General features: G+C 41.3%; 5 protein-coding genes across 22 annotated transcripts; 2 read left to right on the forward strand and 3 right to left on the reverse strand.

Moving 5' to 3' along the window:
- Positions 1-5,718: 5,718 nt before the first annotated feature.
- LOC141948372 (CDC42 small effector protein 2-B-like) lies at positions 5,719-11,672 on the reverse strand. 9 transcript variants are annotated; one of them, XM_074880713.1, is made up of 5 exons: positions 11,096-11,672; positions 9,998-10,067; positions 9,368-9,545; positions 8,844-8,945; positions 5,719-8,304 (listed from the first exon to the last, which is right to left on the reverse strand). In XM_074880713.1, exons 3-5 carry the CDS (start codon positions 9,419-9,421, stop codon positions 8,230-8,232), a joined length of 231 nt encoding a protein of 76 aa, XP_074736814.1. In that variant the 5' UTR covers positions 9,422-9,545; positions 9,998-10,067; positions 11,096-11,672; the 3' UTR covers positions 5,719-8,229. The 9 variants fall into 9 exon arrangements, with proteins under 9 accessions (XP_074736814.1, XP_074736810.1, XP_074736811.1 ...); XM_074880709.1 differs by having other exon boundaries at positions 9,368-9,581; XM_074880710.1 differs by having other exon boundaries at positions 9,368-9,581; positions 11,085-11,672.
- Positions 11,673-14,524: 2,852 nt separating this feature from the next.
- Positions 14,525-17,646, forward strand: LOC141948311 (nicotinamide riboside kinase 2-like). The gene is made up of 8 exons (XM_074880593.1): positions 14,525-14,834; positions 15,070-15,160; positions 15,623-15,668; positions 15,810-15,996; positions 16,233-16,304; positions 16,968-17,074; positions 17,291-17,382; positions 17,488-17,646. The coding sequence occupies exons 1-8, from the start codon at positions 14,809-14,811 to the stop codon at positions 17,491-17,493; spliced, it is 627 nt and encodes a 208-aa protein (XP_074736694.1). The 5' UTR covers positions 14,525-14,808; the 3' UTR covers positions 17,494-17,646.
- A 309-nt stretch (positions 17,647-17,955) lies between these two features.
- SQOR (sulfide quinone oxidoreductase) lies at positions 17,956-34,847 on the reverse strand. Of its 5 annotated transcripts, XM_074880956.1 has the most exons (11): positions 30,288-30,365; positions 27,438-29,614; positions 25,506-25,757; positions 24,991-25,161; positions 24,428-24,481; positions 22,629-22,823; positions 21,499-21,708; positions 20,835-21,018; positions 19,878-19,945; positions 18,775-18,953; positions 17,956-18,421 (listed from the first exon to the last, which is right to left on the reverse strand). In XM_074880956.1, the coding sequence occupies exons 3-11, from the start codon at positions 25,737-25,739 to the stop codon at positions 18,364-18,366; spliced, it is 1,353 nt and encodes a 450-aa protein (XP_074737057.1). In that variant the 5' UTR covers positions 25,740-25,757; positions 27,438-29,614; positions 30,288-30,365; the 3' UTR covers positions 17,956-18,363. The 5 variants fall into 5 exon arrangements, with proteins under 5 accessions (XP_074737057.1, XP_074737059.1, XP_074737058.1 ...); XM_074880958.1 differs by lacking the exons at positions 27,438-29,614; positions 30,288-30,365 and adding an exon at positions 32,488-34,847; XM_074880957.1 differs by lacking the exon at positions 27,438-29,614 and having other exon boundaries at positions 30,288-30,411.
- Positions 34,848-36,346: 1,499 nt separating this feature from the next.
- BLOC1S6 (biogenesis of lysosomal organelles complex 1 subunit 6) lies at positions 36,347-42,120 on the reverse strand. Of its 3 annotated transcripts, XM_074880962.1 has the most exons (6): positions 41,831-42,120; positions 40,880-41,024; positions 39,726-39,813; positions 39,028-39,114; positions 38,810-38,843; positions 36,347-38,240 (listed from the first exon to the last, which is right to left on the reverse strand). In XM_074880962.1, exons 1-5 carry the CDS (start codon positions 41,910-41,912, stop codon positions 38,817-38,819), a joined length of 429 nt encoding a protein of 142 aa, XP_074737063.1. In that variant the 5' UTR covers positions 41,913-42,120; the 3' UTR covers positions 36,347-38,240; positions 38,810-38,816. The 3 variants fall into 3 exon arrangements, with proteins under 3 accessions (XP_074737063.1, XP_074737061.1, XP_074737062.1); XM_074880960.1 differs by lacking the exon at positions 38,810-38,843 and having other exon boundaries at positions 41,831-42,118; XM_074880961.1 differs by lacking the exons at positions 36,347-38,240; positions 38,810-38,843 and having other exon boundaries at positions 39,028-39,624.
- A 4,894-nt stretch (positions 42,121-47,014) lies between these two features.
- On the forward strand, positions 47,015-64,598 carry SLC30A4 (solute carrier family 30 member 4). Of its 4 annotated transcripts, XM_074880685.1 has the most exons (7): positions 47,197-47,687; positions 52,648-52,794; positions 58,124-58,277; positions 58,528-58,741; positions 59,041-59,146; positions 61,449-61,583; positions 62,257-64,598. In XM_074880685.1, the coding sequence occupies exons 1-7, from the start codon at positions 47,297-47,299 to the stop codon at positions 62,409-62,411; spliced, it is 1,302 nt and encodes a 433-aa protein (XP_074736786.1). In that variant the 5' UTR covers positions 47,197-47,296; the 3' UTR covers positions 62,412-64,598. The 4 variants fall into 4 exon arrangements, 2 of the variants coding, with proteins under 2 accessions (XP_074736787.1, XP_074736786.1); XR_012630443.1 differs by lacking the exons at positions 58,528-58,741; positions 59,041-59,146; positions 61,449-61,583; positions 62,257-64,598 and adding an exon at positions 53,023-53,184 and having other exon boundaries at positions 47,015-47,687; positions 58,124-58,251; XR_012630441.1 differs by lacking the exons at positions 58,528-58,741; positions 59,041-59,146; positions 61,449-61,583; positions 62,257-64,598 and adding an exon at positions 56,232-56,454 and having other exon boundaries at positions 47,032-47,687; positions 58,124-58,251.
- The last annotated feature ends 4,913 nt before the right edge of the window (positions 64,599-69,511 follow it).

The raw sequence follows: 69,511 nt of genomic DNA on the forward strand, positions 1-69,511 counted from the left end.
CATATATTGAAATCCTTTTCAAAGGGATAATGAAATTATCCTTTACTTCCCCCTGCCTGTTTTCCACCACATACGCACACTTCTAAACACAAATGATTGGACTTAAAAGACAGCCAAAACATCTCCCATTCCAAGGCCGTTCTCCTGAATCTCCCATTGCATTAAATGCCACTTTATGTTTTCTTCATATTTATCAGTGTGAGAGATGACTTGTAACTCCCTAAAAACAGGGCCTGAGAGAAACAGGCCCGTGAGAAGAAACAGCCTGAGAGAGATAAGGGATTGGGGGGAGCAGAGGCCCTTCGAGCTGAGGAACGTCTCAAACACTCGCAAGTTGCAAAACTATAGTCACAGCGTGGACAGTGTGGAGTTGGGAGCTGATAAGGCTGCTTGGACAGCACAGGATGTAGCTGGAGGAGGGAGCCCTGTGAAGGCAGGAGGGTTCTGCTCTGGGGCATCTTGTAAAGTTTCAAGGGCCATCTGTCCAGTGAATGGCCTTTGCTTCATTATCCACAAAATGCATATTAAAGTTGACACCTCTGAATATGCTAATAAAGATTAACAAGATCATGCTAATTCCATCATCCCATGAAGCACCTTACCCCTCCCCATACATGGGATATGTAGGTACGTGGGTCAACGTAGGGGACAGACCCAAGAAAAGTGTGTATAAATTGAGGGGGTGCAAGGAGTGAAATGAGGACAGAAAAGAGAAGACATGAAGTGAAGAAGACGGATGCATCCCTGACGAACCCAGACCATTGATCTCTATTTCTCTATTCTCTCTATCTCCCTCCTTTTCTTTTTCCCCTTTTCCCTCATTACCATTAAGTAATGCAAGGCATACTACATTGCTTGCCATAACTCATTATATACTTAGCCAATTACCAGGTATCCAATTAGTACATTGTGGGAAGTTAATAAATGTCTGTACTTTGAGACTTGTCTCACTGTTGTCCACTCCGTTAGGGATTTACGAATCTAAGTCACTTGTCTCCCTTGTCTGAGAAGGATGTGACAACCAGCCTCTCAGCTTTTGAGTAAACTTACCCCAGTCTGCGTTTTTCTGTCCCTTTCCCTATATCTCCTTATGCAATTAAATTTGTTCTTCCATTAGCTTAAGTTTGAATGACTGTATCATTCTGTTAATTTTGCATAAAATACCATAAACAGAAAATAGTTGGCTTGTTAGGTAAGCAGACTTGGAAGGGTGGCTATCAGCATTAGGTATTTAAGAGAAAACATTGCATAATTTTTAAAGGACTAAGATGGTAAAAGGGTAAAAAAGACTGCTCACTAAACAGTTATGTCCTGCAAAAATCAGTAAAGAGGGGATTTTGGGTTAAGTAATCAATACACAAGCTTCAAAGGCATGAAGGAATTTTTAATATGTTGTATTAATTTTTAAGAACTGAGAACACTGACCCAAATACTGAATGTAAATATATTTTTAAGAAATTTAGTGGGCAGTAGAGTAATAGGGCAGAATAAAGCAAATAATAAGGAAAAGGAAGTGGTTTAACAAAGAAAATTTTACCCTGTCCTATAAACTCTTTCAGTGCTTCATATTTTCACAGCTTTTTGGCTGGAGTTTGAACCAAGACAGCAAGATAATGCTGTGAAACCTCTTGATTAAAGTGACACGGGGAACACTGTTACTGAAACCTGCCCTCTCTGCGAGACATACACACATGGCAAAGATGAGGACACGTGCAACAGCCTGATGGGACCTCCTCTCTCCTGGCAAGAAAATGATCCAAAACATAGAAAGGCTGGTATTTAAGAATTATTTGTTAGTATCAACACACATCTAGCAGCTTTTCCCCATGTACTAACAGTCTTATCTGAACACCAGTAAATATCAATCTATGCAAGCTAGAGATACCCTAATTCACTGGATATTACGCAGCGGAGAAGATAAACAATTCAAATGCATTTTCAAAGGTGATGTTCAAAGTAGTTGAAAGAAACTAGTGAAAGCCTTCCTCATTATACAGCAAGGTCACATTAGCATGCATTAATGGAGGACTGTAAACCTTACTTTTGAATTATATTTTCAAGCTTATATCACACCCTTAAAGGTATTGAGTCAGGTTTTAATATTTCCTGGTGGTAGAGACAGCAAAGGTTAATGTGGGTAACAGCATTTAGAAGCATATTACTTTCACCATTAATATGCAGCTTCAGCTCATGTTGAGACTGGACTTTCAAACCTACATATGTTAGATCAATTTTTTAAAAATAGATTTCTGTCTAGAATATGTGCTGCTGTTTTGCCTGATCTACAGATCCTCAATTTCAGACAGCTCACTGTAAAGAGATTAATTACTAGTTATCAGTATAGTCTTCATTCACCTTTAGACTCAGCTCAGGTAAGTTATGTAAAATGTACATGTTTTTCTTAAGCACTAGCAAGATCAGATGCATGTAAATACACTATTTTATGTATATATATATATATATAAAATCCTGTAAACAAACACTTTTTCTAGCTCTTTGATGAAGAATCTGAAATTAGTTAGTCATCCACTTGTACGGGACAATGACAGCTTTAAAAGCACACCAAATTCTCTCTCAGTAGTTTAAATGTAGATTTTAAGTCCATTTTTTAAACTTCCAGTAAGCCAGAGCAATCATACTAATTTCAGTTTAAAAGAATGGATTATTTCCTTCCACACTGCTTAAGATGAAGGTCTAAATATGTACATATATATTAAAGCATATATATTAAAACAGTAAAAGACATCATTCAACTTTTTTTTGCCCCTGAATTAGGGTGGGCCCTTAGTAGTAATAACCTTGATTTTGTTCAGTTTGGATTTATATGCAAGTATCAGAGGCAACTTAACATTTCTTAGCATATTCTTCCCATTTACATTGTTTCAATAACAAAAAAAAAAAGAAAAAAAAAAGGTTGACTGAGTAAAGTGGTTTCAATACAGCTTTGTGACCTTGGTTTCATGACTAACTTACTGTAGAGGTCTCAACAGACACCTCAGAGTTGTTGTTCTTGTCCATCTGTTACTACTCTCTTCTAAACAGGATTAGAACTAGGTTAAGAGAAGTTCCTCCCATTTGAACTACATTTTTGGGTAACATTTTAGGGTTTTGGTCATGCTAATGGGATGCACAGGAACAAGATGTATGGAACAAGTGACAACCACAAGGTGTTCAGTAGCCAGTTGGGGCTGGGTTTAGGTGATGCAGAGGCCAAAGTATACCATGCCATGGGTGCCCTTGTACACCCCGCTCTCCCTGAAAGGGCGCAGTTTTTTATTATAACATGAGTTTGTTCATTTATAAGTTCCCAGGTGAAGACAGCAGTCCTAGCTCAGTATCAAGCACCTCAAGCTGGGAGCTTTTTTGGCACAAGAACACATACTAGTAGTGTCCCTGTCTACTCAAAGTGCTTTCACTATTTTCTTTCATGTTTCCTTTGTCTACATAGCATCGGGAGAAAGGGTAATGGAAATCTGGTGTAGCCATGGTGACTTCCTCACATCTCAGCCTGCAGAGAGTCCAAGAGAACATTACTCAAACCTCCTCAGGCACAAGGAATTCTTCACGACCTTTCAGCTCCAACCTGTCCATACTCTCCCAACACCTGCAAGTTGAATATCAGAGGTAGGTCATTTCCCTGAAGATTTGGCAGCATGGTGGACTGAAGGCAAATACCCTTTTACTACTGCTATTTTGTATTAACTCTTAAGTTTTATTAGCTTTGTGTTCCATAGAGGTAGTGTTGAGTGCAGCAGGCCTCAACATTTAGAACATCTGCAACTTCACATTCATCAGAAAAAAAAAAAAAGCGCAGTCTCATCTTTCTAACATATATGTGCCATCAGTCTGCAACTGCTGAAACCAAAGCTAGCTGTCTGGGCGGCTCCATATTTTCCGAAAACAGCTTTGTAAGCCAATGCAGGAAAAGTATGCTACCATCCATTAAAGTTACATTGGCAATCTATGTCTCAAAGTCCCAGCTTAGTCATGCATTTAAGTGCCCAGTTGCCTCCATATACCAATTATGCACTCATTATGAGTATTTTCCAACTGGTATCAACAAAGCTGTCCTGTGCATTGCAGATAACAAACATTAACATGCACATGTTCTGCTCCCTGCTTGTTCCTCATAAACGTACACCACATTGCCTCTCCATGGCTTTTAAACCTGCCTCACTTGCCTGTCTCATTTTTCTGTAGTTCCTGATCGACCCGTTAGCCGCTCTGACCACCTTTCTGCAAGTATGAAGGATTAAGCAATAACAAGGAGACTTTATGCTTTTACGTAGCAAAGTACAAAACTGACTCATTGGTGCATGTGGCGATAAGTTTAAGTAACTCCACAGCTTAAGGCTCTGTTGAGGAAATAACTGTCCAACAGGCCGGTTCCTAGAGAGAACTATTCTGTACAGGACTAGGAAATCTTTTACATATACACTGTAACCACATGAATATCAACAGGAAAACTACCCATGTAAGTAACTTGGGCCTTGTGTGACAGACAAATTACTGTGTATGAAGAAAGGGCAGTTGGTCTGCCAGAAGCCCAAGCACCAACCACTTAGAGCGTCTCCCTAGGCACACGGGGACTTCAGCTGCAGAGGCGAGCATCTAAAATTTTGCATTTCAAGCATTAACTGCTACTTTGGGTCTAAACTCTGTTGACCCAGCCCCTGCATTAAGACAGAAGAGTACATAGAAAGAGTGGTACTACAATTGCAATGAGATAAAAATGCAAGTCTCCACTTTTTAAAAATAAATAAGAAAGATTTATTCCAAGCAGCCTTTTTTTTTTTTTTAGAAAAAAATTCTATTTATGGTTACTCTTTGTTTTCTGCCCCAAAGCCAAGCTACAGTCTAATGAACCAGAAAAATTTTTATTTCAGGACTCCACACCTTTGACACTAACCCTTAGTGTGTGATTTACCCATCTTATGGATTTTAGAATTACAAGTCTACCTTTAGGAGCCATAAACTAGAAGCATAACCTAGTATACCAGAGTACTGCAAGTACTCCTTTTAATCAGCCCCACTGAAGAGTTTGTTCTCCTGAAGATACAAATGCTAGGAAGGAAGATCTAGCTTCTACCTCCTATTCCATGATGGCTCAACTTTACCTCAATAGTTTCATAGCACAGTGCCTTAAACAACTGCATTTATGCAGCATTATGAGATAGTCAGTAAAGCCTAGCATGGACATCAGAGGATAAGACAGACAGTATTTAAAATAACAGTTACTCCCCCCCACCCCTGCCTTTTTTTTTTTTTTTTTTAAGGAAGCAAACATGCAGTGCTGAGACTCTGCTGGACTACATATAAAAGACTTGATCCTGCTCAGCTTGCAAGTTATTTTACTTCCGACTACAAAAAGAAACCATAAAATGCCATCAAGTCAGAACAGTAATGTTTCATTGCCACATTGTGTTGATATAAGGTCTTCACAGCCTACAACATAGATTAAAAAGCTTGATCCTTTGGTCTTGCTGTATTTTATTTCAGTCGAGCTCAAAAAATATCAAACAAACCAACCAACCCCACAATGCAGTAATAGCTTGCACAGAGCAGACAGAAAAGACTTGATGTAAAATTGTGCTCTCTAGTGGAGAAATTCGATTTTGTGCAATAAAAGTTCAGACCATGCTGATCCATCCACTTGCCCAACAGGTTTTCAGTGCAGAGAAAATATCAAGATTTTCCACAATATGAAAAGAGTGCACGTGCCTTGTTCAACAGATTTATTATAACCAAGATGGGCTTATACTGAGTTACATGACAGATTACAGCTAGATAAGGTGGTTAAACAGACAACAAAAAAATACCTAAGACATGCTTTTACGTTTGTTTAGAATTTAAAAGTAATTGCACCCTTAATGCAATAGCAAAACATTTCCTTTTAATGATGTGAGACTTTAATATGGTCCTATATATACTATATAGTCTGATGAAAATAGGTTAGTTTTACACCAGATAGTGCTACTTGGTTTACACAATGAAAATTAGGATTTTTCTATAAATAGGGATTTAATAACAAAATCCTCTGTTGATATATTTTTAGAGAGAAGAACTGACATGACCACCAATTCCTTTACTTCCAGTTGTGCATACAACACTAATCTTAAACATACTGAATGGGTCTTCAGGAAATACTAAACTCCTGTTCAATTTGTTTTCTTACAGTGTTAAAATACAACCCATTTTCTTCACGACAGCTGCCTACCACTATTTTTTATGGGCAGGTATGGACCAATGAATGCACAAACTCAATTTAATAGCAGATGAATTAGAATCCATTCTTTAAAACAACTTGGCCAATTTATGCTTCCTCAACAGGATTTAGCTTCTTTGAACTCTGTATCTTAATGAGGCTGTTAGAATAAATCTGAAGTTAGAAGACAGAAATATGAAAGACTTTAAAAAGCTAAATGTATAGCTAACTCATGCTAATTTTAAAATATATTAAAATTTGGCGTGCATTCTAATTCAAGAGTAAGGATCTAGCAAGACATGGAAATTAGATTTCTCCTATGTGGTTGCAGAATGCTGTGATCAGCTGTTGACTGCTACAGAAAGTAACAGTCTCTCTTCCTCTTTGGCCTTTAAAGATGAAAGGGGGGGGCGGGGGGGAGGTTTTTTTGAACACGTACAGAAACACAGAGCTACCTTTCATGTTTTAAGCTCCCTAGTATACTCAGAAAAGGCAGCCTAACAATTCAGCAGAGCCAGCAGTCTAGATTTAAGAAGTATCACAAGTATCACAAGCTACAGAATTGTACAAGTTAGAAGATTTGCCAGCTAGATGTTTCTTTTAAGTGGAAAAAAGTTCATAACTGATCTTATGCCTAGAGCAAGGAGAGAGTTCCACTGACTTCCAGCATAACCAGTGCTGATACAGCAGCAATTTCCATGCTTGTATTTAGTTAATCCCATGACAGCAAGTAGATTTCCTAAATTTCTGCACTGGTAGTCATTCAGAATTTTGAGCTGGGGAACAGTAGTCAGTGATTGAGTAAAAGAAAAACCTAGTTCTACCTCAGCAGTTTGTCATATCACTCAATAGAAAGATGAATAAGAACTAAGTAATAAAATGTAGTTTGGGTATGGCTAAATATTTATGGCTATTTCTTTAAATATTTATGAAGTGCTGGAACTCTGCAAGACACTGTCCATTTAATATTCTCCTGCAAGTTTTCACTATATTCTTTAAATTTCTGTCCTTCACATGGCTGTATCACTGAAACCATACTTTTATTTAAGCCATATGCAAGAAAAAAATCAGTTCATCTTAAAAAAAAAAGTCTCAAAATTAGGAAGCCAGAAAGACAAGCAAGATATCCCTTGAAGTCTTGTGTAGCTACTGCTACAGACAGGTAATAGAGAGAGCGATCTTAAATACATTTAGTTTAAAACTCAATAGTAGTCATGCAAAATTAACACACAGTTCTGAGCATATTGTAGCACCACTTGAAATTAACTGGTACATATTATTAGCTCTGTTGTGGTAATACCTGTTAGTCCCACTAGTGCATGTATGGAAAGGAGGCAGCCCAGTAATTGCGAGAAATGTCTGTTTTTCTAAGCCTCATTCAAGAGTGGGTATGTTTGCAAAACCTCCAGTTTTAGCTACGAAAGCGTTATCACAGCAATGCAGAAGTTTCACTAGGTTTTGCAGACTCAGCTAACTATATCATGTTAGAGTTCAATCATCAAAAGACATTAAAAAAACCCGAAGTACAGCTTAGTAGAGTTATGCATTAGGTTGTAAGTCATCTAAAAAACAGGTCCAAAGTTTTATTACAGGCTACAAAATCCTACTTAGCAATTCAGTTTAGCCCATGTAAGAAGTGCAAACATGTGATATCTTCCAATTAAATCAACTTCTGCATTTCTTGAGAGGAGAAAAAGACAGAGCTTAAAACCCCAGACACTTCATACTGACTTCCAATCTCATCCTACAAGTCAACTTTGTGAGGTTTTGGGGACACAGCTAGGAAATCATCCACAGTGACAAATTACAGTTGCTACTAAAACACTGCCGTGACAGACCATTTTAAGGATAATTTACAATAACTCCTTCAGAAGCTATTGTGCTAAGAACACCAACACTTGCACTGACCTATTTATAATTCAAGTGGTCTCTCTACTCCATGATAAAGACGTTTTAGAGAATATGAAAGCACAGTCCAGGGGGTCCTCATGAGACAGAGCAGATGTCAGCCTCCTCTCAGTTTCCTATATCTCAACAGTTGCAGAAGTGCCATTTGTGTAGCCACCTTTAGACTTCATGTGGTCCTGAATTGATACAGCCTAGGAAAAAAGTTTATTAGAACACACATCTCAAAGTCCGGTTGGCAGAGCAATTACTAAAGCATCAATTTGAAGAGGCAGGTGAGCCATACGTTTACAGTGCTGGGTCCCAACACTAGTAAGGAGAAATAACAACTGAACCCAGGATCATTAAAGACTATTTTAAGTCAGTGCATGAGATGAGTCTTGCTATGCAAGATCCACTTATTGTTACATCCCTCACCCTGGCACAGCTTTGACTTCAAGCTGATGTGTTATCTGGACCTAGTATCAAGTGCATCCACAGAATCCTTATCCAAAAGGTTCTTATCATATGTAAGATACTGGGAAAATGAGCACTTCTTGTTGGATGTATCTTCCACAGTATCTTATGTTTACAAACTAAAGGATAGTTCTGTTCTGATGATATTCTATTGATGAAAAAAAAAAAAAAAAAGTCAGATTTTTCTCTCTTTTACAATTATCTAGTATTTTATTAGCTACCTGCTCTACAGGTTACCGCGTAGAGATTTCTGCTTATCCAAGAGTTGCACACTTACTGATGAATAGTCACTACTCATCTCTCTTGCCCCAACATGCGCAGTGTGTACAAAGTTCATTGGTTCTCCTATCATATTGCGGTCCAGTCTCCGACGCCTCTTCTACAAGAAAGAAGGTATCTTAGGTCTCTAGTCAGAAAACATGAGCAGCTTTCAGACAGAAACAAGCAGCTGAAATAAAAAAAAGACAGTCAGTACTGACCCCTAATGACACCTCATGGCAACCAGGCTGAAGTTTCAAGACTGTTTGCAGTAAGAGAGGGTCAAAGCCACTTTTATTACTGCTAATTGAATTTTAGCAAAAACTTTAATGTTGGAAAGTCAGGGCCTGAGAACTGCAGTCATATGACCAAAGTTTCTAGCAAAACACACATAATTTAAACACAGTTTAACAGGTCTGGTTTTAGCTTTTGCATTACTTAGCCCAAAGTAATCAAAACAACATGACAATGGAAGCATTTTCCACATAACTGAAAGACAAAATTTCAGATCTGATAAAGGATGGCAGTTGTGCATCTACCTACCGGCTGGGGCTGTTCACCATTGCACCAATTAAAACAAACCAGGAATTCAGTCATTATATTTTTCAGTAGGTAATAAGGTCTTGTTAAGTGCAATTATTTCACTGGGAGTTAAAGCAGGATGAAGACCAATATGCAGCTCCTAAAGTGAGTTTAGGAAGGAAGTGCTTGTGCAGAGTCACTGGTAAAGATCACAGAAAGCATCTGATGAGTACACCTGCAAAGAGATTACTACTTAAATTTATACTAAAATGTATCAAAGTCTTATAACAGTTAATGAGAAATAGACACTTCAGAGGACTAAAACAAGACTGTAAAATTCTTAAAACATACTTGGACAGAAAAGTAGCATCAATTTAAAATTAGTATGTTCACATCTGAAATCGGGGTTAAGAACTCTGCACATTTACTCACAGATAGACAGTAGTCTAAGTTTTGGTTTCTTTACAGAAACATAATAAAAGCAATGCTAGAATTAATTCAGGTCCTGTTTAACAGTCTGTGATCTGGTTGTAAGCAGAGCTAGCCAATACTTATGAACTATTTAGTATTTTGTAAGAAAGTAGCTTTGAAGCACAACAGATTAAATGCTTAACATTCACAAACTGATGCAAAATAAAGATTCCTTCTTACATCTGATATAGTTACTCTTCTCAGACATAGAAAAAGCTCACCGTAGAATATTCTACAACTCCAAAAAGCCCTTAAAAGAGAAAAAAAGAGCTTTGCATAACAGCAACAGAAACTGTTCATCAGAGAGCTTCGCAGAATGTGAAACTATTAACACAGCACTCCTGAACTGGAGACACAATCAGGAAACTCACTGACTTTAAGTGCCCTGAAGCTACAATAAAAACCAAGTTTTTATTGGTTACTGACTTTTTTAAAAAATATCTTCCTTCAAATCAAACCCAGGGTTATAGAGTAATCTTTCCCATAAACTTTTTAATACACCAGATCATTAAAACAATATTGTAACATGTTAATTTATAAAAAGGTTGGGTTTTTTAAAAAAAAGCTTACAGTTTAACAGAAGTTACAGCTTCATTAATTCTATCTTTCTGAAGCCCCACTGAAGTCTTTACAACCAAACAGCATAAGCCAACCCCTTCACAGGCATTTCTTACATAGTCCCACAATTATGTAATTAGCACATCTATTCCCTTCACCTTTGTGGTTTTCTTACACTTCATCACTTCTTACACTTCAAGCAGATTTTTTAAAATTTCTGCCATTTATCTTTCAAAGTGTTTGTGATGTTTGTCTCTTAGCTTTAGGTGGCCTATATGATACATTATTGCAGAATGTGTCACATATTATTCCATTTTATCCTGGGTGGTTTTAATACAACTCATTATCTGGCTCAATTATCATTTTTCACTTCACACTGTTAACAGTCTTTATCACCACTAATGCCTTGTTTGGTTAGAGCAAAGAAGGGACAGTGGCCCACAAGCAGAAGCCAAAGCTTTTGCCTACACATTAGTTGCAAATTTTTGGAGTTTATTTCATGTTAAGGAGACTGTATCAAAGCTAAGATTTTCTTCAAAATCATAAAGTGTGTCACTGTACACTAATACCTATTTTGACAGCAGACTGAGACGAGCATCAAATTAGATAAACATCCCCACCCCAAAATAACGGCTGAACGCCTGCTCTCCTCCCTCCTGCTGTACCCCCCAGAATTTGACCACCTACTTCCGTGGGGCTCCTTGTGTACCTGGGTGTTACCTGCTGCTCCTGGGGAGTCCCAGCGCGATGGTACGTCCTCATTCAAGCACTGGCACACAGCCAGCTCCTGTCTTGGCAACTCAGGCGTGTTTACAGTTCATATTCCTGGGTTATAATTAATCCTGATTGCTAAACAAGAATGCTTCACTGTGATCCCATACCCTGCGACGGTTCCTTCGCTCTGTGAAGTGCTGCAGACGTCTGTTGTACACTTCACGCTTACCTACAGGTGTCAGAAAAGCAGAACAGAAACCAAAAATAGCAGCCTAGTTTGGCGTCAGATTTATGCAGCCGTGCAGTTTTCTCAGCACTATCCATACAGCCTGTGGCTCACTTCCACCCCTGCGGCAGCTCTGCAGGTGTCCTGCTGGCACACAGCAGCGCTGGATGTCTTCCTGTTGTGTTTTACAACAGAACTCTTCTTTTCCTCTGCATGAGTCAGAGTATCATCCTCCAGGACAGGAATGTCTGTGCTGGGGCATGGGACACCACCTTCCTCCCACAGACTCAAGGTTTCCACACTAACTGGGAGAATTTTAAGAACATCTTAATGTGTTCAGGCTCACCCAGGACTAATAAAAGCCAATAAGAATCCCCAAACTGAGGAGAAAACAACATTTTGTCACTGTTGGCACACAGACCAGAATTGGACAATATCCTGTTGTTCTTTCTCTCTATTTTTCACCACAGCAGCAGTATCATCAAGGAGAGAGAGAGACAAAGGGCCAGGGAAATGGCTAGCACGCGCAGACACAGATGTTGAATGCGAGGGGCAGGATGCACAGCCATTCTGGAGCCCGTAGCCTTAAAGTGCCCAAGAGCTTTATGAATGTTTGGATACACTTTACTGAGCATAACATTCAATTTGTTCTACCATTACTGCATATTAAAAAGTATTCAAAATATTCTTGTGTTTTACTTACAAAATATCAGTTCTATGTAAAGTGGAAAACGTTTGCCTGAATCAAAATAAAAGAAGTCTCCCTTCCCATAGACATGAGAGATACATGGTAATCCTGATAAATAAAATCACTAAACATATCTATTCTTCACAATTGGCCTTGAGACTCAAGGTCTGACCGTGACAAATCCTTGACCCCGAGCTGTTAGTGAAAGACAACGAGTGTAAAGTTAGCACATATTATCTATCACACATCAGACATAGGCTACCATCATCCTGCCTCAACCAAGTTGTTAAATTGTGATAACTTCTGAGTCCAGTTGTCATTATTTTCACTCCAGCTCTGTCAGTACTGAACTGGTGAGAGAAGCATATTTCAGCCTAATTGCCCTTCTAAAAACCACTGTGCTTCTAGTCTGTTCATTATCCTTACTTTGCTCATTTGATATTTACATCGTGTTAAAATCCAAACAGTTGTTTGTTTACATATTGGAATGGCAAGCTATGGTAAAATACAGTATTTGTAGATCAAAAACTAGTTTTGAGCATGAAACCTGAAGAGTGCATCTTGCTTGGTGAAAGGTGAAGAGTAAGAACCAGTGAATTACCAAGACTTTGGAAGAACCTTGGAGTCGAACAGCTGAAATCCTGCTGTAGAGCGAGCTCAACTGCTTAGAAGTAGCATCCTGATTTTACTAGTATGTGTACAGATCACAAATTTAGTTTGAGATGTAGTTCTCAAACTACATAATAAAATTATTATGTAGTATGATTATAGATTGGCATTCTGCCATCTTGAAGCTTCACAGAAAGCTGACAATAGGGTTTAACCTGAGACCTCCATTAATCTAGGTGTGTTGGTATTGTTGTAGTGTTATCTAAGGAATTTGGGTGTAGTCTCTGAGATTTTAAACTTCTCCTTTTAAAAGCGTAGACACACATTTAAAAAAAGAAAACAAACCAAACCCCAAAAAACCCCCCAAGACAGCTCCTCTATTTCAAAGTGGAAATGAGTTTAGTCACAAAATGAAATAAATGCATTTTTAACAAACTGTTTCCCCTCAAAAAAGAAGAAAAGTCAAGAGAGCAAATTATGTGTTCTGTTTGGAAGTTTAAAAGTAACTGTGAGAGAAATCAACTGAGATTTGCCTGAAGTCTTACCAGAAGAAAATTAGTAAAAATCACGGAAAGATGAGAAGCAAGCTGAATAGTTGGCAACGCACCAACCACTGCTATTGTAAACATGCTGAACTGAGTTACTAGCTTGTAAATTATGGAATTTAATGTTACTAAAAATAAACTCAGATTAAATTAAAAAAAGAAGGCAGTGACTGTAAATTTTATTTCTTCATAGAAGGGAAAAAGCCTTAACAAGAAGAGGTAAAGTCCCTCAGGCACAGCAGTTCCCAGTCCCACGGAGTCCAAGCACTGTCAGGCCACAGCCAAGGGACAAACACAACCGCCGAGGAGATGTGTGTGCTCCTCCTGTGAAAGGGGCAGGGCAGCGCCCTTTTGAGACCTGGGGGATTCTAAAGACAAACCCTCCATACTAAGTTTCCCAGACAAATTTGTATATGCCTGTTAAAACCCCCTAATTTCATGGCCTAAGGACACATTTTGACCTTGAACGCAGAAGATGCTTGCGCGACTGCTGGCGCATTTTACTCCGGAAAACTGCAGGGGTCACCCTGCCACTGAGCGAACCTCATCGCTCGCAGGATTCCCCCAACTTTTCCCACTCTGAGCAGCCCTGCCTCACCGAGTCACGCCACAGGGGAGGCGATGCCCGGATGGCGCGGCCCGGGGCCTATTCCCGCTCCGCCGTGGCCCTGAGGGCAGCCGCAGCAGGACGGCGGCGTTCGCCCGGCCGCCCGCCGCCAGCGGGGCGAGGCGCTGGGAGCGATCGCAGCGTCTCAATACCGAAAACCGGGCCGGTATCTGGAGCGGGGTGCTAAGAGCCCCCTGGGGCCTTTCGGATGGGCGCATTAACGGCTCAGTACGGTGACCAACGGCCTCACCGTAACGGGGCTCAGAGCACAGCCCGGCGGGGGCTGCCCGCCGCCAGGCACCGCACCCCGCCCCGAGCGGTCCCTGCCGCCGGAGCCGTGAGAATGGCCCCTGGGCGGAGGCGGCAGCACCACCGACACCTGCTCCGCCCTCCCCCGGCGCACCCCCGCTCAGCGGCCCCGCGCTACCGTCGCGCAGGAGCCCAGCGGCTCCGAGCCCCCCACGGCGGCGGGGCCCACCCTCACAAGGCCTGAGGGGTGCGCGCGGGCCGCAGCGCGCCCACACCGCGCTGCCGTCACCAGGCCCCGCCCCGGGGCGTGACGCTGCTGCTATTGGCGCACTGCCCTCCCCCAGCGCGGCGGCCAATCAGCGCCGCCGGATGGCCACGCCGTAACCCTACCGGGCGGGAGTGAACGCGCTTCACCCAATAGCCGCGAGGCGTCCGCGTTGCGCGCTCTCCATTGGCTGCGGCGGCCGTAGCAGCCGCCCAATGGGCGCGCAGGAGCGTGAGGGGAAGCCCGATGCAGGGGGTGTCGGCCTCCCTTTGCGGAGCGCTCTGGTGCGGCGCGGACCAGCTCTGCTGCTGCTCCCTCCTCCTCCGACCATGGCGTTGCCCGGCAGTTGACGTTAGGTCTCTCCCCCTTCTACCTTCTCCTCTTTCTCCGGTCCCTCTCTTCCCCCCTTTCCCGGGTCCTGGCTCAGGCACGTAGGCGGCCGGTACCGGAGCCACCGGGTCCCCGTCCCCACCCCCCGCACCCTTAGGAACAGGCTGTAGGAGCCGGGCCGGGCGGCTGCCGGACGCGCCATGAACATCATCATCGGCATCGGCGGGTGAGAGCCGCGGGCCGGGCCGGGGGGAGAAGGCGGCCGCTGGGGTACCGGGCCGGACCGAGGCGCAGCCCGGGCGCGCATCCTGCCCCCACCCGGCCCTCCTCGTGCCGCTGCCGCAGTGGCGCGAGCGCGGCGGACGCGGGGCGGGGGGGGGCGAAAGGCGGGGCGGGACCCGGCGCCGCGCGCGCCCGTGCCGCGCGGCGCTTCCCGACGGCTGGGGGCTCTCTCGCCGCAGGGTCACCAACGGCGGCAAGACCACCCTTACCCGCAAGCTGATGCAGGCCCTGCCCAACTGCAGCGTGGTGCACCAGGATGACTTCTTCAAGGTGAGGCGGGCGCCTGCCAGCCCGGCCGCCCCTCTGCAGGCCGGGGTGGGGGGGGAGGGGGGCGAGGGGTGACCCCCGCGTGCTTCCGCCGCTGACGCCCCGCCCGCGCTTCCCCATCTCCCATAGGCTCCCCGTACAGTCTGCGGCGGCTCCTCCGCGCTGCTTAGCTGGGTTGACTGTGCGGCTGGGGGATAAGCCTACGCTGTAACATGTCCCGGTGCCTTTCCATTTTTCCTGGAGTGCTATGTGGTGTGTTTGTGTTGGTGGGAAGATAGAGGAGCAGGCTATGTTATCTTAGTCTTGTTACTACCGCTTTTTATCTGCATGAAAAGAAACCTGGTGGAGGGTTAAGATTCCTCTTTGTAGCTTCAGGGTTTGAATCTTGGATCTTGCTTTGAAAGGGGTATCAAGGTTCCCAGTAGCTGTGCTGACCAAGCAGTTTTTTTCTTATCACTGTTTCAGCCCCAAGATGAAATAGAAGTTGAAGATGGGTTTAAACAGTATGATGGTAAGGCTTTGCTACAGTGTTGTCAAAGTGTAACTCAAAAACTTGAATTATTTTGATCCTTTCTGTGCACTTTTTTGTACTGACTCTATTACTAGATGATACTTAATTACTGCTTAATGATAGCTGTCTGTTTTGTCTTAGTGATTAGTGCATTAGATATGGAAGCTATGATGAGTACCATAAACGCTTGGATAAAAAACCCAGTCAAGTTTGAACGTTCCCATGGGATCAACAACACACTGGATGCCCAAATCTTACAAGATAAGGAGGGAGAAGATGAAACAATCCACATTCTTATTGTTGAAGGCTTCCTACTTTACACCTACAGGTAAACAAGTGTGACTTCCATCTGTTCTGATTTTTACATGATTTTACATGACAGGCAAACCTCCAAGGGACTAAAAAGACCTGTTCTAAACCAGGAGTCAGCAGCTAGTACTGACTGCTGGTGAGCTTAGGTGTCCCAAGTCTGAAGATAGCTCCAGATACAGGAAATGGATATTTTACCTTTCCATTTCTTGCTATTAATCAGTCTAGCTGTAACCAAACATGTATCTTTTTCAGGCCACTGATTGATGTATTCCACCATCGATACTTTCTTTCCATCCCATATGAAGAGTGTAAAAGGAGAAGGAGGCAAGTCCATCTTTCCAAGTTCCTTTGCTAGCCCAGTAACATCTTACTCCATTCAAGATGTTGTTTGTCTAAAGCTTTTAGATAAGAAGGGATAAACACTAATGTAGCTGTTGTGGTAGAGGCCTGTAGCTTCCTTTCCCAAACCAACCCAAAAGCTTCCTACTGAAACTGGTGTATGTGATACTAATGCTCAGTTTCAGCACAGATCTTTGAAGAGGCTTTCTCCCCTTCTTGTTTTACAGTAATATGGTTCCCAGGTTTTGAACTATCCTGGAGTTTTATATTTGGCTGTGGTGTTGTACACGTACACTGCTCTTAATGTAAATGAAACGTTAAAAGTTATGTTTCAGAGGGAGAAGCAGACAGCCATTTTACCCAAGTTCTGCTGAAGCTCTAAGAGAAGGCTGTTCATCAATGTTAAGATCAGTCTGTTGTGGGAATTCTTTTTGCATCTTGGGCACTTTAGACCTGCACATCAAATTCCAACTTTTTTGGGGTATCTTTATGCTTGCAGCTTATACTAAATACTGACTTCTGATAAGCTCAGAAACTGCACTGGAGGCAACAGGCTCAGGCTAGTGTGCAGAAAAATGGCATGAATTATTTGTCATTTCCCTCAACTGTAATTAGGCTACTCTTGAATAACAATGTCTTAATTTATAGTTCAAGAAATTACACTGTACCAGATCCACCTGGATTGTTTGATGGCCACGTTTGGCCTATGTACGTAAAGCACAGGAAGATAATGGAAGACCTTGGAGTTGATGTGGGTAAGTCTTTAATGACAAAAGCACTTCTGAAAGATTGTTTGATGAGTGCTTTTCAAACCTGGGATATACATACTGGTTAAGTGCATGAGAGGAGTTAAAGCAGGTGGATGGAGCGTATTTCTTTGATACCAGTCAAGTGCATGCCCTTTAAATTAGGATCTGTCAGGCTTACAGTAACATTCAGTTATAGCTCGTATTTCACTTTCTTACTTTAAGTGCATTTGAATGGAACGAAATCAAAGGAGGAGCTGTTTAATGATGTGTATGGACAGATCCAGAATAAGATTGAAGAGTTACTTAACATGCAGGTACATGTTCATGCTTATAGCCATTAAAAGGGTTGCCTTTGAGTTGCAATGTTGAAAAAGCATGAAACTAACTTGAAATGTGTTCATGTGTATCTTTCTGTTTAGAAATAAGCTGCTGCTGTTGATTCTTGTGACTGAAGACAATTCCTGTTTGTTCCATGCTGTCTGCCTGACTGCCACTAAAGTTCCAGCTTCTGTGAAGACTCTCAACTCTTAAATTTGACTTTGTTCATATGGTCATAATTAAAAAGCACTTCCCCCTTGTCTGTCATCTTAATTTGTGCTTCAGGCTAGTATGTGGCCTCAGATGATCTCAGTCTTCTCCCAGTCTCTAGTCTATTAGGAATTCTTTTCACTGTGCTCTTAACCTGTGAGCACAAAATGATAGCAGAACTGATGTGAAGTGGCACAACTCTCCTCGGAGAGGGTGTGTATGTGTATACATACACATGTACTGCTTTGAGTTCTTTCACTGACCATCAGTTTCTATAGTCCATCTAATTAGGCAGCAAGATGCTGCTTGGTGAGGAAATTAGAATTGATCTTGCTCTTCAAAAAGGAGAGAACAACGGGGGCTTTTCAGGCTATTTTACTAGCATGGCATTCTGTTAAATCCACTGCACACACTGATCTCAGATGTAGATAATTCAGTTTACATTGATTTCAGAGGCAGATAATTCAGTTTAGTCAAGGAGAAAATTTTACATATACAACAGCTTTAAAATCGATTGCTCTAGAAGACTGCAGTAGTGTTCTGTAGCTTAATGCAAATTCAAACTCCTGTGGATGGACAGAAGTAGTTTAAGGCGTTAGTTTACATAGAGCAGTGAAAGAGCCTACAATGGCTTAATTCCTAGTAGGAGAAAAAGTGAATTTAGGACAAAAGCTTGATTTTACAAAAAAGTGGATAGGATGTATTGATCCATTCTGCAGCCAGTCCTTTCTCTTCAAAAAGGTTTGTCCAACACCGAGAAGCAGCAGTTACTTCAAGCCCAGATGCATTAGCTTCCTGACAGGAGCTGGTCCTCCCCAGTATCCCCTAGAAACAGAAAGATGTTTCATCAAGTTTTATATATGTACTATCAAAGTAGGGGGTGAGGAATGTTTTTGTTTTACTCCCATAAGATACCATACTTGCAAGAGGTGAGCGTTTTTTGGAGAAACACCTTTGCTTCAGGTTTCCCTTCTGCACAATTCAACCCTGTTCTGCTTGAACAAGCCCCTGTTAATAGCAGAGTGCCCTAAATCCTCAGAAAGTCAAGATCTTAGCCATGACTAAGGATGCAGTTCATTTGCTTCTATTTTAAGGAACTAAGCCAGAACTGGTAGCTGTACTTGGCTTTTTTCTGAATGATCACAGCAGCTCTGCCTGCTCAGAACTGAAATACTTACTTAAGTAGTGCATTCCAATAGAGAAAAGGCATCATATCAGCTTTCATATGGTACATGGTTACTCTCTCCTTGCTCTGGTCAATGGGAAAAGTCTCCAAAGGCTGAGCATCATAGTCAAATTCTGCTAGAATCACCTTGTTGTAGCCTGTTACGAGTGGGCAGGAAGTATATCCATCATACTGCAATGAAGAATAGCCCCTTTCATTAATCTGAGTAAAGCCAGAATGCTGAGGTATTACAAGCCAGATGGTTAACATTCATTATTTCAAAATAAATTGCTATGAGGTTTCTGCTTTTATAGTGCTAATACCAGCAAGTTTAGAAGGTTGCTAAGCCAATATTGGTTGGCTAATGGCTAATACTAAGCCATTTTATTTCAAACAGATTGTAGACTTGCTTAACAACATTGTTTAAATTAGAACTAACCTAGAACAATAGGGCTTTGTGTCATTAATTGCTGGTTGTTATTGTAACCAGCAGAATAGGTGACCAGTAGATTAGGATGAGAGCTGGTATGGGCTTTAAGAGACAGTATATAAGCAGTAGAATCTAGTTGCAAGAATTTCCAGAGGATTGCAGGAGTATGGATGATGATACTCAGGTTAGAACCCCAAAGAATATTAATTCATAAGTCATATGTAGAATGAAAGCCAAGTCTCAAAGAGAAATTTGAACCTAGTTAGAGGCTTAACATCTGCAGTACAAAACCTTCCAGTTTAACTCCTTAAAAGATCATGTTCTGTAGAGGGGAAGCAAGTTTAACATTGTGCAAGGGTTTTCCTGGAGTAAGGATTATACTAGTCAACAGTTTTACTCTAAATTAAAGTCACCTGCACTGGTGAAGAACCCAAACTAATCAGCCTTTAAAATCCTTTCAACTCAAAAGTCAGAGAATTAAATACATACTATATTTAACCACTGTATCAAGAAGATGAATTGTGCAACTAGATGACATACAGTATTTTGCCATTTAGCACCCCAACTGTTGATGCAAAGCCCTTCCTGCCTTCCGGTTCACACAGTTTAGCTGCTTGCAAGACTTCCTGCATAAGAATAGAGAAAACATTCAGGATTGCTTCTCCCAAGACAAGATCTGTAGGTACCTTTTTAGTTGGCAGCTGGTTCTTCATTACCAGGGAAATAGTTTTATCAAGTACTCCAGACTGGGCAGCTACATAAGAAAGAAAAAAAGGGGGTGTATTAAGGCTTTGTTTAAGGCAGCAATTATCGTCATTACAAGAGCAAACACTAGTAGCCAGGCATTTTATCAGACAATTCAGCAGTAATTGAACTTACATGTCAAATCAGTTTGGGAAGTTTACAGTTCCAGGCAAGAAAAAAATTTGGAATAATGCTTTGCCCTCACCGTTTCCAACATGCTAAAGCTTAATGCAACTTGAGCTGTATGTTTTTAGCCTCTGCCCATTCTCCTATGCCAAATTATATTTGCTCAGTCTTCCCAAACACTAAGATTCCGGCACAGTGAAGTTTTGTTTCAAGTGCTGTAAGGAAAGTGTTTGCTGGAGCAGCTGACTATACTGTTCTCCAAGTTACACCAATAACATACTGTATAGCCTTTTTCCCCACACCAATAACATACTGTACAGCCTTTCTTTTTTTCCACCCTCCTATTTGCCTTCTTTTTTTCAGTTGTGAAACCATATGCCTGAAGTGTTTTTATATTGGACCCTGTAGCTACAAGTACAGAAGATGTGGTTCTTCAACAGTGACTTATCAGTTAGCTGACACATACGCATGAGCCGCTAAGATAGAGCAGAAAGTTTTGTTACTGAATGGTGACGGAATGAATGCAAGAGTAGTACACTCATTTTATGTCATTCTGTGAACACAGAAAATAGAATTAGTTCATCTGTGAGGCATTTGGAACAAGAGAACTGTGGGTTAACAGCATCAGCATAGTCTGTAGTTAATTAGCCCAGGAACTGGGGTCTTTTTGAAAGCTGGAAATAATTGAAGTCAAGACCTCAGGAGTAACAAACTGAACAAAAAGCTTACTGTCACTCCCACACTTTTCATTACACACACACATGCAACTTTACCTACAGCTGCAGCAGTTTTTGATGTTGGAAGGTTGGTGCAGTCTCCAATACCAAATACATTAGGATACTTTTTGTGTTGTAGGGTTTCCTTATCTACATCCACCCAGCCAACTGCATCCGAGACAGGACTGTTGATGAGTACATCAGGTGGCCCCATTGGGGGTGTGACATGAAGCATTTCATACTAGACAGAAAGAAAAGGCACTCAACAGCTAGTTTATCAGAGCAAATCATACCTGTGTTGATAGAAGGCAATCAACGGAGAGGGGTTTTCTTGGTTGGTTTGTTTTTCAAAAATATAAGTATGTAGAATGAAAATTTCTCTCAAATTTGAAGTGCATCCTTTTATTAACATGAACCTTACCAGACAACTCCATTTCGACTGGCATAACAGCAATTTGCCTTCTGCCATATACATCTGAGACATTTCCAAGTTATACTAACAAGGCATGCAGGACTCCAGGTATGGTTTATGAAATATTTTTTTCTTTTCCCCACCTTAGTTTCAAACTTTTTAATCTTCTGCTAAAGTTAGAGATGGTACTCTCAGGAGGAAAGGGCAGTATACAACAAAGCAGACATTATGTTATTATAGCGTGGCAGTTATATTACAGTATACAAGCAAAAAAAACAGGACCAAACTAGAGGTCTGAAAGCTCCTGACCTGATGAACTTCAGTCACTCCAGGTTTGTCCAAGTTTTCAAACACAGCTTCCTGCTTGTCTGCTCGAACTTCTACAAGGTTGCGCTTATAGTTAACAGCAATATTCCTCTCCTTTATTATTTCAAGCAATGCATCAGCATACTTCTTAACACCAAAAATGACACCAAGTGAAGTGTTGAACATTATGTTTGCTTTGGAACGTCTTCCTGTCTGTACAGAGAGATCAAATTAGCCTTTCCTATTAAACAACTGTGACAAGCTAGCTGAGACAGAAGAACTGTGCTGCACTGCTGAAGAGTTGATAGAGCTATTAATGCCATTCAATTGCTAGTGAAGTATTAACATTAGAATTCCCAAGACACAGCTATTTCGCACCATGTTAGAAGCTAGACAAGATAATCTTTGCCCTTTCTGAGTGAGGTACTGAAGACACCCCACACAAATTGCTAGTTGGGAAGAGGTGGCTGCAGTCCACTGAGGAACTGCTGTATGCAGGTTAAGCACCCGTAGCAGCTTAGTATCACATAGCTTTCTCAAACCTTCACTTCTATGCATTATTCAGATACTCGCCCAGTGGATAGCTCATGAAACAAACACATATGAAGCCTGACACTTCCACTTGAAGCTGTCTTTTGTTTATGCCAAGCTTGCTTTAACAGCCTGGCTAAGATTCCTCCCGATGCTGGGACAGTGCGCCACAAGGAGGAAGCATAACCACTTTTCAGACTAGCAGAAAGACAAAAGGTATTAAGTACCTGAAGTAACAAGAATTACTTAATTCCAGCCAGCATTATTTTAGTGCACCGCCTGCAGTTATAAATTAGGCTGAGAACAGTTGTATCTGTAGCTCACCAGAAGCAGGATAAGCAGTTCTTTCCTTATGGTTGCTGAATTCTACAAGTTTCTCCAGTATTAAATACATGCTAAATATTTATGTACAATTCAGTTAGCTTCATTTATTATACAATAATAATAATAGAGAAAGCAACGCAGCCACTTTAATTTAATAATCCTGAGTCACATTCCTCTTGTGTGGTTTTTATTTGTTTTAAAGATAATATGAACCCCTTAGAACAAGCCTTCCTTCCAACTGTGGGAACAAGCACTGGCACAGAGAGTAAAATACTTACTTTCCTCCAGTAGGCTTCTGATAAATACATGATCTTCTGAGGAGCCCCTGCACACTTGACTGGAGTATTTGGAAAAGTGAAGATAGCATTTCCTTCCTTGAAATCTTGTAAAGCTTTCCATGTTTTCTCTACCGTATGAACTGAATAATTGGAACCTATTTTAGGGTGATGAAAACCCTCAGGCAAGCCTTTGATCTAAGAAAATGAAATTAAAGTTTAAAGTACAGATGGCAAAAATTTTGTCATCATCATCAAGTATTAAATGCAGACTTGAAAAATAGGTATTTAAGAAGCCTCTAGCAAAAAGAAAGCCCATACATACTTGCTAGTTGGCATTTTTGAAAATAAGCCTCGCAATCAAACAGGTATTTCCATTAGAATTTAGTAGACAATTTAACATTTACTGAAATTACTCTGGTCTGCAACATCTGTAGCATAAGTCTCCGGTGCAGACTCAGACCCAGGTTTTTGTAGACTAGTGCATGAAATTCAGAGTAAGAATACATAAATTCAGTGCCACATGACTGTAAGCAAAAATCATGTAAAAAAACAAAAAAGAGGCATTATGAAAATTTATAAACTGAATGAAACTCTTCAGTAGTCAGTTGCAGATACCTGCCTTTCCTAGGGTTATTTTGTTTTAACTCAACCATCTCCAATAATTATTCCCCTACTATGCCTGAGCATCTGCTTGTGAGAAAGGGAGTTGTCCACATTTCAAACTAATGGTTTGCAGAAATTCTGTGAGAAAACGGAGTCATGTTACGTGCACTGCATGCGTTTGGGATGTTACAGTCTACACCAGAAAGCATGCTGTTGGTGAAGACAAACAAGAGAAACCAACCCTCTTTTTAAACTGGCCACTTTTGTTCTAAAGCCATATACATCTGTTATATGAATTTTATTCACTACAGAGTAATAGTGATGAACTGTATTACATGGCTTCTACTACTGAATTTAGTTTCATCAGGTTGTACTGAAGAGATATATATGAAGACTTAGAGGGTCACTGAACACTCTCCTCATTCCACTGATCTAAGCACCAGAATTTATCTGGTGTGACTACAGTTAACTAAGACTAGTTCTTGCTTTACAGATGCCTTGGGAGCTTTTCAAAGAGATACTCAAATATATTATCAGGTACTACATCGTATTTACGTCAGGTTCAAACCACAAGACTCAGTCACTCAAACGTCTTGCCTTTGTGTTTTCCTCCTCCATATTGCTACGGTCATTCTTGTGCCACACAACAGTATTAACATTTTCCTCTGAGTGCCACTGCATAAAGTGTACAGAAAACCTAATAGACTGGAAGGGCCCCAGGTGGGACCCCCCAGTTACCACAAGTGTGGTGACTCAGCTGGTTCCTTCTGAAGTGCACCCTTTAAGAAAGGTGAGGGTGGGTCATATTAATTCTGCAGGACAGAATTTATTGACTGCTGTGTGTTCCTCACTTCTGTCAACATTAGAGATGCTTTGGACTACGGTCAGCATACCTTATTATCTCATTATTACAGACTGCCTCTAAGTTCTAGATTTAACTTGCTGCCCCATCTGCTGATATTCTCAGAGATGCAACAAAGCTGTCTTAAAAGACCTTCCCAAGGGTAATTTGAGTTATTACCGAGATCTGTGGAAAGAGTAAAGTCATTACGCTGTCTTCTGGCTCTTTAATTTGTATTAGCATTCAATATCTTGCAGTAAAAAAAGTGTACTGAAAAGTCATTTACTTTAGTGAATCATAAGGGTACATGATGCCATTAAAACTAATAAAAACATGATTACTGTAAAACAAATACCTTTTCATAATGCAGATTAATCCCAAGGGCAATTATCAGATACTTGTAAGATATCTGTTGTGTAAGGGAAAAAAAAGTATTTTAGACAAAACCTCAAAGTAAATTTAAGTTATCAGACAGCAACAGAGTCATAAGGGAAGGAGATACAGTGAGCATTAGTAACGTAAATGTTAAGCTCTAAGAATAATTTATAGTTAAAATGCTAACTGCATTGTGAGTTATACACACAGCCTTTGCTATACACAAAGCCAAGTGTTGGGTGCAAAAAATTCTATCTTTTGTGCTCAGTTCACTGTGAAAAGGGAAAAGACTTATGATAATGATATTTTAAGTTGATATTATTCTAACTTAGTTATCTACAACAATTTTTATTAGAAACAGATTTTAGGATCAAGTACTTCTCTTAAGACTAAGTGGAATTGCCTGGCCTCCTAGATGCTGGAGAAAGGTCCTGCTTGATAGGCAGTTCCAAGGGGATCTGCAGGAGGTGGACAGACAACTCATGACATAGAATAAGAGACTAAGAATAACTTTTTTTTTTTTTTTTTTTTTAACATTATTACCTTGATATCATTCTCCAGCCAGACACAGTTTTTATCTGGATCCAGTGCTGTAACTCGAGATTTGATCCACTCAACACCTTTAGGCATGACACTTTCTGTTGGACGGGCAGAAGTTGCCAGCTGCTTTGCACCACCGCCAACCAGGGTCCACAGTGGCTGATAGTAATGAGTCTGAAAGAAATGTTCAAATGGACATTTAAGAACTGTTTTAAAGGGACTTTAAGATGAAGGCACATCACTCCAAATAGGAAGCAATGTGCTCTTAACACTGTATTATTCTTAGCAAAAGAAGCTGTATAAATAACCAAGAGTTTTGCATGACAAAGCTGGAGGGGCGCATGCATCTCTATCACGGAGCAACAAACTTCATGCAAAGCCTTCTAAAAGATGGCTAGTGGGCTTCCTCTCCACAGATAAAAACATGTGGGGTTGGAGAGGGATGAGATGCAGACCATTCTGGTCACATATACAAAACACTTATTCTTTTCAATGCTTTACAGCCGAGAAAGACTTACCTTACTTGGCTCAACAACAGCCACATTTCCTGCCCCCACTCTCCTCTTCATCCGAGCACTCATGGTGATTCCACCAGTGCCTCCACCCAACACAAGTACTTCATAATAATCCTTGGCAGCACACCTGGCTGCTGTATGGAAGCCAAAGGAGCTCATCTCCTGCATTCCTGGTTTCAGCAGCCATACTCCAGGACGGAGACAGGAACGGGAGGACACTACTCCAGCTGCTGACATCTTTCAGTTAGTGGGAAGCTACAAGATAAAGAAAGGCACCAGTAACAATTACAGAAGGTAGAATTTATATTTATTTATATGCTTGGATGAGTCTTCAAGGCAAGAACTATAATACTAAACCTTTGTTGCAGCTAAACCACTAATTTGCTAGTGGACTGTAATCAGTTTGTGGAAGAAAAAAGAAAAAACAAACAAAGTCAATCGTGACCTCTGCCAGGAAACTGAAATTTCACACAAGCAAATGAATTCTAACAAAGCATAAGAACATTTTCTGGTTATCGTGGCAAGAAAGTGTATCTGATCCTGTAGCACAGGCGATGCACATTCTGTAACTCCAGCTGCAGTATTACAATCCTGAAGAGATGAGTGCCACAAAAAGGAACAAGAATTTGCTAGGTGTTGTAGATCAGTGAAATACCAAACAAGGTAGTGGTGCGAACACACTGAGTGCCATTCCACTAACTGTAACGTGTCAGCCAAACACACCATTACATTTGTATTTTAATGTTAGGATGTACCAGCATATGCACACATCAGAAACAGCCCTCCTTGCTGCCTCTTAGGCATGCAAGCCTTTAGAGTAACCATGCCATATTCTGCAGAACTTTGAGCAAGGGCATGTGTATTCATCTGTTCTTGCAGGAGAAGCAGCGAGCCCTAAGCTTGATAGGAAAACAAAGTTCAATGAAACAAGAGCTCACATCTTCCTAGATGTGGGATCTTTGAGTATACCCAAAATACTTAGTTCTCTATCCGTGGTCACCTCTTAGCTTTTACATCAGCAAATTAGCTGGAAACAAAGGTCAGAAACCCATACTTATCCTTGCTACAGCTGCACCCTGTCACCTCACAAGCAAGAACCAGACCCTTAAAGCATGCTATATCTTGACAACTGTAGCACTGGATATGCAATTGCGTTATCCAGAACAGCCAAGGTTAACCACGTTTCCCTCCTTCTGTTACAGCAGACAAGAGCTGTTCCTGTTCTAAATCCATTGTTTGCACATGCTGAATATCAGTTTTTAGCTTTTCAGTGATAAAACAGGTATAACCGCATTTTAATTCAGTTCCTTATTGCCGCATTGCCAATAAAGAATGAGTAAGCATTATAACCTGTGAAAACCAACTTGTGACAAGACTTTCCTGTGTTCTATACCTGCTCCCCTTTGTTTAATTCCTTGAGTCATCAGGTAGGAATTCCAGTTTTTCACTTTAAAAGGGTAGAACTGATTTATGGTACTTAGAAACAGGAATTGAAAAATAAACTAGAAACCTCAAATATTTTAAAGTAAGTCTTCCAAGGTCAGCTTCAAAAATACTCCACTACACTAGATGTAGTTGAGCAATTCATTCTGCACCTTCATGTGCTATCTTAACATCCCTCATGTCCACGTACCCCAAATTCTTTATGAAGTGCCATTACTAAACCCCACAGTACAATTAATTTAGGACAAAGAAGGAAAGTCTCAGAGGTGTTCACTGTAAAAACAGTTTTAGTCATTTTGTTTTAACAGGAAGTTTCCAAGAGGCAAACATCTTCCCCTCCCCATTCAACATTAAAAAAACAGCTCTAGAATAAGTTAGATGATAAACAACCTTCTAAAGTGAAACTATCTAGTGCAGGCAGTTATTTAAAGATGCGGACAGACTGCTCAAGCAAGGGGAGGAAGCTGTTCTAGCCCTAGAAACAGATGTTACCTGATGGAGAGATGTCCTGCTTTCTTCAAGTCAGAGAGCAGTGAATTGTGAAGAGTAAGTTTTGCAACTTCCGTTTGTGAGACAGTTTCAAGAGGGACGTCCTGTTTCCGGAAGCTCATGAACACAGGGTTTTGCTTTGGGTTTTGTTAAACACACAGAACAGGCACAGCGGCCTGCTGGCTGACAACACACAGCACGTCCAGACCAAAAGACAGAGACTTCATTTTTGTAATGCTAACTAAGGCATAATTATCCTCTCTGACCAAACAGATTTTGAAGTAAGCATGCTATAAGAATACACAAGATGAACCTTAACTAAACAGCAGTCTAACTGATGAGAATGCAGTGTTATGTTGCTTCTAAGTTGTTTCAGAGTATACAGAAACAATCAATCTGAAGTGTCATTTGTAGACAGCTGTTTTAAAAAGAGCAGCAAAATCCTTCCTAGTAAACTCCCAATTAGACAGCAGTTGTACAACTGAGTCAGTTAAAACACATCAACCCTCTGCTTTGGACACTGGAGATAAAGGAACAGGGGAATTACAAGACAAAAATGAAGGCAAAGGGGAAAATTTGTAGTTAGCCCACTGAACTGAGCTGAAATTTTAAGCTTTTACAAGACCATTTTAAATACACAGCACATTTATCCATCACCCTTTAAACTTTGCACCACAAAACGTGACGGTTGGTATTAGCCTTATACAGCATGAAATCACGTTCCTAATGAAGATCCACATACAAGTCTTAGAGCACTGCCAAGAAAGGTAAAGCCTACAATACATCCTCTGCCTTAGCGAGGGCTCTGCTTAGCCTGAGACAGTTGTGCTGTTTCAAACTAGTTCTGTCACCAAGAGAGACAAGTCTGTTCTACAAATGCTTTCAAGACAGTAGCTTGTTACAGCGTCGGCAGCTTGTGTAACCCTACTGCAGCACAACTCACCTAGCACCACATAAAAATCAGGGTGATGTGACTCTCAATAAATCCACAAAAATGTCATTTCTACCACAAGAATTAACATTTCAAAGCATTTTTGCTTCTCCTCCTTTTTTTAAAAACAGACTTTTTTTTCAAACACACTTACCTTGGAGATAGTCAGTGACTGTCTCACCTCCATTCATAAATCTCTTTTCCCTTTTACTGTAAGGCTATTTTTTTGCATGCTTTTAAAATAGTCTAATACTGAAAAAAATGCACTTGAAAAAAAATTACAGCTAAAACTGGTCAGGAGAGCTCAGCATTATTTAGTGCTTGAATGCCAGTAAGCAGGTTAAGGTACTACAAACATAAAAATAGTGACTTTTCAGTTTTTTTTAAAAAAAAAGGAAATAGAAAACACTGTTTTCCAGAGGTAGTGGTTTATACCCCTTTAAGAGCTCAATAAACAAACCATAAGGAACTATCTTCATTAAGTTGTTCTTAAAAAACAAATTAATGGCCTTTCCACAGGCATGAGGGAGGAAATGGTTACCAACTTTTTTTTTAAACTTTTCTTTGAAGAAGAACCTTGCTGAAAATAGGTTTATTAGGAAATGCATACAATTTAATATTTTTGTGTATTTGAACCAATTCCAAACTCTATACAAGAAAATAGCAGATTCAACAGAATAGGTGTTCCTCAGCCAATTCTGCGTGGAACCCAAACCACAGCAGCTAAAACCCACCTAACTGCGTTCATTACACTTCTTGCTACAACCCACTGTCCAGCCTATAAACGAAGTGTAAAAGTTATCTTTGGCTACAGTTCTCCACGTATTAATGGCCACAAGTAAATAAAATCTATCTCTGTACACTAAAGACATGAACAGCAAGTCAGAAACACAGTGCTGGCAAATCACAAGCGGTTAATTCCAAGCACTAAAACTCCACCTGTTCTCGCAGGCACTTACTAGGTGCGCTCGCTGATCTAACACCGGAGGCACCTCGTCACAATTAATTTTGCTGTATCACCTACGCGGGGGAGGTGTGTCCCAGCACAGGTACATCCTCAGACCCAAGAGGCCATTCTCGTCGGGTCTGCAGATTCATATCCAGTAAATAAGCCTCGAGAGACACAACTAGCGCGTGGAACACACGCTGAACTGAAGCACGACACAGGACAACTACAGTTCCTCCCGCTCTGGGTCTCTCTCCTAAGCTCAGCTGACTACTCCAGCGGAGCCAGTTCGGGAACAATCTACTGCAGAGAGTTAGAAGAAAGGAAGTTAGGAAAGTCTTACTAGCAAGAGTAAAGTTCACTGCAACTATTCTCTAAACAGTTGGCCACAGATTAACAGTTTAAACACTCCACCCGTGCACACGCACTCGGCAGCTCCAGCGCGCCAGCCCGGCAGGCAGCAGCTGCCCGCCCGCCCTCAGGCTCAGGTGCCGCCACGAAGCCGTTACCGGTCCCGCAGGCACCGCCGGGCCCACGCGCAGCTCCCCGCCCGCGGCGGCTGTCCCCGAGCCCACACCGCGAGGCGCCGCCCCGGCAGGTGCTGCCCGCGGCGAACCCGGCCCCGCGCCTGCGGCTGTGGGGCCGCAACGGGCGCGCCAGGGCCCTGCTGCCGCCCCGCCTCCCCTCGCCCGGCCCCGAGAGCGGGCAGGGCGCTCCCCGGGCGCCGCGGGAGCCCCCCGGGCAGGGCGCTGCCCCGGCCGCGCTCAGCTCCCGGCGCGGAGCCCGAGGCCCGCAGGCTGCCCCGCCGGGCACGGACCCCCCCGCCCCGGGGCTGAGGGTCGCCGCCCTCTTCGGCCCGTCCGCCCGGGAGCTGCGCTCGCTCCCGGCAGGGCTGACACCCCCCCCGGCCCCGCTCGCCAGGGGGGGTCCCCACCCTGCCCGCTCCCGCGGTGCGGCCGCGGTGCCCCTCACTTGCCTGTTGCGCCGAGGGGAAGGGCTGGGGCAGGACCGCGCCGCCGCCCCGGCGCGATAAGCGGCGGGTCCCGACAGCGGGCGCGGTGCGGTGGGGCGGAGCTCGGCGGCGCCAGGTGCTGCCCGGCGGGCAAAGGCCGGGGCCCGGCCCGGAGGCCAAGCCAGGCCAGGCGGGCCGAGCCGGGCCGGGCGGTGCCTGTGCGGCAGCCGGGGGTCGTGCAGCCCGCTGGGCGCCGCTCCCCCGCGGGGGCTCTGCCAGCCGGGCAGCCCGGCCGCTCCCTTTCCGTTAGATCGCCGACCTCGCCTAAAGGTCCCAACCCCGCTGCCGGCACTCCGAGGAAAGCTGAACAGACTTCAGCATCGCAGCAGCTTTGCCTGCGGGTTTGTCTTAATCTTTTTCCTAAATGTCCTTCGGTCTTCAAACCAACTGCTCTTCCAGCTTGACATCTCAACCATCAGACTTAAGCCTGGAATCCCACCGTGTTAAAAAAATACAGGAAATATTAAAAGAAAAAGATAAGTCAAACTAATTATTAGAGTCCCAAGCTGAAATCGGAGTGTAACTCACTTGGATGCACGGAGAAAGAGGATCTTCTCCGTCGCACAAGCAGAGCAGGGCTGCTATCTCTTGTTTCTGTTCAGCCCACTGCTGAGCCAAGCTTTAAGATGTTTTCCCCAAATACTTTCTAGGGCCTTTGATTTATGGCATGGTGACAGCATGAAGTAATAACAGCTGTTAATCCACTAAGTCAGGTTTGTCAAGCCAAAAGAAAAGGTCACGTGAAGATTAGTGCCGAGAGTAACACACACAGACAAAATTACTTGTGCCAGCTCATACGCATCAAGCAACCGACAGATCCAAAGTGTGTGTTGGGTCATTTCCTTCTAGGCTCAACCTTCCCCTCGTGGCACAAAGTTTCTGCACAGGTAAAACTGCTCAGCTGATACACAGCCAGTTGTGGGAAGCTATAAAGAATGGAGGAAAGGTGTTGAGGAGTTAAATGGGAAGATGCCACGAGGCTGCTCCACTGTCTGCATGAAACTGAGAAGCAGAAGGGAGTGCTGCAGGGTGCCCATTTGAAAAGGAGTACACGTCAGTCCCCAGGCGCATCCAGGCTCACACACTGCAATCACATCCTGCACTTCTGAACAAGAACAGTTTCTCTGTCCCAGCTCCAGAGTTGTCATTTGTTCAGCACAAAGGCACTGACACTGCTCATGGCCAGCCACTGGCAAACTGGCTAATGCTCTTAGCTTGCTTGTGCCACTTGTCTTATGCTTTATGTTACTTTGAGCTTCTATTTGTAGAAAAGAAGCTTCAGTTGCTTTTCTCAACTTACGGCTGAAGGCCAACAATCATAACGTCAAGCCTGACAATTTCCCTCTGTTCTCACAGACATTCCCTGCCAGGTACAGAGGTTGTTGGAGATGAGGCCACAGCACATAAGATCTGAATTAGAACGACTCATTTTGCCTAGTTGTAAACAGTGACCTCCCAACTATACACAAAGTAAGTCCAAGAAGTGGGTTTAGCCAAAAGAAATTAATTTTGACAGGATACAAGTTACCCTTTCAGAGGAACTTCTCAGTATTTAGTCCTTCCATACATGTATGTGAGGTTTCTGTAATGTTTTCTACAGCTACATAATACCAGCAACACCAGGCTAAAATGCGTAAACATAATAAAAGTAAGAAAGTCCAAAGTCAAAAGGCCTCCAAAACAAACCATTTTTCTTCCTGTCACTTGTACAAGACTTGGCACATGTAATACTAGTTCCACAGAAGATCTGCACAACATTATTCTACATGAAAGCACTGTCAAATAAATAAACCCTCCCAATTGCCTTTCCTTTTCTCACTTCTGAGTGCATCTGAAAACAAAACCCTAATACATGTGCTTCTGTAACTCCAATCCTAAATTCAGACCCCTGCCAAACCCTGACCTAAACCCAGCTGCATATTTGGCTAGCACCAGTCTAGAAGTCCCACCTAGATCACTTAACATAGGTCACTCACTTCAGGCTGACCTAAACCAAAATTATGACCACTACACCAGCTGTAACCTAGTGACCACTGATACTTCAGTATCTGAACTTGATCAGGTTACCTGTAAGCAGCAACCCTAAACCTTAATCTAGCGGTCCTTTTCTATAGACAGAAAAATAGCAGAAGAATTACATTTGAATAAAAAAAACCCCACTTACTAGATCAATAATTAATAAATGACCTCTGATGACAGTGTGTTCCCATGTAGAGGCAAAGGCTCATTTTTCAAAGCTGCTGAACACCTACACTTTCATGGATTTTACTGGACAGAAAATGTACTGGGAGAAGACACAATCAATAGCTTTAAAAATATGACATGGAGATTAGACATCTTCTTAACAGAAGTGACTTTTCTGAAGAGAAAAAACCCATGGTTTACAGTCACATCTTTTATAATAACCATTTTTATATGGCCCATTTTTATAATTTTTAAGAGCTTCCTGACTTCCCATTCCCAGCTGTCCTGGTACAGTCAGAGCACAGCCTTTTTTCCACATTTTTTGTTCTAAGAGGTTGATCCTCCCTTCTGTCCATGAGAAAAGAAAGTTGTTTTGGTTTTCTTTTTTTTTTTTTTTAAAATCTATTTTTAGGATTGTCTTTAAATGTTAAAATATCTTCTTTATGCTCTCATGTGTATTTCCCCACAGACTTCTCACAGAGATGGTCTGCAATTTTAATAACGAAATTACTTAAATGACTACCCTTAACTCAGAACACATAAACCAAACATGAAGAAACTACTCACCTGTAGCCCAGAGCCCTCCTGCAGCTGCAGGGAGTGCTGCCTATCCCTCCCACAACAGCAAAGTCCAGGCAGGATGAGGGGGTGGACGCTGCTATGCGAGGGCTGGGCACACGCTGCTGGGTACACACCTCCTCAGGGCCACTGGCACCCGGGGGGGGGCTGCGGGAGCGATGGGTAACACTCACCAGGCAACTGGGCTTTCCTGGGAAGCCCGGAACATGCACCTCCTGGCCTGTTAATTGTACTGACCCCGCTGCGGGACAACATCTGCATGTCTGTCTAGGCTTAGACTGTGAGCTCTCCAGCATGGGGATGATTCTTCCGTGGAAAGTGCCTACCTGATGGTGAGCAGAATCTCAAATGAATTCTAGTAACACTGGGTGATGTAGAAGAAAAGCAGTAATTTCCTCACATCATCTTTGCTATTTTTTCTTGGAGATACTCTTCTTCTGGCATACCTCTAAATCATAGCATCTGTAAGGCTAACAAAAAAGAAACAGTAATACAAGCAAAAAAAAAAAAGTAGAAGCAGAAGCAAAACAGAGTAAGAAACACATTCTCATACATAGTTTGCCAACATGACTTCTACCCAATTTTAAATACTGGAAAATTAGCAATTTCATTTGAGTGCTGAAGGGGTGAAACTTTGATTTTAGGTAGTGGGGTGCCAAAGAGTTCTTATTAACTGTTTATTATTACTCTGGGAGGAGGATATTACTCTTTACCTGAGTCCCAGGTGATAGAAGTCTTGCTCATCAAGGCAATAAACTATATTGCTAATTTACAGATAGTGTTTTGCTGACCAGTGCACGCACAGATGGTCTTGTTTTCACAGCAGTGCCAGGATGCATTTTCATTGCAACACATGAAACAAAATAGATCAGCCTTATCTTTTGTCTTACCTCTCAGTGTGACTGACAGTGCAAAATTAATTACTTGCATGAATTACTGCCCTAGACTATTGTCTTTCCATGTGTACAACTTTCAGAATTATTCTTTATCAAGCTTGAAATGATTTGCTTCATTAAGTTGCAAGTTTGTGACAGCTGAATACATTTGTTGTGACTTTTCCGACTGCCAAGCAGGGTATTCTATTTCCTTTCTTAAACACCATGGCTTGATATGGTGGAGGTACGTGGATAGATAGGAGCAAACCCAAGCAGGAAATACTGAGTTACCAGGTACGGCCAACAGTTGTGCTTTAAAGCTACACAACACTTCATGAACACCACTTAGATGATGGACTGGAGTTAGTCATAACCTCACAGATCGTAGATGCCAACAGTTACTGCCTGGAGGGAAAACAGTTAAAACCATTAACTTTATTGTTATTATGTTAAAACCAGCAGTACTGGTCTTCCCCTCAGTTTTAGTTCAATCACCTACATAGAGAACATTTAAGGAACCCAAATCTGTGACATGATAAGAGCTGGTATCACAAAGGGCTGGTTTGAAGACATACGGTGGTGCTGGTGGGGGTGTGACTGTCTGGTTTTGGTGCCTGTTCTTCCACAAATCACTTTTCCAAGGACTGAGAAAAGTAAAGTACAAGTGTACTTCAAATTACTGCAAAGGAGTTATATTTGTGCCAAAACCAACCCTTTGCTTCAACTTAAGCTTACACTTTGATTTAAAAATAAATAAATGAATAAATAAATCAAATCATCTTCGCTACCTTTACATACAGCCTTACTAAGAAACTTCATGCATGCTGTGTTTTGCCTAGCACAAATAGCCATATTAGTATTTATGCTGCTATAATTTGTATTCTTACAGATTAACATCACCAAGTCCTGCAAAGTTTTTAGCAGTAGTTATATTCACACAACTTATCCAACAAAGATCAAATAACCAATCAGATTTAATGAGGTTTTTAAAAAAAAAATTGACCCCCGCAAGATGAGGCATTAAAGCTCCAAGTTCAGAATGACAGCGGAGAGCAGCCAGCAGTGTTACAAAGCAAGCAAGAGGTGGCAGAACGTGTTTGCTGAAGCCTAATTCAGAGTAAATCGGCCAGAGAACTCTCTCAGCTGCTAGAATCCCAGCAGAACAGCTACAGAAACAACCTTTATATTATTATTTATGCTATTACCACTTAGGTCACAGCACGCTGAATAAAACAAGATAAAATATTCTGTAGCCACTTTCCAAAAAGAAACAAATATTTGTCTTATGACCATGGCAAAGCTACCACTATTAGTGAAAAATATTTCTCTGGATTAAAATTTGGCTCACGTAAAGCTGTACAGCTATAGGTGGGGGGACCCAAATGAAGCATCAAGGTTAACAATAGCAAAGATAAAAGCATGGGAAACCAAGATTCTTCAGTTACCAACAGTAACTCCTAAATTTGAATCCTACAAAATAAAAATTCCAAGAGTTACTGCACAGTTGTCTTCTGTTGCTATGACTTGATAAAAACAGGTGAGTACACAGAGTATGAAACTAGTAAAAAAAAAAGTGGTTTAAAGCTGTCATTTTATCTGTTTCTCAAAAAGAGGCAGCTGGGTGCACCTCCTCATGTAGATGGAATAAAAAGTCAGTAAGAAAACATCTAACACTACCAAATTTATCTACTTGGTAAGTAATTTTTTATAAAATCAAGCAAGACTAAACGCATACAGTAATAGAATTACTCATTCTAGCTGTGCATATTAATGCAAGCATACAATTTTAGATGCCAGTATCGTTAAATTAATCCAAAGCACCATTTACTTTTTATGCATTCAGTCACAAGAGGAGTATTTGGAAGAAAAACATCCTATGGAGATAATTAATTGCCATTTTGGCTGAAATAATTTAGGAGCTCATTAATAAAAAAGTTATGTAAACTGACTAAACTTCTCCCTATATATGTTAATTTTTCCCCCCTTTATTACAGATAGGTCATTTAGTAAAATTAGTTCCTTATTTGTACAAAACCCAGATTTTACCACAATTTTATGGGAAAAGTTACCAATTACATTTTTACATCTGTGTATGTGATTCCTCAGGAAAGCACTGCAAGCTTTTATTCCTTTGATCAGAAATTATTCCAAAGAAACACTGATGTATGCAATTGCAAAAGCATCGATTTCGATCCTTAGAATTCTGTAGTTTCAATAAAAGTAGTCATGATTTTTGAAAAAAACAAAAAACCAAAAAAACCCACAAAACCCCACAGTTCTTGACAGAAAAAGACCACAACTTGAAACACTAACCTGGATTCTAGATGAGGGAACATAAATCAAGGAACACCGCAGGAATTTAATCCTGATCTGGATACTGAGGCATTTAGTTTCATGTTATACTTTAATAAGAATTGTTTAAATTCCCAGAAACAAATTTTGAAATTACATTACAAAATAAAATATTTAAACAATATTTAGTTATGTACATTCTGCTCCAAATATGGACTGTGGAAATTCTTTACATTTCTCTTAGAAATACATACAAACCACAGCACAGGTCAACAATCCACTGGCAAGTAACAGACACAAGTCAACTTAAAGGAAAAATACCTGTGGAAAGTTTTAATCTATTACTGCTTCAGTACCAGCATTTCAGTGTCTCTTCAGACTTTAAGTAGTTTGTTCTCCTTCCCCAGTTTACTTTGCATGTTGGATGATTACTCGTCAGAGTACGTCTTTCACAGGAAAAGATGATATATTAAGGACAGGAAATTAGTTCAGAAAATTACAATACAGAAGAGTCCAGCCAGGTATATACTGTGTAAACCATCTAAAACAGAAGAAAAAGTAAAATTGACTCCAATACCATTCCATACATATTTTATGGAAAACTTTACAGAGCTTACCCTTTATCTTACTTCAAAACACACCACTTGCATTACTACTTTAAAAATAACACAGATATAAAATAACTAGCTTGTTAGACTGTAAGAACAAACAGTTTAAAGCTCTTTTACCAGTCTAGACAACACGTACATTCATTTGAATGAGAGTTCACATCAAGTGCTGCAAGAAAGCAATTACATTCAGAGAAATGGATATCAACCTCCATTCCACATTTACCATCATATACACTAACACTCATCAGTTTGGCTGAGGACAGCATAACAGAAATTCTCTTACATAGCCCTGAAGTGCAAATGAATAATTTATTAAGGAAAAAAATTAAATGCAGTAGTTTTTCCTACAGGTAACTGAATTTCACATGAAGTAGAAATTGTTTAGTTTAGGTTGTGTTTTATTTTGTCACACAAAATGAAGAAAGTACAACTTCTAATCCCACAGAAATCTGCTTAGACCACACAGTCTTCCTGTTCAAACCACGACAGAAGCAACAGTTCCCTGGTTCAACTCAAATGTTTGTGGAGGCACAGACTCATTAATCTTTGTATTGTGCACACATCAGTTTTGAGAATCTTTAGTGTTCTGCTTCCCCCCCCCAACAATCCAGCTGGGAACTTAATCAGAAGTTAGTTTAAAGCTGTTCTTAAGTACTTGATGACAAAAAAAGTAAGACTGCTGCAATAAAGTGAGCTTTCAGGCAAATACGTTGGAAGTTTCTTCAGTTCATTGGAGACAGACCAAACTAAAGCTGCACAAAGTCAGTATTTATGAACCAGGGCATCAAAAAAAGATCCCAACTGCCTGAATCAAAGCAGTTTTGGTGAAATAGGTGGCCACTGAAGTCTGATGATGAGAACTGAACTTTAACTAGTATTCTGTATTTTGTCTAAAAAACATGTATACCAGTCACCAAATATCTCTCAGAAATCTAAACACCAGAAGAACAGATGGAAAAACGGATAGGTATTTAAAACTGTGATGCCTAAGATCTCCTATATATATATATACACACAAAAAAAAAAAACAACTTACATTATAATAATATCAAACTGCATAGCATTACAAAAGAAGGCAACTTGAATGGCTGAAATTAAAAAATTTGAATGTTACCAACCCTATTATTACCATTCTGGAATTTATAATATCACGGACTGTTGCTAGTAACAGCTATAACCCAGTTTAAGCAAAGTCTGCCTTAATTCCAGAGAATGCAGAAATGATTAATTCAGACAAGTTGTTGCATGCTCTGCTTTCATGTCCTCCTAGCAGGTTTTGCTGTTAACTGCTTCTCTCTTTCGAGTTCCTTCTCACGTTGCTGTTCTCGTTCTAATTCTTCTTTCTGCCTCTTTTGTTGCAGTTTAAGTGCTCTTTTCTAAACAGAAAAGACCAGAAAATAATTGTAAGTTTTATAGCTGCATTTAAGTTGGAGCTACAAACAAAATCCCTCCCATTCTCTTAACACTATATTCTCCAGTCCACACTGCTTATGACTGAATGTTGCATAAACCGTTTGTTTTTTCTTCCTCCCTCCCGCTTCCATCCTACTGTTAAGAAGCAGCAAGTCTGTGATCTACACAGGGAAAATACAGACCAGACTCCCTTCAGTCTCACTCAGAGTCATCCTTCATGTATACCCGGCAAGGTGCGTACTGTGCAAATTATTGCCTCCAAGAAAAAAATCCTTTTGTTGAACATACTCAAGGACTAATCTTGCCAGAATATAACCAGAGACTGCCCATATAGCGTGAAGTCAGTGAACTTATGCCACTGTTAATATTACATGAAATAGAAGGAGAAATTCTTACATTTGCGACAATCTAGTTTTCATTAAAAAGGCACAGAAACTGAAACAACAGAGAACTAGTTGGAATGGAGTGGATTAAGCGACAGAACAAAGCATAATTCTTACACCACCTAAACATAACAACAACAGAGACTTACTAGTAGTTCAGGTGCGTAAGTTCCTTGAGCACACCTAAGAGTAAGTGAAAGTTTAAAAACATACATGGCTTGGCACTACTGAAACCATCCATTTAAGATAAGGATTGAAAATTGTATTTTAATCAGAACTTTCAGCATGCATCCAAAATAGAAGCTGAAAGTCAGTAATACATAATTAAATATTTATGTTGGAAAGTAAAGATATTTATCCCACTCACTTTTAACTTTGATGTCTTCTCATGGAGCATCATCATTTCGTTTCTAATATTCACTAACTTGTTGTGATAGTGTTTAGCTTCTGAAAACTTGAAAAACACAACTGTTAAAGCAGTGACTGTCAAGTTGGAATAGTTGTTCTATAAAGTTACACAGCAAAACAGCAATCAAAAACATAGTGATTACCAGAACAGCCTGATAATGGATTAAACATGTTCAAGTTTATATATAAAGTTCACATACTGCATATATTAATACAGAAAACTTCCATATGTCAACAGTAATCTACTGAACGAAGATTCATTAAACAGAATAAAAATATTACCATTTTATGCACCGTATATCAGTGTTTCACACACCCTTCCTACTAGTCTGGAGAGGTTCACAGAGCTCACGTTGGAGCCTCAGTCCAACTGAAAAACGGCATATCTTCGCTTCGGCTACTAGGCTTACTACAACTTAACAACTAGGCTTACTACCACTAGCTGACTGAGCCTGCTTTTCTTCCCAGTGCCCTTCCAATCTAAGGGAAATATGCTGGTTCCACACCCTCTCCAGCAATAATTTGTCCCAAATATCTGAACTGGTTGGTTCTGTTCCTGTAAGTCATTAAAACAAGGAAAATACACAAGTTGATACTAATGCTTCAGCAAGAAAATCTATGCTAATAGAGATTTAAGAAAGCATTAATAGTACTTACCAAAGCATCGATATCAAGAATGGAGTTACACTCTTTGAATTTTGAAATTTCTTGTTCTAATGTTTCTAGTAATACCACTTGGTTCTGTCTGAAAAAAAAAATGATGCATAAAACCAAGGTAAAGCTGCATACATGCTTTTTAACCAGCCCTTTAAATAAATATTACTTTTGATCGTAACAATATAAATACATGCTTCCCAATATCAGATTCCTCTTATGCATTGCTAGGTGATTTCAATAAAGACACGAGTAAATAGCTATAGAGAAATCCCAGCTGACTACACACAAACTCAGCTGGCATCATACAGCATGGATATCCAGGATTAATATCCAAAACCCCAAACAGGCACTCTGCAGATTGAATGAAGGAAAAAACAATTAGCTCTTGACTTTCTCCTTGGGTGCCTCTGCATCATGGTGTGGGACTAAGTTATTTCTGTATAGAACTTGCGTGGATCCTTGGTGCTTATTAAGGATCCTCCATCCCACATAAATCAGCTAAAGTCTTTCCAGACACAGGCTGTCCTTGGCAGCAGCATAAACACATCATGCATCCTGAAACCCAAACCAACGTACCCTGCAAAACCCGAGACGGATCTGTGTAAAGCCCTTTCCAGTACCTCTGCATCCATAGCAGACCCAGCCTGAGCTTGAAATAAACTATTCTCGGCTATCAGTGAGATGCCAATGTACAAAGAATCCTTATCTGGTTAGCTCCTTAATTATATTTTCCAAGTGTATCTTTTGCAACACAGTTTAGAGACTGGACAACAAACAATATACTGCACTACAAGCTGCCCTGAATATGAACTGCATCTCTGCAAGCAAAATAAATTCAGCTTTTGGCAGACTTTCCACTACAGAAGTGAACAAGTATTTAAGAAATCTAACATGTCTTCTGCTATACCTGGCTTAGGGGATTTTAGTGTTCTAGCATTATACATTCTTCAGTCAAAGTTCTGATAGGCTACGCTGCAGCTTATACACCCCCCACTACTCCTGCAAATCACTTAACTACTCGGGATGCTATAGTCAGAACACAGAAATGCTGCAATAAACTATATTCTAGTTAAGGGTAGCTAGAATATTATACTGAAAAAAAGCAACAAATAAGGTATGCACATATAAGAAACTGGTTTTAAAAATTTGCTTACGTAAGTTCCTGTAGTGCTGATTTTGATCGCTGAAGATCAGGCAGATAATGAGAAATCAATCCTTCAGTTAGCTGCTCCACAGCTTTCTCATCTATTAAAGGCAGATCTTCTACTACTCCTTCATCTGGAGATGCAACACTAGGACCTACACCAAAGAACAGCAAGCTTGAATGTGACAGGTCAGCATGCACTTCAAGTTTCACCTTGAGCAACTATATTTTCCTGTTTAAAAATTAAAAGCATTTCAACACTGAGGTTGTAATTCTTTGCACTTCATCAACTAAACTGAGCTTCCTTTTTCTTCCCCCTCTTTGTCCCTCCCTTATTCCCAGTCCTACATTATGGGCTTCCTGGTGAACAGTTTTATCTGAACACGAGCAGACCAGAAAAGAGTATTCCAAAACCACTAAAAAAATTCCAACTACTCCAGTCTACTGGGGAAAAAAACAGGCAATATCAATGGTTCTGGCTATACATCAAGAATACATAACACACCCCCACCCTTTGCTTTCAAAGTTAGAGAGTAAACCTGGGCCTACCAAATAAATGTCTTAGTCTGTCACTCAAAACATACAAAAACCTCATTATAACACCACACGCTGAACTCCAAAAGTTTCCAAGAGTTAGCTAACAGTCACTGTAAGTTTCGTACGGGCAAGCTATGACTTAGTTATTGTGAGCAGAGCTCTTGGAAGGCAAAACCCTTTAATCTACAGGCAGCACCGCATGGGAGAAAACGACGACAGAGACATGCGTTTCGTCTCCGAGTGAACCCAGCCGCAAGACCTTCGACCACCCGCCCCGGGGGCAGGCGGCGGAGCCAAAGCCCAGCCTCACGGCGGCGTGCCCCGCTCCCCGCGGGCCCTCAGCTCGGGGCGGTGCCGGGACCCAGCCCCGTCCTCGGACCTCCCTGAGCCCGCCGGCCGCCCAGCCCAGCCGCCCCTCACGTACCCAGCGAGAGCCCGGGACTGGCCGCGGCCGTCGCCGCCGCTGCCTCCTCCTTCTCCTCCTCAGGCCGCTCCGCCACACTCATGGCTGCCGCTCCCCGCGACGCCCCTCTCGTGGGGCAGGCGGCCGCCCGAGCTGAGGCCGAGACTGCGGCGGAAGGAGGCGAGGGCGCAGGGCCCGGCCGGGCGGCGGGGATCCAGCCGCCCTCACCGAGCGGGGCGGCCCGGCACCGCCTGCCCCACGGCCCGGCGCCTCACCATAGAGTCTCCTCAGAGCCAGCCTGCCTAGAACGGCCGCCGCTCCGGACACGGAACTGACGTACGAGTGACGTTCAGCGCCGCGGCCGCTCGGGGCGGGGCCATGTCGTGGGGCCGCCTCAGGGCGCCGCTTCCCGCCGCCGACGGGTTGAGGGCGGTCTGGAGCTGCCGAGGGCGGTGCGGGGGGCCCGGAGGGAGCCGCCGGTGCGGTCCAGAAGCACGGGCTGGGGCTTGTGTTACGCATCCGATGGACCGGGAGCGAGCGGGGGCGCAGGGGGCGCGGGATTCACCCGCGGAGGCGAAGTGAGATTGGGCATCATGGCGGGCTTGGGGCTCCCCGCAGCGTGCTGCTGCGAGTCCGCGCCGCTCTGCGGGACCCTTTGGTCTGCCAGCGCGGGCCGGCGGCCCGCGGCAGCGGCCGGAGTCCCCGCAGGATGGCCGGCTGCAGCGCTGTGCACCGCCGGGTGTCACGGCGCGGGGAAGGCGCCGAAGGAGCGAGCGGGCAGCCGTGGTGTTTAGCTCTCCGCAAAGACGGTCCCCAGCCTGCCTTGGTGCGGTGGGCCCGGCAGAGCGGGAGGCGGGGGTGGCCGGGAGAACTTGGCTCAGCGGTGGCCAACGTTACTGCGGGGTTGCTCGCAGGCAGAAGGACGCACAGACAATTCAGCGCGCTCTGTTTTCTAAGGGGAAAACCGGCTAAAATCACTGGTCTTTTTTAGGGACACACTTTCTCCTGTATTGAATAAATCTGTATGTTACTCTTCAGAAACCATGCAGATTATTCACCACTTTTACCTTTTATTCCTTCGGAAATTAAATTGAGAGCTACTTTTTGTGTATGCATCTGTCTCTGCATCCCCCCCCCAACGGTCTGTAAGAATAATAATACCTTGCAAGTACATAATTTCTAAATTTTTTTAATGAAAAAACACTGTTATATGGTATGGTAGGATTTATATTTTTTTCTCTTACTTATAAAGGTTTTTTCAGGAAAGGCAGGCACAACCATGGAAAGAAACCAATGAAGGAACCACTCAGTGTTTGAATGCAGCATTTCTATAAAACCCCAATCTTCAAGATTCAATTAAATTCATGTAGTCCCACTAATGCTTTTTAGAGATAGACTGAGGCAAAAAAATGGACTTTTAAGACAATCTGTCATCCTTGAAATTGACATTTTTAATGACAAGATTGTTGCAAAATGTATTTTTCTTTATATGTATATTCTAATTAACTATGAACCACAATTGTGCCAGTATTCTGTCATCAAATTAGAAATTTACCTGTTTTTCTGCTTTTGCTTTAAAAAAGAAGCATCAAAGGCCTTGTCCAAAGCTGGACTGCAACAACAGGAACTTGTCAATTAAAGAGACTCAAATCAAACTCGCAACAACTGGTTAGCAATTTTACTTAAAGTTTCTTTCAGTGGGAAAAAATGAAACTTCTTGTTTGAAAGTTTCACTGGGAAAGACTTCTCAGCTTCCAGATGGAATTTCTAGTAAGAACAAGTGAGGTAATCACTCTGAACTAGTCTCACTTGAGGTGTGGGAGTTTCAGATTTGAGCTCCTGCTTTGCCTGTTCCAGGCCCTCCCACATCTTGCAGAAATAGGCTAAGGATTGGAATATAAATTGGTATCTGTTTTTCTAGACAAGTTAAAATTTAACTATTTATCAACCTAAATGCTCCAAAAGAGATTGATGGAAAGCCTTTCTTGTTCCTTTTCCTCTACAAAATGTTCTCTGTTTCACAGTAACTACTTCCCAAGTGCATTATCCTGTGAAGGATTAGGTAAGGTTTTATTCTAAGAGAAAAAGATGTTTGAAAAGGAAGTTAAGTGAACCCTGTAATAAGGAACATAAACATTTGGTTAAATTAACAAAAAGCACAGTTACCTCCTGGTCTAAATATTTAATTTAAGGGAGTTGTGCAAAATTAGTACTAACATTAGCATTGTTATCTAAAAATAAGATAGCATGCAACAACTCCATAACCCATAGAGCCATACAATGAACAGCTCTAATTAATCAGAATGAAAATCATGCTGAGGACATCTCTCTATAATTAGCTGAATTGGATTTATAGTCTCTACACAGCAACAGAACTACCCAAAGGAGACTGAAGACCCAGACTCTTGAGCTGACGGCTCTTCTACACATCCATGGGCAGCGGTGTTTGTGAGTCTGTGTTTAATATCCTCATACACCCTTTCTTTCTCCCCTGTTCTACAGTCCTCTGCTGTATTCCTGCATCTATGTGCAACTCCTAATCCTACAGCAATTCAGCACTTCCCATCTGCAGATGCTTGTCGGAAGTTTCTACACAACTTTCTAGCCTTCTTGCTAAGGTGCTGCACTCCCAGCAAGGTTGCAGGCTCATAGGCTGGAAAGTTGTTAAACTTCAAACTCCTGGCAAGACACATGCCTATGTATGTGACACCGTAACAGCGAATAATCATGTTTCCTTTCCATTTTATATTGTGGCAGCTGTGTTCAGAAACTTTTAATGCAACACTGTCACCTACACATTCTGGATTTTATTGTAACCGATAGCACATATATAGTACCCTCTCCCCAATCTGAGTAACAATGGAGTAAGTTAGCTTGAACTGTATAACAAATAATATGTTTTAAACCATCGGCTCTGAAAGTGCTGTATGACTTCAGGGATGACAGTATGAAAATGAAATACTTCACATTAATAGGTAACTTCTTAAAGACTTTTTGTCCTTATTAAGTAAAGAAGACTACAGAGAGAGTACAGCCTTGGCTGTCACAATAAAGAAATGGAGTGTAATAGGCTCTGTTCAGTAGAAGTTCATCTTGACGATGTATGACTTGGTTCTTGACAACACTTCGGAAAAACCTGGTCTTAGTTACTCAGTAAAAGGCAAGCTGGCAAACCTTGGTTCACTGGTTTAGGGTGTTAAGTCCCCCAGAATTACTACCCTTCCTCAATACTAGAAGTTTCTGTTCCTGTAGAAGGGGCAGCAGAACGGAGCATGAGCCTATTCCTCAGTCCCCCAATGCAAAGCCCAACAATTTAAGACAGTTTACAAGCAGTTGTTTTGGTGGCTCATTCCTGGCTAGTCATTCGTGCCTGTGTGTGCTCGCTCACTTGTGCTCGTACAAGTGGTGAAACTGTTGAAACACAGAGTTAAATCACGCAGAGAGGAGAACAAAAACAATAAGAATGGCTGAACTGGAACACAGCTGGGAGCACTTCCCTAGGCAGCAAGGCTGGCTTAACAGGTTCCCAGCCTCCACTGCTCATTCTGATGCCCACACTGTTCGCTGCCCCCTCAGTTGGCATATGGATATTTATGCAAGCTGTGATCATGAAAGCAGTCTCAGTTACACCTACCCAAGCCCCTCCAATATGTATTTTTTTAATTCTGACCCATTTCAGGGACCCAGTTCATCATTTGTCCTCAAAACAATTGTGCTGGTAAACCTGCGGGGGGGAATTATGAGGTGGGTGAGAGGGTCAGGGATGTCACCTCTTTAGCCACCTGGGGAAGAATAATTTGAGATTACTTGCTCAGAAAACGGCCACATTGTAAAGTGGCAAGGGAGCTTAGACAAAGATTAATACTGTTTATTTCTGGGCATCGTTACAGAGAACAACAATAAGCAATCTTCACCCAAGGCCAGTTTACCACGCACAACTCCTGCAGGGTCAGTTCCAAGAAGGGGCTCGCTCCACCTCCCGTGGCACCACCCCATGTGTGCCAGAATCTGCTATCAGCCCTTGGCCAGAAAGGGAGTGCCTTTCTCCAAAACCTTGCAGTTCTATATAACTCTCCAGTCTTTATTTGGTAATTTCCTTCAAGCATGTCAAAAAACAGGATATGTACTTGCCCTCAGGCAGGCGTATTTTTCCAGAAACGTTTATGAGTTAGGGAACTGACTGATGCAGTAGCAAAATTTGGCCACGGGTACAAACTGGCCCTGTGTATCTGTAGTCTGGAAATTAGAAAATTGCTGGTACTCAGACCAGTGAGGAGGGCAAATAACCTCTCAACAGAATTAATAAAGGAAAAAAATCTAATTACTTTTAAGTTAGAGCACAGTTATGAAAGGAATTATACAACAGCAGGGCCTCTGAGGTTTGTTTCTGCCTACATCCTTTAAGGAATGTTCAGAAAGGTGCATGTGACTGCCCACAACAGGACACTGCCCTAACGGGAGTTACTGGAAACGGTGTAAAGAACCGTGTCTGTGGCTGGGCTACACAATGCAAACTTGGGATTTTTAAAATTTGAAGCCAGAGCACAGAACTATGCAATTCAGGCTTCCAGTGTTCAGGGAAACAGCTGCTTGTCTACCAACAGATCATATTTGGGTTTTGCGGCTTTTCCGCATGACATTTATCCACCGCACACAAACGCCCGTAGGACGGGAAGAGCCCGCCGGGCCACCGCGGGGGAAGCGCGGCTGCTGCACGGCCGGGCGCTGCTGACCGCCACCGGGCGACCCCCCGCCGCCCTCCGAGCTCCGCGGCCGCGCCCGGCCCCGCGCACCGCGGCCCCACCACCTCGGCGGGCAGCGTAGGGCGCGGCGAGACGACGGCACCCGGGCTCGAACCCGCCGTCGTCCCGTGCGGGCGGCGCAGGCGCAGTGCCGGCGGGGGCCGCGGCGCTGCGCGGGCGCGCAGGGGATGCCGGCTGCCGGCCCGGCCCGCCCCCCCCGCTCCGCGCCCACTGCTGCCGCCCTCCGCGGGGCCGGCCCGGGCGCAGCGCCGGGCGCGGGAGCGCGCAGGGGTTTCGGCTGAGGCGCGGCCCCCGCCCGCGGCGGCGCTGGGAGCGAGGCGCGGATGGATGTGACGCGCGCGGCGGCGGCGCCGCTCCCCCTGCGCCGGCGGGGAGGCGGCCCTGCGCCCGGCGCCGCCTGCCCGGCCGCGCCGTGACCGGCGCTGCGCCGGCGGGGGGACGGGCTCGCTCGGCGGGGTGGCGCGGGGCGCCGGCGCTGACAGCCGCCCGCGGTGCGGATCGGTTAGCGCCGGGGCGCTCGGCGGCGGAGCCCCCGCGGTGCGCGGCGGCCGGTCTGCGCGGGGCCCGGCCGGGCGAGGTGCGGGACATGCCCTGACGGGACGGCGAGCGGACGGGCGCCGCCTGCGCGGGGGAGCTGCGCCAGCGGGAGCCGCGCCCGGCGGATCGGCCGCAGCCCGGCGAGCCCCCCTCCTCCTCCCGCTTCCCCCCGGGCGCCGCCGCCGCTATGGCCGGGCCCGGGCTGTGGACGAGCATCAGGTCCCTGCTGCGGAGGAGCGAGGACCCCTTGTTCCTGAACGACTCCAGTGCCTTTGACTTCTCGGACGAGGTGGGGGACGAGGACTTCCCCCGGTTTAACAAGCTGCGAGTGGTGGTGTCGGACGACGCCTCGGAGGCGGCCCCGGAGACGCCGGTGAACGGGGCGCCCCTGGGCCTGCCCTCGGACGACGAGTCGCTGCTGGAGCGGGAGGGGGCCCCGCGCGGCGGCCGGGCCGGGCGGGCGGGCCCCTGCAGCGGCTGCAGCAGCCGGCGGGAGCGCTCCAAGCAGAGGAAGGTGAAGAAGCGGCTGACTCTCGCCGCCCTCCTCTACCTCCTCTTCATGACGGGGGAGCTCATAGGTGAGTCGGGGGCTTTTTGTGCCGTCTCTGCGGCCCGGGTGCCTCCCGGCCTGTTGGCCTGCGCCGGCCTCGGTCTTAAATATTTACCGAGAGAAACCATCTGTCAGTTAGAGAGATTAGCTGCAAGTTCAGAGGGTGGGTAGGAGCGAAGTCCACCTGTATTTTCCGTGCAAGGAAAGAAGGAGGAATTTGCAACTTCCCTTACCTGAATCTCATCAGTCCCCCCAAAGGGCATAAAACGCGCGGGTTTTTGTACGTCTGATGGCTTTTTGTTTTTCCTTGTAAGTGTCTCTTACAAGTTTGTAAGGTGTTTTTAGCAAGGGAGAAGCAGCGTTTTACTACAGACACGAATAAAAGAAGATGAACAATTTCATCCTCGGTATTTTTTAATTACTGCCATAAAATCTTGCTGTGTTTGCAAGAAGAGGAGGGAAATAATGAAACGAATATTGGGGCGGATTTGACCTTATTCACCAGATAGAGCAATACACTCTGTTACTTAGAGCTGACAAGACAAATGCGGAGCTATCAATAACAATCCGGTGAAGAAACCACTCTCTTGACAACTTCCCGATGTCCTGCTGTGCTCTGGACTAGCATGGCTCCATCCAGACATGAGCATATTTGCTTGTATGGGCAAAGTCAATTAAAGTAATAGGTATTTTAACACTTCCCATTACAACACATAAGAATACCAAGTAGTTTGATTAGGTTCTTTGTGGTGTTTGTTTGTTAGTACTTGGCAGAAGTATGGTGGGCTTTTACCTGGAAATGTGCTCCTGTGTCAGCATCTGGTTGGTGTTGGTCAGAAGAATGAACGTGGTGCTCACGTTCAGCTTTTGTTGCTCCCTCCTAAAGGCATGGTATCATTTGCTGTTCAGGCTGAAGAGAACCTGTGCTTTACACAGCAGTCTGTACAAAGCAACTGCTTTATTTCATAGGCTACGGCCACATAGGTTTGAAATAAAATTAAATTTGAAGGTCCCCTAGATGCATAGATTATTAAGTGTTATGCCTTTGCCGTTATCTAATCATTTTTACAAAGGACAGTATTTATCTTTTAATCCCTGTTCACTTATCAATATCGGTGTCCTGTTACCATCTGTCTTTTGGATAAGTCCATGCCATTCAGTGCAAGTGTCCGCTTGGTGCTGCTCAGCCTCCTGAAGAATAAACTCTCTCATCCACTTTCCCCCGATTTGAAGCAGTGGGGAGCATTGCACAGCGCCAGTACATTGATGGGTATGTTGAGCCAGGTCTGTCTTAACAACTATAACAATTAGTTGCTTTTAAATTGCTTTCATTTTAACGTACAAGTCTAAATCAGAGCTAATCAGATGAATTGTTTGCCATAATTCACCAGGAAAAAAAAAAAAAGTCACCAAAACTTTCTGGAAGTAAAGAACAGAGATGCCTCAGGTATAGTGACATGGGACCTACATCCTCCTCCTCACCTATGCCAGCTGGGTCAGTAATGACTGAAGATCTGACATTTGCTTGTGTGAAGTGAGTTCGTGCTTTTGGATCACTTGCCCTAGGACAGTGGTGAATTGTATCTTTAAGACAGAAACTTCTACAAGATGGGTAGGGAGCAAAATCATTGCTTGAGTATAAATGATACAGTTTGTCCCACATATGTAGAAGAAATCCCTAGGAGAAATGGTCTGTTTTTCAGAGAGAGGCCACAATATTGACTGTATCTGCACCAGTTTTATTTGTGGCCTTATTTCAGGAACGTGGGTTAATAGAGAAAAAGTGGTTTTGTCCTTTAACATCTCTCAGTATGTGGTTAGTCATTAATAATACTGCCACAATACATCAGTTTATTATGGATAAGACACCTCACATCAAACCTGTTGCAGGGATCTGGTTGAATGCCTGCATTTGCCCCCAGCTCCATTTTTTTCTCTGGCTGAGATTTTGGTTCAGCATGAACTCAGGTAAATTCGATAAGCAACATAGTGTTATATATATCTCAGATGTTGACATCCTTTAACATGAGAGTGATTTTATTTGATTGTATTAATATCCAAGTTCTGATATATGCTGAATTTAGTTCATCTGAAGGGCCCCTACTGAATAATATATCTGGACTGTTGGCAGCTTGATGCAGAAGTCACTAAGAGTGTATCTGTTAAGGCCTTCAGATCCGATTCATGCTACTGTAACCTCTTCACATCTAGTGCAGGGAGAGCTCTAGAAATAATAGGTGTTGAGAGTAAAAATACTCTCTCATCACTGTCACATCATCTGTTGTTTCGCCGTTACAGCGAGGACTTCTGCAGGCTCAGCTCAGGGTGGCGGATTTTTCTGTACAAAGCGATGGTACTGTAGTGTGGGCTCATCCTCCTCAGGTTTATTTCATTATTTGGGCACTGGGGCAGACAGCACTAAGGGCCAGATCCATAAAATATTCAGGCGTCCCACTTCCACAGAGCATAAATTGAGGACTTGGGTATCTGTACTTTTGTGGATCTTGACCTGAACGACTTGTCATAGGGCAAGTAAGCAGCAGCAGAACAAGTAATTAAAGGTGAAGTCCTCAAGTCCTGGGTCAGTGCCCTACATGTTTAATTTTATTTCACTCCAGCCCTTCATTGTGTTCTGTTGGGTTGGTTTCAAGTTTTGGAACTTTTTGAATTGACCTGTAGCTCAGGTATTTGGGAAACTTTGATCATATAGGACATTTTAACTGACTTCTTTGTGATCTTTGACAGATTTGAGTTTCTGAGAAAAAGGCAAAGACCCTATCAGACAATTAATTTGTTCAGTAAAAATCTTTCTGCTGCCTGTTACCGATGTCAAGATGAAGGAAATCTTGTTTCAGCAGCTTTTTTGGTAAAATCTTGATTGGCGTATTTTTTTCCAAAGTATAGCCAAGCTCATTACCCCAGCCCACCTCAGTGTTTGTTGTTTAATTTGATGAACAGTCATTGTGAAAGTCAGATAACAACTTACACTTTGGGGGAACCATTTTGCATCAAGAAATGAAAAACATATTGTAAGTCCTAGTTAGCTTTTCTGACAGGATTTTGATGTTTTCAGCTATGTTTAGAGACTTCTAATTGATCATCCAGGAGGAGGACTGCTGTCCTTCACGGGTCACTGAAAACAGTGGTGAGCCATCAAGCTGTCTATTTGTAAAGGTTAGAGATGTCTTTTTTTTCCAAGTTGCCAATGGTGTTTAAAGAGCCCTTAGGCAGTACCTTTAACCGAGCAATGAACCAATACATTTGGAAACAGAGAACCTTTGATTTCAGAGTGTCATAAATCTCAATTATGTTTTCTTAATCCACATGCTGCATTACGATTAGCTTCAGTACCTGAATTCCTTCTTTATAATTTTATTTTTTAAGTCTTTAAAAGTGAGAGGCTAGCTGAAATAGAACTGACTCATCTTGGACTGAAGTGATTCTCCAAATTAATACATGTGAGTTAACAAACATACTTTAAATGATCATACATGTAAAGTACTGAATCGAATGTTCTTAGATATGAATTATTGTTTCTTCTGTGTTGACTATAAAAGAGGCCAAGTTGCACATTTCTAAGTCATATTTTAAAAAAATTATGGGATAACACAAATTAATTCAGAAAGTAAAGACATAACTAATTTTACTCAAAAAGCTACTGAATTGTTAAATCTTAAAACCTCATTATTTTTGAGTTGTGATGGCCTTTGGAAAATTTCAGCCTCAGAAGAATTTGACTTAAAAACCTATGAATAGCTGAAGAAGGGGGGATGGAGGAAAGGAACTGGCTGAAATGTGGTGTATTTGGTAGTCACCCACAGTACAGGCCATACTACAGTATCAGCCACGCTGCTTGTGTTTGGCTGGGGAGGAGAGCGTAGCTCTGTCTGCAGGTGTATATGTACAAACACCCACAGCCATACACACCCCCCCCTTTTATGACTGGCCTTGAAAGCAATCAGCCAGTTGTGAATTTCCCTTTGCTATCTCCGCATGGTCAGCCTCTTCACTGAGACAGTTTTAACTGTATATGAAGATACCTTTACGTGAAACGTTAGTTGGAGCCTTGAGCCTGCCAAATGGCACGCCAGCTGCATGCTTTGCTCAGTAGAATTTACAGGCTGAATGGCAATCTCAAGGTAAAAAGAGAAGCTAAATAATAGCTGAGCTGACACCGAAGATGTGATCTTTTCTGAGAAAATGGGCTTACCTTCATGCGTATGAAAGACAACACAGCCTGTCCTTGATTCCACTTTGGATAAGAGATGCTTAAGAGAGAGGCAGTTGTTTAAATTGCTCACCCATCCAGTAGTAGCATTAGCAATTGAATTGGAACAAAGATACTAACCTTTGATCTGAAGTTATTTGTCTCAATGCAGTTCATAATTACAAGAAAAAATTATGGTAATAAATAACAAAGAAAAACTGTGCAAGTGAAAGTCATTATCTGCAGCATATATTGGCAGAACTTACACACCCCTGCCAGGTCAGGGAATAGTGAAGGTTAAAAGATAATGTAATAAAAATAAAAAGGGGGCAGGGCAAATTTCCTTGCCATTGAGTCATTGGATTTCTGTCCCTGTTCTGTAATGTCAAAATATTTAACAGATGTAGTTTAGTAAAAGGACCAGCTGATTAAACGCATATTCAATAATATATAGAGAACAGATACAAAACTGCTTTGGGCCTGATCTTGCAAACGTTGTGATGCAAGTAGTCTCTGTGAGAATACCAGGAGTGAATCCTTCCTATGTTACTCTTAATAGAAAGCGCACTTCACTGCACTTCTGGCTATGGTAGCTTTAAATTATAGCATGACATTTTGATTGTAATGGCAAAGAAAACCTGTTTAGTGACTATAAGAAGGGCTCCCATGCACTTAATGCACTGTTCTGGAAGAAAACCAACCAAACTGTAAGCTGTGCCAAGAGGATATTATCTAGAATCATTAATGTCACACATCCTGACTTTTCCAACTTTGTTTTCAGGTGGATATGTTGCTAACAGTCTAGCAATTATGACAGATGCACTTCATATGTTAACTGACCTTAGCGGTATTATTTTGACCCTGCTTGCTCTCTGGCTGTCTGCAAAATCTCCCACAAAGAGGTTCACTTTCGGATTTCATCGCTTAGGTATGTAGATATCAGCTTTTGCTATTATCAGAGTATTTTAAGCAACAACTGTAAAGATCACCTAATTCTAGAATAGGTAACTAGACAGAAAGTAGCAACAAACCTAGAAGTTGCTTTATGTTAACACCATGACTCTAATGTCCTTTCACTGGCTGTCCACTACATAGGTTGCATTGTCACAAGGGAACATGTAATAAAAAAAAATTTTTTAAAAATTTTAAATCTCAGCCAAAAGTGAAGTTTGAGGCAGAGTTTCACCCACTGGGAGCAGGATGAGTCTCTCCATCTCTGTGGAACTAGGACTTAGTGCATTCAGGGTTAAATTCTGAATGCTGGATTCATCTTCCATCTTAAACATGAAGGTTGGGGTATTGGATACACTATGACATTGTAAGTATGACTTCCTACAAATGAACCATGGCCTAAAAAGTTTAAAAAGGGTTCAGAGGATGAAAGCTGTCCCCCAGCAGGAACAAGGGTGGATACGTGTTTCACAGCCCATCCATCGTTACTGAGCATTAGGTCAGGCCCCTGTGCACCTTTGTGCTTTGGAATTGAGGCTGTTGAGCAAAAGAGGGACACATTCTTTGGTCACTCACTGCTGTACCATGTTACTGCTTGTGTGACACACTGAGGAGCTTGTTGGTGCAGGAGCTGTACATGTCAGTCAGTTGTTCACAAGAGATTATTGCCACTGCCCAGGATTTACGAAGTCCCATTGACTTCAGTAGAATTATGACACTGGAAAAAGGTCCTATTCAACATGAAAAGCGACATCTTAATCCGTAACAAAAAAGTTCTGCAGAGCGTATCAGAGAGCTCTGCCCTGCCAAGAAGCCGCATAAATCAGTATTCCTCTTGCACTCCCCAAACTGCAGTAAGCAGAGGTCAAAATGTCCCATGGTTTGCAATACAGTAAGTTACTTAACCTCTGCCCGTTTTAGGTGTCTGTAAGAAGAAGTATAAACAGTATTATGCACTAAACCTTGGAAAGGCATTTTCAGGATTCATTGCTTCATGTTTGGAAATGTAACGATGATAAAGGGTGTTTTCATGTGGTTGCTAACTGGATATAATAACTCATAATACACAGCTGCGGGTCTTGTAGACATTTTACCAAAAGCTTCAACCTTTATTTTTCATGAAATAGATAATTTCTGGTGTCACAGTTTGCTACCTCTGCTCTATACATTCCATAGCATATATTTTTCAAGGAATTTCAAAGTCTAGTGTAGTCATTATTTGCAATTCTTATTTTGGCTGCTAGAACAGCAGTAGAATTCAACAACTCCATCACTCCTAGTCATTTGTCATCAGTTAGTCACTAATGCATGAATGCATAACTCTGTACACCAGCAAAGATCTTTGGGGCTTTAGCAAGAAAGCGTTAACAATGCCAGCATTTCCCATTACAAAGTTTTCTTTCAAGAAGTTTTAATTTTGCGATAGGAGCTCCCCTAATACTGAAACCTGACCTTGCACGTATGCCCCTGGCATTTGCTCATACTCTCCAGAAGGATGTTTGCTAGCATTTATACATACTTTAACCCTATTTAAAACTAATTTAAGTAGTTTATATGTGTATCTTGTAACTTTTCTAAAACCAAATAGTACATACATTGAACATGCCATGGCCTAGCTTAAAACAGGAGTTAATATTAAGAAAAATAAAAGAAACTTACTTAACTATTAAAATCTTAATCAGTTCTGTAAATTTTCACTGACTTTTCAGTTAATTTGAGGGCTCCATAGCACTTTGCAAACACAAATGCCTGAGGATTCTTGCCACCTCACTTTATGTTTCTTTTTTTTTTCCATTTTACTGCCAAGAAAAATACTGGCCAGACTGAGCCAGTGGTGGCCCATGGGCTGGATCTGGCCCACAAAAGTAGTTCGTATCGCCCACCATCTTCTGCCTGGGAGAAGCTACCGGGAGCAGCTTCTCAATTCTGCAACAATTACTCCTTCTTTTCTGCTGCCTAGTGCCAGTAGGTGGTCAAACACTAGAACAGGTTTCAGAGTCTCCGCAACTGGAAGTACTCAGAACCCAACTGGACACAGCTCTGAGCAACCTGCCTAGTTGACCCTGCTTTGAGCAGGACTGCAGAGTTTCCAGGGGTTCCTTTTCTACCTCAGCCATTCTGTGCGAGTGGCAGCAGTGCAGGTCACTCTGCTGGAGGAGGACTAGAGCCTGGGGGTGGGGGGAAGAGTTTCTGTGGCTGCAGTGAGGAAGGGGAGTTGAGTAAAGGCCCCTGCAAGAGACGCCCCCCAAACCTTGACCTAGGCTCTGCAAGTACAGAAGATGGGATAGTTCAAAATTACCATACCCATTTTTTTTTAAAGTCACATTTGTGAAATTTATTTGCCTGTTTTTAGGCACCGGGTCTGAATGCCGTGGCCTCAGGGCCCAGTTTCACACATCAGTGAATGCTGGCAGTGGAACAAAGCTGCTTCTAGAGTACATCCTAGCTGTAACACATTTTTGCACATAACCTATATGTAAGAAGCTTGTCAGCAAATAATAAGAGCTCAACAATAGCTTGAATTTCATGAGAGAGATGTTAAAACATGACAGAATGTTAAAAATAGGGTACAGATTGAGCATCTGTCACAGAAAAAATGTGGAGCATTTGTTTAAAGCTGGAAATATGTGCAAGAACTATCTCATTGCTGATCTGCTTTGCATTAAGTTTTAAAATCATCTATACATAACAGTAAGCACAAAAACATTCTAATGAACAATGTTTCTGGTGCTCATTATAACTTTTGTTTGCGGAACGATGAATTTTCAAACTCATTCCTATAAACATTGCATGGTAAAGGCAACAGACCTATTAGTTGTCTAGTCAAATTTCAGAAGGGATTTAGCACTAGTTTTCATTTATTTGAATTCTCTTTGAATGCGCACAGTATGTATGCTCCATCTTCAGTTTTATTCCATTTTCAGTGGTGAAAAGGAAGCTGACAGATTCAGGAATGGGTTAGAAGAGTGAAGACAAAATAATGGAAATTACAGTCATGTCTAAAAAGGATTATATTCTTGAAGCCAAAAATAGTTCTGTTTCACCACCAAGTGGAGATACCTCCTTCTCAGCAAGACACTGAGCAGATTTAAGCATAGATACGGAACCTGGCATTTTTCCATTGCTGCAGAGACAATGTTAGTAATGACAGAATCAGTCAGTCCACTGAGACAGTGCATAGTTCATTTCACAAGAAGTGAAAGATCTCAGCACAAATCTACAATGCTGACATGACAGTGACTCTGTGAAAGAAACTGCAAGGAAAACACTGGTTTCCGTTGCAGAAAACATGGTTTTAGATTGTAAAGCCACAATACGTTATTCCTCTGGTAAATACTAATGTACTATGGCTTCACAAATTTTTTAAAAAGCATTCTGAAAAACCTTCTAAGCAACATATTGTTTTTTTTTAAGGCTGTTGCCCTGAATAATCTGCCTGCTTTGTAAAGAACACTACCACTTGCATGGATATTTCCAGGATTTTCATGTTCCTCTGATATCATCTGAGATTGTGACAGTTGCCTTTCAGAGCCTTGTTACTGCCTGGTAATGCTGGTACTCGTCCAGGCATTGACACGCTACCGAACAGCTGAATGCGTTGGTGTTTCTTCTTCCATAATGATGTTAAAAATTCACTGTACGGATCAAGTGATTTTGGTGATATTGAAATGCTTATATAGCTGAATGGTTTTTACTGTAATATTCAATAAATAAAATTAAGGCAGTTCTTTGTTAGAAATTACAGTTTCTGCAGTAACCAAAGTTGTACTACCACTGACAGATTCAAAGCAGAGGGAGAAGGGAGGCAATTCTCAGATCAGTATTGGAGCTGTGGTATAGTCAAGAGCAGAATTTTGCCCTTACTGGGGAGTAAATCAGGGCAACATGTGTGGAACAAGGGGGAAAAACAACCACTACAATTTCCAGTAAATTAATTCCAACTCTGATCTTTGAATTCACACAGGAGGGCTAAGATCCCAGTGATCCATCTGGCAAGTGCCAGTAATGAGCGTTATGCATAATGATTACAGATTACTCAGGCATGGCTGTGGATTTACATGCAATACAATGGAGTTAGCATTAAGGTTTTCCCAGTGCTTTCTGTAAAGCCCTGTATTAATTTGATTATAACTGAGACAGTCTTTTAACTGGGCTAGTGTTTTCTCTGTCAGGTATCTTGCCCTTTTTTTTTTTTATTTTATTTTTTTTTTATTAGTTTCAGCTGCAACAGAGCAATTGTTTTCAGAATATGAAGGTAGGGGGTAAAAGTATGTTTATGTTGAAAGGAATCTGGTGATCCAATTGGAAATACCTATATTCTTTATAGTGGGACCTTAAAACTGTAGTGTGGTCCCATTCTCCTCAGGTTTATGTATGCTATTACCAGCCCAATTTCATGGCTTGGGTACTGAGGCAGACAGCACTAAGGTCCCGACCCATAAAATATTCAGGCCTATTTACCTCACATCAGAACAGCAGGAACCTTGTAGAGAGCTGTAACCGCTTTCCACGGATATAAATGGCAGTGTAAGGTGCAGGACAACGCAGTACTAGGAGTTTTATTAACTTTCTAATTTTCTCTTTATTTATATGTATGTGCCCTTTCGAAAGTCCCTGCTGATCAGATAAAATTCCTACACCAAAATGTTGGTCATAACACTCTTTTGTGAAAGATGAGTATTTGGTAAACATTAGATAATGTTAAAACAGCATGTTACAGCAATACAGAAGCTTACGTTAAGCAATCCATAGCTGAAAACTGTGATAAATAATGTGTATGTACACATATGTCAAGAAGCTTAGGAGTAATATGCATGACAAGTTTGTACTGTTCAGTTTCTTACTATTTTTATAATTTTTTCTCCATCCTAAATACAAAAGGATATATAAAAGTAATTTCTAAATCCAGCTTAATACTGTGGACCCTTGAAATCAAGCTTTCTCTTATTTGTACGTGGGCTGGTGATGTCTGAGATCACCTGTCTTCCTCTCCTCTGAACAGGGCCTTTGTCTGTGACTTCTCAGGCAAAAGTTTTGGGTTGTCTGAAGAAGTCACAGTCATCACCCGTGCAGAAGTTTTCACAGAAAACATAATTTGAGGGATATACTGACAGGGAAGTGTGAAGGTGTTAACTCCATTTGTTAATCCTATTCTATGAGTTTTATTTACTGCACAACAGTTGTGCATTAGGGTTATGATACGCATAAAAGAGTTAAAATAATTAAGGCTCTGTACACATTCTAATTTGGAAATAGAAATAGATCTGAGACTCACTTTTGTAATGTTGTTTCCTTTCTGTTTGCAGAAGTATTGTCAGCCATCATTAGTGTATTGCTGGTCTATATCCTTATGGCATTCCTCTTGTATGAAGCTGTTCAAAGAACTATCCATATGGACTATGAAATAAATGGCGATATCATGCTGATTACAGCAGCAGTTGGTGTTGCAGTTAACTTAATGTAAGATCTCCCTTTCTCTCCATTAACACTTACAAATGTATTTCTGAATAAGCCGCTAATTCATTCATGGCCTGTAACTTTCTCATGGGCTGTAATCTTGCTGGGCCTCTTCATTTTGATAAGTAACACAAGAAGTGATACTGAGTATTACTTTTTCAGTTCTTTGATTGAAAGGAAAGAAAAAGAAAAAAAGCAACAAAAACCCCACCCACCAAACCCTAAAGCCTAAAGCCTGTTTTTCTTCTTTCAGAATGGGTTTTTTGCTGAATCAATCTGGCCACCTTCACTCCCACTCCCATTCCCACCGTCACTCTCACATACCTCAGTCGAACTCTCCTAACACAGCCCACAGCAGTAGCCATGGACACAGCAGCCTTGCCGTGAGAGCAGCATTTGTACATGCCCTTGGGGACCTGGTACAAAGTATTGGTGTGCTCGTAGCTGCATATATCATACGCTTTAAGGTAAGGAATGGCTAGTTTTTGAGGCAGGGTGGAATTTTTCTAATTTAAACTCTGGTGATTAAATTAAAAAGGGGCTTGTTTTTGTAAGTTATTAAAAAAAATACTTTGTGATATTCTATTACAAGCTTCATACATTCATGCAAAATAAGCAAAAACTATCTCCAATATGTATTTTGTAACTATTCAAACAGAAAGAAATACTCATGAAAGTTGGAGCTACAACTGCATTTTCTAAGTCACATTTTTATAAGTGAGCTTATTGTCATATGTCCTTTAACACTTTGGAACTTCCCTTGCAGCCAGAATACAAGATCGCTGATCCTATATGTACATATGTATTCTCCATACTGGTGATTTTGACAACAGTTCGAATTCTCTGTGACACAGGGGTTATTATTCTGGAAGGTAAGATCTGTGCACAGTCTGCAGTACTTTACATGTCAAATATCAGTGAGCATTGGCGCTTTTTTGACATCATGATCACCATCTTTAACAAAGTGGATTGTGTCTGGAGACCTTTTTATCCTGCTGCTGCTTTAGTCTGTTGGTTCTAGGTGGCTCATCTCAGTTGCAGCAGCCTTTAGGTGTCTGACCTCTGCCAGAATGACGCAAGTCCTAGCTCTGCTCACAGTTTATCGTCAGGAGATGGTAAAGTGAAATGTACAGAAATTTCTTGTGTGTCTGCAGTGGCTATCAGCTAAAGTAAGTGAACACTTGCCCAGACTCAGTTCCACACTTTCACTTTAATTACTTGTAAAGTTAAAGTGAATTTGTTTGCATGTAAAAGGAGGAAGCAAGCTTTGGCCAAATGACTGGTCAGGTGGTTCGTGCCTGTCCCGTCTTCCCCTTTTCCACAAGTGCTGTTGTACTGCTTGCGTGCTTCTACTGTTATCACAGGGGAAGCTACAAGTAGAGTGGTGTCAAAAGGAGGAAGGAAACAAAAAGGAAAGAAAAAGCTGAAGAATCTTATTTCATGTGGTTACTTAGAGGGAAAGATGCCAGCAACATTCTTTGCATTATCATGGCTAACATGCCAACTACTACTGCTTGATCTAGTACTTTTACCCTATGAAAGTGAAGATGTTAGGGATGGGAGGAAAATCTCAGGTTTTAGCTGCACCTTCCTAGCTGTCTCATGTGAGTTATTATTGACTTTGCTTTTATTGTGTTACGAGGTTAAATCAAGAACCTGAAAATCTTCAGTGTCAAGTGCTTTTGCTGTCATTTACGAGGAAAAAAAAAATCTAACAAAATGGAAGTTCACCAAGACAAAAATGATGAAATTTGCTTAAGAAACTTCAATTAGCTCCAAGTCAATAGCCAAGATTTAGCTGAAGAGCTAAGACAAACTAATGGTGTATCAGATTCCTGATATTTTGAGTTGTAGCTGTTTGCATAGATATCCCAGTTGTCATAAAAATCTCTGAATTAATAATGCCATTAAAAGTGATGATACGGCTTTATGTATGCTAGGGAATTTTTCCAACTCAAATTCAGGATCTTCAGAGAATGGACTTGCATTTATATTGGAGACTACTTCTACAACATCAAGGTCCTTGGATTTGTATCAGTGTTCAGTATTAATTTAAACTTAAGTTTCATCATTATACTAGGAATGTAAATTAAAAATGTAAATGATTATCAAATGGAAGCAATAGATTCTAGCTTTTAATATAGATTTATCAGGCAGCATGGATGTGAGATATCAAAACTTAAGTCCAGGTTTCCTGGGAAAAACAAAAGCTGTAGAAATAATACCAGGCAGTTAGCTAGTTTTTTATCAGCTAAATAATTTTCGATGGTCTTCACTAGAAGGAAAATTTTGTTTAATGAGACAATCCTAGACACTAAACTTTCAAAAGACATGGCACTGGAACTAATATAGTTTAAAAGACAATAAAGCATCAGGTTCAGAGGGGAGTCATCCAAAAATTCTGAAGAAATTTGAGAAGAGAGCGTCTGAACTCCTCGTAGTATATATAATCAAACTCCATAAAACTGGAAGATAAGCAGTAAAAAGCTATGATGGAAACAGAACTATTCAGAAACAGAGTTTATTCAGTACTTTTGTACTAGTTTTTGACCCATGTTGATCATCTGAAATTTTGATTCTGCCCTTTTTACAGCTAAAGGGTGGAGTAGGGAAGCTATGGAAGTGCTGTAGCTGCTGAAAACACTATATGCAGAAGGTCCTGGTCAGTATAATCATTGATTTGCAAAGATGCCACACTGTAAGACAGAAGTCATATGTGTTAACCACTGCCCATGAATTACTATGAGCATCTGAAAATGATACCAGTTACCTGAAGAGAGAAGTTTCAGGAGACAGCAGGAGACAGGCCCTAGCATTTGTTTTTTTCAGATTCTGACCTTAAGAGTCTGGTCTAAGCAGCTACTAGGGGTTAGAGGCTGCGGTAAAGTTGTCTGCACAAGTACATCTCTCCAAAGGATCTAATGCTGGCTGTTGCCAGAGAGCAGATTCTGGACAGGACAAATTACGTTTTAGACCACACTGCAAACTGTATCTGTACTGGACTTAATATGCCAATTTGCATGTTTTTCTCTGTTGATAATTCGGAAGTTACTAATCACTTCCAACAGCACAAATTATAAATTCTTTTGAGACTGAGATCTGTCATGACATTTTAAAGGCCACTGAGAGTTTGCAGAAGACAGAATTAATTTTATCTTGTATTTGTTATCACAGGAGTTCCAAGGCATTTAAACGTGGATCGCATTAAGGAAGACTTGATGAAAATTGAAGATGTTTATTCTATAGAAGATTTAAATGTTTGGTCTCTCACTGCAGGAAAAACAACTGCCATAGTTCACTTGCAACTAGGTAGGCTGCTGTGTAGCATAATTCTAAATTAAATCTAAGTGTAGGAAAAAAACCCCACTTTTTCTTGATATTGTTATTTAACCAAGAAATATTCTGGGAAAAAAAAATCTACTAATATGGTTTTGTACAGCGAGGTATAGAACTCATTGGCCCAGAAGTACATGGCCAAAGACGTGGTAAATGAAAATTGTGCAAAGAAAATATATTCATACTGAAACATCTAATACAGATTATTTGGATAGAAGGAAAAAAAAAAAATTCTTCACAGCAATTCCCTTACTTTGTCCCAGGAAAGAGAGGGTGAAGTTCTAATGTGGAACAATCTGACATATGAAAAATAAATATGTTTTGCCAAAACATGTGCTGATTTAGACATCTAACAGTACTATGAATATTAGTTCTTAGTAAGAAAGCTCAATTTTTTGGGGCGTTGTGGGTGGGGGATGTGTCTAACACACATTTTTATCAAGATGTGATTCTAGTTAGAGGATATAGACCTAAAGGTATAAAGTAATATATAGAGAGTACAGAGTGACCACAGAACAATATTTAATTAATAAATGAGTGTGAACAAAGATTATTCTAGTTGTTAACACTGATAAATTTGAAAACAGCTGGATTGACCAGGTTTCTTGAGGAGTGAATTCTGTTCATTATTTTTTTGATTTTCCAGTTCCTGGTAGTTCATCTAAATGGGAGGAAGTTCAGTCCAAGGCCCGACAACTGCTGCTGAACACATTTGGAATGTATAAGTGCTCTGTCCAGCTTCAGAGTTACAAACAGGAAATAAGCAAAACCTGCGCAAGTTGTCAGAGTTCCAGTGCCTAATTTCATATGTTTTGGGAACTGCTGCCTTATTCTTTATCTTGTAGTCAAAAGACTGAGAGCAATAAATGCAAAATGAAAACGATCGAATAGAAAGCATTAATATGTGGATTTGTACCATGTAACAAGCAGCAGGGAGAACTGGTGCTGCAAAAAGTGCAGTGGTTGCCCTACAGAACATGTATTTCTCTCTCTCCCTTGTACTGGTTTATTCAATTTATTATGATTTTGAGACAAAGCTGTTTTCAGATTATTGTTTACAAACTGCAACGTGGCTCTGCAGATACCTCACAAATTACAGTCCAATATTGTCCTTTAATAACTACGTACCACAAAGTACCTGCACTCCAAATGGAGCATCAAGTATTCAGTGTTTCAATTCAAGTCTCTAATGCTGACCATGCCAGGGTTCCATAATAGTCACAATCCCTGAATTCATTATACAGTATTTTCGCAACAGTAATTTTCATGCAGTATCTTAAACCATAATGCATACAGTGCTAGTTGAATTCTTTTGGAAACTGTCTCTTTGGAGACACTGCAAAATACACAATTTACTGTACCCAGACCAGAAAGTTAGCTTTAATCTGGGCATTCAGAGATCCAGACAGGAAGATCCTTGCCCAGACTTCTGGTATTTAACTAGAGACCCAACACTGAACCCAAAGTGGTTTAAGTGATCAATTATCTTTAATGTATTTTAGAATAGGGTTTATACATTAGAAACAGGTTATTTATTTTACAAACTTTTGACTTGTAAAATGAATTTATTATTAATAATCTTGAATGTCTAAACCAACATTTGATTGACATTAAAAGGCCAGTTGATTAGCATGCATTCTAATTATAATCAATAAATGTCCTGTAATTGATTGTTTTTCCATAATTGTTTTGTTTGAAAAGTCAAATGATAGAAACTATGCTTGATGTGGAGATACTCTCAAACACAATCTACAGACATGCAAAATACATGCATCTATCAGGAAAGTTTTAGATAGGTACTACTCCCTCCGACACAGATCTCTAACCTTTTGGTCTTTGCTTTGAGCACAGTATGGCTGGCAGGAACGCCACTGCAATAGGAGTCCCCACTACTTAGCTTTATTCATAAAGCAAAATCCAAGCAAGCTCAGTAACCTAATGGTGCTGAACAGCAGTATCATAATCTTGTGTTGGACAACAATATCATAACAACCTGCAGAGGTAGAAAGGCCTTTTCTTATTTAGAAAGGGATGAGGCAATTTGGAAAGACTATTTATTCATCCGGACACCTCAAAGTCCACAAAACTGAATTGCTTAGCCTCATGGTGGAATGAATCCCTGTACTTTGAATGTACACAGGATAATAAAACCTGCCACTAAGCTATCATACACTTCCAAGCTCAGATTTACGCCTGCTTCTGAAGTCATTTGCATTGAAGAAGCTAAGGACAACAAGAATATGACCTGCAAAGTTCAGAAGATGGAAGAACTTGGCTTCAAATATTTTTTGCTTATTCTGTACTTTGATCTTTATGCAGAACTTCCACTGGCATCAAAAGTAGTTCTCTGTGTGGATCAGAAAAGAAAATTTTTGCCCAATAATGGATATTGCGATATTCAGCTGTGAACACTTAAGCTATGGTCTGTTTTGAAACTTGCTAGGGTTTGACATATTCATCAGGCTGATTTATACCTGCAATTGGTGGTAACAACCTTGGCTTCTTCCCTTTTTTGAGGTAGGGGTCCCATGATGAATTTTTATTGGTGAAAACGACAGCACAGTATTTGGTCAAAGTGCACATAACACTGGATTATATTTGTTCTGGCAAAAAATGGGAACACTTGAGTACAGCATGGGAGCACATACAGCTCGGAGGCAAGGTAGCACTGTAGTTGGGAAGTTAATGCTTCAATACAAACACTATCATTAATTAAGCCATATCACAGTTCATGAAAAATGTGCATCCATCCTTACAAACTTACTGGAAAAAAAAATACCACAAACAAACAACAGGTATTTTGCACATACTAATACTGAAATAAGTTTTAATTAAATTGGGGTTTACAGTTGATGTAATTAGAAGTTGAAGTACAGTAGATATGTATTGTATTTGGAGTTTTTAAATAATTTACTACACATTTGTTTAATTGAAGAAAAAAGTGTGTTGCTTTATTGTGGGTTTTATTAAATCAATTATTAAACTTCACATTGTTGTCTTATAAAATATTTATTTGTATTGCTGTCTCTTGTCATCATCTGTGATTCTTACAGCAGTTTTTTGAAATGTCTGAACACTCAAGCTTAACTCAGTTTGGAGATGCTATATATAGAACGAATTATGTCTCCCTCTTTAGTCAGAACCATTTAAGTCTCGTTATCTCCCATGCAATAGTTGCACTTTAGAAAATATAAGCTGACAAAGTATGGTGAAAGATCAGCCATTAAGCAACTGGCAAAAATTCTTGAAACCCTGCATTCACCCTTGAGGGGCCCTTGTTATCAAGGTGTATAGACTGGAAGGAGTTCGGAGAAAAAGCAACAGAAGATGAAATGAGAATAAAGAATATAAGAATCAGATGAGATGAGAATAAAGAATAAAAGAATCAATGCTCAGGGAGAATGGAGCATACATTCCCTGTTTTAAGGTCTAACTAAACTCACATGGAAATTTTTATCTGTGTGACCTACCTCTAATCCTTTTCTTACTCTTTATGAATTATTCACGGAACAGGTTGTTAGGCACTGCTATGTTTAATGTAAGAATCCAGTATTCTTCTGAATCTGCTATTAATCAACATCAAAAGGAATACGTGTATTACCATTTATAATACTCCAAGTGATGGAATAAATGAGCATAACAAAACTATAAAAATAACCATGTAAAAATAATTAGTACACTTACTTATTATAAGGATAAAGAAATACTCAGAAAATAACATTGATTTGCAAACAAACTACCAGGAATTTATGATCTAATACATAATAACAGCACTCTGGAAGTGTAAGTGCCTATAAAAGAAGACAAGTTATTTTTACAGACATTGCAAGGTCATTTTCAGTATCAGCTTAATGAAAAGAGGCCTTTAGTATAAATAAGAATATGGTCTAATGTCTTTCCAAGCAGCTCCCCAGCACATCCAGCTTATATCATGTGGCTAAGATCATCTACACACACTTACACTATTCTTTTCCTTCTACAAAATCCTCTGCTTGAAATGAAAATGCATTTACTTAATGGGATTTCTCTCTAACCAAGAGACTAGTAAGATTCAAGCAGGTTTCCACAACTAGTATCCCTGCTTTCCAGAGCTGTGCTGCAATGCTCTTGCTGACTGAACAGCTGAAATCCTGTGAAAATTCTGCCCCCTCTAACAGTCTACATTGCGAAAAGATTTTTCCTTTCTTATTCTGTGATTGTCACCCATCCTTTTCTGAAGCATGGATACAGCTTTGATGACAACCTACTCATATGAGTCAAGAAAGCATTTTCATATTGAGTAGACTGCAAGCCCTCACATCCCACTTTTTTATTCTGAAATGTTCTTATCCTAAAAGAAAACTAACAGAAACCTATTTTGTTTCCTTGCTTAATTCTGTAGGATTTTTTTTTTTTAATTGTGTTGACATTTAGTCTTTTCTTTCCACACCAGCAGAATTACCATTTAAAATGTCATACCTGAATCTGGTCTTCAATTATTTTACTACTGTACATATCTGCTATTTCTTGCAGAATCACTCCCAACTGGCAGAATGACTAAGAAAAGCAGTAGGCTGGCATTTAGAAGTAGTTTTCTGACATAAAACAAAAAAAGCCAAAAGACACCTACCAACTAATGAGTGGTAAGTCTTTTTTTCAGGTATTTTGGCAGAATCTCATGAGAACTCTGCATAGAGCAGGACTGTTAAGTATTATTTCTCTCTACAGATACTACAAGAATATCATAAATTAAGATATGTTGTTGGGTAATTAGACATGATACATACTGCAGCAGTTTCCTATGGCCAGAGAAGAGGTTCCCTTGAGATCTCAAGAGGAGGGGACTGTAATCCATTGTAAATACCCAGCTCATTTCCGTCTATCCATCCAAAATGGCATCGCCAAGATCTTTTTTCTTGCTGGCTGTTCCGTGCACACTCGGTTGTTCCAGAAGTTAGCAGACCTAGCTCAAATGTCATGTTTCATCAGCGCTCTGCATTATGCCACTGCGCTCTGCTTCTCTCACTTCGTTTTCCTGCAATACTTTACCCACTCCACAGTTTCACTAATAACGTCCAGCTTGCACCCTGGGCACCTGCTGCTTACATGGTCACTAGGAGCTTCTCATGCAGCGCGGGGTGTGAAACACCCTCAAACAACTTGCAAGGCCTGTTCTACTCAAAGACATGCTTACCCAAAGTCCATTTTCTCTTTGAAATCTAGATGAAAAAAATCTTCTAGCTATTAGGTTGCTAACTCAGAAGGAAGACCTAATCTGAAAGCCTTTAGATTCTCTTTCTACCTTAATAAAAATAAAACAAATGTCCTCCACATTCCCCACCCTTGATCCCCTTTCCAGCTTCAGCTCATCCTCCCCCTCTGGCACTAGCTGACACTGTGCTCTGAAGCTGGCAAATCCCCTTCTGTTCTACTCTTCTCATTCCGTGGCTAAATGCTCTGGGAAGGACCATACATGGTCTTTCATTTTGTGAAATACCTGACACAACTTTGGAAGCTGCTAGAATAAATACTGATCCTTTCCATTTGCTGCTATCCAGCTACCACAGCAATCTGCTCTTACAATACATGCGTACCGGCCTTTTGTGTTTGCAGCTGTAAAACAGTGACATCCAAATCAATATTTTTGCTCTTTTATCTCTATTTTCCTTTTCTCCATTGTGTTCTGCTTTTTTCTCTTAGTATCACACAGTTTGAAAAAGACCAGTGCTAAATGTACAGCACAAAATAACTTAATGCTTTTATTACAGTTATGAAGCATCTACACCTTTTATGACACCAATTTCTGGAGGGGAAAAAAAAAGCAATTTCATAAACACAAGCATAATTTTATCCATTTGACTGCTTTATGATTTCCTTACTACTATACCTAGTGAAAAGATAAGTTGTTTTTCCAGTCAGTACATGAGGGTACATGAAACCAGTTAATGCCGTCTGTCCAGACTGTTTCACATTAAACTCAGTACTGATATATACAGGGATTTTTTATTCAGTTGATGAATAATACATAAAAGCAGCCAGATGGCAAGCAAACAAAAAATTTGCTTTTGTCTCAGGTGCATTAAGAGCACCCAAGTCCCTGCACTCTTCCTATTTCTTTTTTCCAAAACACACACACACAAATTATCTTATAAATCCCTAAATAAATTGATTAGATGTAAATGTATAAAAATAACTATTTAATTCTAGTAACTGGCTTTTAAAATTCAAATAGAATTTTTGAGAAAACCACTATAAACAAACATTTTCATTGTTAAGATGATGCTACGTATTTGAACCTTGTGTAAAACTACTATTGATTTTTTTATAGATTTCATTTGTTCCTTTTTCCAAGCCCACTGTAAGAACAAGTATGACACAAAACTGGACAAATACTCTCCCCTCTGAACTGTTACCTTCCAGGCCTTTCTCGAGTTTACCAGAAGATGGTGCACTAGTCCCACCTTTAATAAAGAGTTGTGTACTGAGTCTAACTACTGAGAATTCTGCATGTCAACGGAATATACTTTGTCGCAAATTTTTAAAAGGTCTTATTAGTAAGTTAAAAAAAAAAAGTCTTAATTTTTCCTAAGGATAACAGAGGGGATTTACCTTTACCACGAATGCAGCAAGGCAAAGCACAAACCTAGCACAGGTATGCTGATCAGTTACTGGGAAGGTCTTAAGATACTTCTTAAAGGCATATACATGTAAATGTCATGGCATACAATGCTCAAATGCCTCCCTCCAGTTCCAAGTATGTAATAAAAAAATATAGGAGTGGAAATTAGTTGCAGCTATTGATATCTGAAATGCAATTAGAACAAATTATATTCATTAATGTAAACAATATAATTTATCATGCAAGTCCTTTGTTTCTGTGAAAATAAGTATTGCTTCTTTGGTGTGCTGAATTCATGTTTCCAGGACAACATAAACTTCCGTCTGAAACATCCTTGACTGTCTGCTTTTTTATAAAGGATCTGATGACAATTTCAATCAAAAATATACACCGAGCAAAGCAATTTTGTTACAAAATATTCAGATACAATTATAAATGTAGAATAACATTGTGTTTGCTGCAATTGCTAGTATAATGTTGTTTTTTGATCTAGTTGAACAGGCTTCACAGAGAAAATACAGATGACAGAGGCTGAAGAACTCAGAACCACAACTTCCTTCCAGTAAAGTCTTCTTTCATTTCTTCTAGCTATTAAGCAATTCTGTACTTTCTAAGCTTCTGCAGCAGACGCACACCTTCAACTGGAAACAGAAATTGCCCAACCAGTTACACACACTGGTTTCTTTCTGCTTAGATATTTGCTTTAAATATAACCTAGATGGAACAAATTACGATGGCTCTCAGGCAACCTAACTGCTTGGACTTGTCACGGAGCAAAGGTCAAGTTGTATCATAGAAAATTTAAAAGAAAGTAACTGTTTGCATAACAAAAATTAAAGGGCCACGTCCAGTAAGCTGTAAATGAAGATACATTTTAGATACATTCATTTGTGGATAGCTTTGCGGGATATCACATGATGTTAGATCTATTAACTGTCTTTGTAAAAAAGCAATGGAAGCAGAATATTATTCTTCCACACCCAGACTTACTACATTTGAAGCTGCTCTGGAGGAAGAATCAAGGGAAGATGTAGTCCCTAATTTTAGCTGTCAGAGCTAGAAAGAAGCAACTCACAGAGCAGGATTAATAACAAAACTAAATCCTACTAATAGGCCCACCAACTGCTATGGCTAAGTAAGTGTGTTCATACTGCAGGGGTTTTTTTAAGAGTTCATACTTTGTTGATGATACAAGGTGTGTTTGTGTACAAAAGAGGAAGGAGGGAAGAAAACAGATAAAGCCAGATCATGTGAATGCATGATAGCAACTGAAAAACATTAGACCCCATTACATTACCATTCA

This window comes from Strix uralensis, chromosome 11 (assembly GCF_047716275.1).
Source record: "Strix uralensis isolate ZFMK-TIS-50842 chromosome 11, bStrUra1, whole genome shotgun sequence".
In the NCBI taxonomy this organism is placed as follows: Eukaryota; Metazoa; Chordata; class Aves; order Strigiformes; family Strigidae; genus Strix; species Strix uralensis.

Excerpts from the sequence above, each read along its gene's own strand:
- SLC30A4 (XM_074880685.1), top strand. The coding sequence starts at position 47,297 with ATGGCCGGGCCCGGGCTGTGGACGAGCATCAGGTCCCTGCTGCGGAGG. Across the intron at positions 52,795-58,123 it reads TTTCGGATTTCATCGCTTAG|AAGTATTGTCAGCCATCATT; the intron begins GTATGTAGATAT and ends TTCTGTTTGCAG. Across the intron at positions 58,278-58,527 it reads GGTGTTGCAGTTAACTTAAT|AATGGGTTTTTTGCTGAATC; the intron begins GTAAGATCTCCC and ends TTCTTCTTTCAG.
- BLOC1S6 (XM_074880960.1), bottom strand. The coding sequence starts at position 41,912 with ATGAGTGTGGCGGAGCGGCCTGAGGAGGAGAAGGAGGAGGCAGCGGCG. Across the intron at positions 39,814-40,879 it reads TCAGCACTACAGGAACTTAC|ACAGAACCAAGTGGTATTAC; the intron begins GTAAGCAAATTT and ends TTTTTTTTTCAG. Across the intron at positions 39,115-39,725 it reads TTCTTGATATCGATGCTTTG|TTTTCAGAAGCTAAACACTA; the intron begins GTAAGTACTATT and ends GTGTTTTTCAAG.
- LOC141948372 (XM_074880715.1), bottom strand. The coding sequence starts at position 9,421 with ATGACTGAATTCCTGGTTTGTTTTAATTGGTGCAATGGTGAACAGCCC. Across the intron at positions 8,946-9,367 it reads ATGGTGAACAGCCCCAGCCG|AAGAGGCGTCGGAGACTGGA; the intron begins GTAGGTAGATGC and ends TCTTTCTTGTAG. Across the intron at positions 8,305-8,843 it reads TGAGTAGTGACTATTCATCA|GCTGTATCAATTCAGGACCA; the intron begins GTAAGTGTGCAA and ends CTTTTTTCCTAG.
- LOC141948311 (XM_074880593.1), top strand. The coding sequence starts at position 14,809 with ATGAACATCATCATCGGCATCGGCGG. Across the intron at positions 14,835-15,069 it reads ATCATCATCGGCATCGGCGG|GGTCACCAACGGCGGCAAGA; the intron begins GTGAGAGCCGCG and ends CTCTCGCCGCAG. Across the intron at positions 15,161-15,622 it reads ACCAGGATGACTTCTTCAAG|CCCCAAGATGAAATAGAAGT; the intron begins GTGAGGCGGGCG and ends TCACTGTTTCAG.
- SQOR (XM_074880958.1), bottom strand. The coding sequence starts at position 25,739 with ATGTCAGCAGCTGGAGTAGTGTCCTCCCGTTCCTGTCTCCGTCCTGGA. Across the intron at positions 25,162-25,505 it reads CTGTTGTTGAGCCAAGTAAG|ACTCATTACTATCAGCCACT; the intron begins GTAAGTCTTTCT and ends CATTTCTTTCAG. Across the intron at positions 24,482-24,990 it reads GGCTGGAGAATGATATCAAG|ATATCTTACAAGTATCTGAT; the intron begins GTAATAATGTTA and ends CTTACACAACAG.